The 72,089-nt window shown below is 39.8% G+C and overlaps 1 protein-coding gene and 1 long non-coding RNA gene across 3 annotated transcripts; one reads left to right on the forward strand and one right to left on the reverse strand.

The window, feature by feature from the left end:
- Nucleotides 1-27,940: 27,940 nt before the first annotated feature.
- LOC142180256 (uncharacterized) lies at nucleotides 27,941-28,619 on the forward strand. The gene is made up of 2 exons (XR_012708517.1): nucleotides 27,941-28,074; nucleotides 28,476-28,619. It is a non-coding gene; the product is annotated as an uncharacterized LOC142180256 (long non-coding RNA).
- Nucleotides 28,620-29,813: 1,194 nt separating this feature from the next.
- On the reverse strand, nucleotides 29,814-46,045 carry LOC107796887 (uncharacterized). Of its 2 annotated transcripts, none has more exons than XM_016619710.2 (10): nucleotides 45,149-46,045; nucleotides 44,658-44,749; nucleotides 44,268-44,373; nucleotides 43,221-43,474; nucleotides 42,823-42,954; nucleotides 42,475-42,597; nucleotides 38,478-38,606; nucleotides 37,651-37,868; nucleotides 30,372-30,525; nucleotides 29,814-30,233 (listed from the first exon to the last, which is right to left on the reverse strand). In XM_016619710.2, the coding sequence occupies exons 1-10, from the start codon at nucleotides 45,366-45,368 to the stop codon at nucleotides 30,015-30,017; spliced, it is 1,647 nt and encodes a 548-aa protein (XP_016475196.1). In that variant the 5' UTR covers nucleotides 45,369-46,045; the 3' UTR covers nucleotides 29,814-30,014. The 2 variants fall into 2 exon arrangements, with proteins under 2 accessions (XP_016475196.1, XP_075107481.1); XM_075251380.1 differs by having other exon boundaries at nucleotides 44,268-44,369; nucleotides 44,657-44,749.
- Between the last annotated feature and the right edge of the window lie 26,044 nt (nucleotides 46,046-72,089).

A 72,089-nucleotide genomic window follows, 5' to 3' on the forward strand; every position in this document is an offset into this window, starting at 1 on the left:
AATGCCACCGTTGTCAAATACATGCAGACATGATAAAGGTGCCTCCAAATGAGCTTAATGCAACAAGCTTACCATGGTCGTTCGCCGCTTAGGTAATGGATGTTATTGGACCAATTGAGCCTGCTACATCCAACGGGCACAGGTTTATCCTAGTAGCAATCGACTATTTCATCAAATAGAGGTCGAAGCAGCCTTTTACAGAGTAGTAACTAAGAAAGTCGTGGCAAACTTTGTCCACGACCGCATTGTTTGTAGATTCGGGGTTCTAGAGTCGATCATTACTGATGATGGCTCCAACCTCAACAGTGACTTGATGAAAGCTATGTGTGAAACCTTCAGGATTAAGCATAAGAATTCCACAACCTATAATTTCGCAAATGAATGGAGTTGTAGAGGCCGCCAACAAGAATAAGATATTAAGGAAAATGGTAGAGAAGCATAAACAGTGGCACGAGAAGTTATCGTTTGCTCTATTAGGGTATCGCACCATAGTCCGTACATCAATCGGGGCAACCCCCTATATGCTAGTTTATGGTACAAAGGCAGTCATTCTCGCTAAGGTAGAAATTCCTTCCCTAAGGATCATACAAGAAGCTGAACTCGACGACGCAGAATGGGTAAAAAGTCATTGTGAGCAACTAGCCCTTCTAGACGAAAAGAGAATGAATGCAGTTTGCCATGGTCAACTCTATCAAAATAGAATGTCCAGAGCATTCAACAAAAGAGTCAAGCCGAGACAGTTCACACCGGTATCGAGCCCTCTTTTTCCCCTCTTATGCATCGGGAGATCGGGTTTATGACATTTTAGGACAACTCATTTCTTTTGGGAACTGGGTTTTGCATTTGAAGAGTCGCCACCTAATGATTTGAGGTGCATTACAACACCTATAAGGGTTCACTTCTAAGTTCGTTTGATAACCAGAGATAGGGTAAGGGCTTGAAATTATCCTAAGAGGAAGGTGTTAGGCATCCCTTAGGATCCACTAGTGTGGTTCCCGGCTAGACAGTTTCTTGTGAATTTGTGCAATTTAGCAAATAGACAAGTATAGGCTCAAATAATAGGGGATTTAAATTTAAATACACAAGAGTTTGAAAGAACAATTAAAAGATGAATTTTGGAAAGGAGTTACAGTTCTACATATACTTGAGGATATATAAAACAAGGGGGGTCCTAGGTTTAAATATAATATGGATCACATCAATGCGATACCCGATATGACACTCCTCAGAAGAGGGGATACACGTGGTATTAGCGCACCGATCATCATGTCCATATATACCCTCCCCACCCCATTAAGGTATTAAAGCACGGATTGGTCTCGACCACTATTGCATGCTATTACCCGTCACATTCCTATCAGTCCTAGAGGAACTTAGGACTACTATTCCTAAAGGGGAGGGATATTAGCTGACTTTTGGTTTTCAAAAGGTGAAAAAGCTAAGGTGACACACAAAAACACATAAGATACATATTAGGGGAAACATGTAAACAACCAAAAGGCTCACGTATGCCTCCTCAAATAAAGCACATAAATAGCATGACTTAAATACAATTAAGGTCTGAATTTAAAATACTAAGGCAAGGAGAATTTTAATCGTTGAGCCAAACCAGTTTATTACATAACTCAGATAAGAAGTCCGAATCAGGCCTGCCTGCTGGTTGTAGCAGTAACTGTCTAACAAACGCGGGTTCTGATTTTATTTGTTATCGCCTAAGGCTTGCCTAAAGGTTTGGGTGAGATCCTATGAACATGGTATCTACTACTGATCCAGAACGTGGCAAAGCAATAACAGTTTTAAACAAACGATTTGGATCTTATAGGCATGCTTTCTAATTGCGTTAAAGTAAAGAGTAAGGTTGTTTAAAACTGATTCAGGGTCAAACTGATTTTAAATTGGTTTTAGATCCTATAGGCAGGATGTCTAGTATTGCTCTTTTTAATTTCTATAGACATGATATCTAGCTTGATCAAAAAAATGAAACAGGCAGGATTTACTTCCTATAGGCATGATTTCAACAAAAAGGGGACTGATTCTTAACCTTATGGACATAATGTCTGATTTTAACCGTTTAGATCCTAAGAACATAGTGTCTAAGCGTGTCCATAACATGCAGAATTTTGAAACAGGTCTTATGGGCATGTTATCTAAATGTTGAATTAGACGTGCAGAATTTAACAAATCCTATAGACAGGTTCTCTAAATGCAGAGTTAAACATCCAGAAAACAAGTCCTATAGGCATGGCATCTAAAAGTGGTAATAAACATGCAGAATTTTAAACAAGTCCTATAGGCATGTCTTTTACCCTTTTACAGCTAAACATGCATAATTACCCATCCCTTTTCACTAGCCAACCCCAATATTTATTAGAACTTATTATAGACCAAATAATGGATTGCATCAGAAAAAGTGTAAAGAAGAAGTTACAACCAGAGGAAGCCTGATTCCTCACTTCCTCTCTGAGTTATGGAATAAACCACCTCAAATGCCATTGTTTCAAAGCCTTTCTTAGACTTGAGTATGTCAAAGTTCCCTAAGGATTTCAAGGAGACTCCGGGCAGTGCTCACACCCAAGTTTGCATAACCATATAGAGATGAGTGCAGTGTGGAAGGGCCCGCCCTTATGTGTCCAAGTTCATAGGAAACTCATGGGTCCCAAGGCAAGGCTCACATAAGAGGGGCAAACATAAGTCTAAGAGTATAGTGGAAGTGCAGAAGTAGAGATTTGTTTAAAACTGGGTTGAGAATAGCAAAGGGGTAAGGGTAGTTTGGAAAACAATAGTAGTATATCTAAAATTACACAGCATCAGTAATTGCTCAAAGGGGGGAGGGGTTTGGGAATACATTGTAGGTAGCATATGACCCTAGGAGGTGTCAAATCTGGACATGCACAGCAATAAGTGATGCTAGCATGCCCATAAACCATCCAGAGAACACAACATATAGAGAGGATACGAAGCATATGATCCAAGGAGGGTCAAGTTTGATGGTATGTCAAAGTTCCCTAAGGATTTCAAGGAGACCCCGGGCAGTGCTCACACCCAAGTTTGCATAACCATATAGAGATGAGTGCAGTGTGGAAGGGCCCGCCCTTATGTGTCCAAGTTCATAGGAAACTCATGGGTCCCAAGGCAAGGCTCACATAAGAGGGGCAAACATAAGTCTAAGAGTATAGTGGAAGTGCAGAAGTAGAGATTTGTTTAAAACTGGGTTGAGAATAGCAAAGGGGTAAGGGTAGTTTGGAAAACAATAGTAGTATATCTAAAATTACACAGCATCAGTAATTGCTCAAAGGGGGGAGGGGTTTGGGAATACATTGTAGGTAGCATATGACCCTAGGAGGTGTCAAATCTGGACATGCACAGCAATAAGTGATGCTAGCATGCCCATAAACCATCCAGAGAACACAAAATATAGAGAGGATACGAAGCATATGATCCAAGGAGGGTCAAGTTTGGATCATGCACAGCAATGTCTAATGCTGACATACCATCAAACCAACCAAGGAATACAAACACATAGGGGATATAGGGGTTTGGGATTCATAAGTCATCATAGGTGACTGACAGAGTTCAAACATTAAAAAAATGTTAATTCAAAAGAGAAAGGGGCAGATCACAGCATGCTTAATAATTCAACTCAATTAAACACAAGCAGGAAACAGGCAAGATTGCAAAAAATGGTAAAGAAACTTATTGTTGTTAAGGCTGAAGATTAATTAGAACATACCAGTAAAGAAGCAAATGCAGAAAGAAAGTAAGCAAATTTCCCACATCCTAGCCTTGGCTTTCAGCCGGCTAAGTAAGGCAGAAACACAAGTAGTAACAGAGAAAAGAGAGAGAGTTTTGAGTGAAGTGTTTGTTCTGAACTCAAGTGTTCGTTTTTTTTTTAAAGAAAAGGGGTGCAGGGTATTTATAGTTTTTGAAAACGAGTGAAGGAAAAGTAATAAGATACACATATGGAAACAATCATAGGTCAGAATCAATTACACAAGTGATTCCCTTTAATTAAGGAATCACTGTTTAACAGTAGTGACAGATTCAAAATAAGGGGAGAAAATCAGTTTGTAAGCAGACTGATTGTTACCATGAAAGGAGTAGTAAAACCATTTAGTAAGCAATCAAGTCTCAGTACAGAGATATGCTTATTTTGGGAAAGAAATCAGCAAGGTAAATATTACAGTTGAAAAGAATCAATCAGCTTTAAACAGGCGAGTGAAATTAGGGTTAATAAAGGAAAAGCTTTAGAAATCAATCATAAGATGAAGATCAATCAAGGAAGAAATTTCGGCATATAAATAGGGTGAACAAGACATGAAACATGCGAGGCCAAACCTATTGGCAAAAGAAACAGCATACAATAGCAACAGGAATAAGCATATGTTTCAGTAGATAGTCAGGGCTCACACATATAGCCAAAGCAAAGAAGAGAGTCAAAAGCGAGTAAATGTCTCATAGTAACAAGTGAGGAAACCTCTTAAAAAAAGTTAGGGTTTCAACAATAATTGAGTTTAAAGTATAGTAAAACTCAAAATCAAATAACCTCATAAAGAAAAGAGCCAGAAACAAAGAACTTTAATTGCATCACCTGCATGCTCAAACAAACAGTTCCAGGCTAAGAAGACCCAGGGTTTTTAGCAATAATTGAGTTTAAAAGATGGTAAACAGACAAGTCAAGCAAGAGTTTAAACAAACAAGCACACATCTAACAAACATCTTCAGGACTCGATTGAGACCCAAAAGAAATTAGGGTTTTCAACATGCTAACTCAGATAGAAGAACAATATGAGCAAAACATAGCAGAATCACAAATATGTTAAAATCAGAGAAGAGATTTTGAAATAACTTAAAAGAAAAACCCTAATCAGAAAAGATGAAGAGTCGTTTTGAAAGCAAAGTTAAAGAAACTTCGAGAAAATGTTTAAAATTTCAAGGTAATCACAGATCTAAAGCAGATCGGAAAGAAAGTTAAAAGATCTTAAAGATTAGGGTTTTGAAAAACCTAGAAAATGTGAGAAAATGCCCTAAAAGTTATCGATCTAACCAGGAGAGTCAAGGTTCTGACTCGAATGGCCATGTTTGGTCAGAGAAAAGGTCAAGGATGACCGGAGAAGAGCCATGAACTGAAATCAAACAAGGACTGGACCAGGCTCCTTCAAGGTCTGGCCATGAAACCACAAGAACAAACACATAGAAGCCATAGAAGGCTGGTACATGTTTCAAATGACTATGGAAGGCCATGGATTAGGCAGATATCAGGGTGGGGTAGGAGGGCGGCAGCTAGGGTTCATGAGAGCTTCACATAGAGTTGAGAGAGAAAGGGATTCAAGGGCGGCAGTAGGTGAGAAATGAATTAGGTTTAGGGGTTGGTTTGGGTTAAAAATGGTAAGGGGTAATGGGAGTTGTTGATCTAAACGATCAACTGCTGGGATTAAAGTGGTTAGGTGGGAAACCCGAGTTAGGCCATTTAAATGGGTAAAGGGTTGGTTTAATTTGAAATTGGGTCGGGTAAATTGGGTTCAAATTAGGCTGAAATTGAAATGAAATCTGGCTAGATTTTAAATAACCATTTTTCCCCATTTATTTATAAAAATAGCAAATTAAATTCTGGAATTAAATTGAAAGTACTAGAATGTTTTATAACATATAATTATCAATTTAAAAATATTGGAATTAATTTTTATAAATGTAAACGCAATTAAATCTTAAAAGAGGCTAATATTGTAATTATATGCAATTTGGCTTTAAAAATACTAAATAAATTTGTAAAAATATGCAAAAACATCATATTGGCTATATTTTAACATAAATGTGAAATTCCAATAAATTAATTACCAAAAATAAAATTTTGGAAATAATTATTGGGTTTTTATGGATAAAATAGGGAAATAAATTGATTTAAAAAACTTTAAAAAATTAAGGAAAAAATAGTAAAACATTTGGACATATTTATATATGCATACATATGCTATTTTGGAGGTATTTGCATATTGAAAAATATATAGGAAAAAATTGGGTATCAACAACCGGGACAGTTAGTGTTAAAGAAAAATTTTCCGCATCAGGATGAAGCCAAGGGAAAATTCTCTCCCAACTGGGAGGGTCCATACATGGTCCAACAGGTTCTGACAGGTGGAGCCCTCATACTTGCAAAAATGGACGGAGAAGTCTGGCCAAAGCCGATCAATTCAGATGCAGTCAAGCGGTACTATGTGTAATCTTTACGCTTTCCTTATATGATGTAATTTGAACTACGCCTGACCTGATTCCCGTTTAAGAGGGGATACGTAGGCAGCCCTATGGGTTCGGTCACAATTCAATAAATTTTTCATTTCCCCCGCAATTAAAAACTGGGGCAGAATTTTGAGGAGGACCCTCAAAATTCCGAAGTAATTTCAGCCGATCGTCGCAAGCAACAACAAGAAGCATCAACCCATTAAACTAGGGTAGAATTTTGAGGGGGGCCCTCAAAATTTCGTAGCAAGAGAGGTAGCAATGTCCCGAACCACGTCACAGTCGTCGGTCTATCTAAAAAATTATTATATCATATTTTTACAAAATCATGCATATTAATGAAATTGCTTTGTTTAGCAACGCTACCCCAATAATACATACAGTATCACCAGATTAGATCCGAGCAAGTCAAGCAAAAGCCAGTGGGGATGCAAACTAACCGCCCTTTACAAAACTAACGATTTTTCTTTGGATGCAGGCACTTGGATTACGAAATCATCAAACATACTATACACTCACGAGACAAACATTGTTCGGGAATACAACTCTCGGAACCGTTGCACTTACCAACATTTGCTATCCACACACACCAATGACATTCCATGTGTCACAATGTTCCCAGCAGTCACAATATCGCAATCTGCTATCACCTAAGAGAGATCTATTACCATTTGCCATTTTATTTCTTGCATAAGGCTACCATTCTGCCTCCCGAGACTAAACACTGTCTCCATCTGCATTTTTTGCATTGCATAAGGCTACCATTCTGCCTTCTGAGACTAAACGTTGTCTCCATCTGCATTTCTGCATTGCATAAGGCTACCATTCTGCCTTCCGAGACTAAACGTTGTCTCCATCTGCATTTCTGCACTGCATAAGGCTACCATTCTGCCTTCCGAGACTAAACGTTGTCTCCATCTGCATTTCTGCACTGCATAAGGCTACCATTCTACCTTCCGAGACTAAACGATGTCTCCATCTGCATTTTTGCATTGCATAAGGCTACCATTCTGCCTTCCGACGTTAAGCTCTACCTCCAACTGCATCTGCATGGCTGAAAGATCACCACATACTGCATTGCATGGCTGAAAGATTGCCACATACTGCATCTGCATGGCTGAAAGATCGCCTCATACTGCATTTCATGGGCTGAAAGATCGCAACATACTGCATCTCATGGGTTGAAAGATCGCCAAATTTTCCAAAGGCATCATCGTTCAGAGGCACCATTTTCATAGCCCGAGAACACCATGTCATGGCCCGAGGATCCCTTTTTAATCTTTTTCATATCATTATTCAAAGGCATCATGGTTTGGAGGCACTATCCTCATAACCCGAGAGCATCATTTAATGACCTGCGAATCCTTGTTGCACGCTTCATAGCCCAGGACATCATGGTCTAAAGGACGTCATCCTAACCATCCAAAGACAACATTTATGGTCCGACGGGAACTTGCATCATGTTTAAATTCATGCACAGTATACACTTGTATTGTTTCTAATTACAAGTACACCGGCAAGCAACGGCCATCCCGGCAGGAGCAAGCCCGCTCCAGTTCCCGCAGCCATATCAAACCTTAACCATTCTTGCAAGTCGCCCACTCACCCCATCTTGGGCTTTGCGTACGTTCTTGAAGAGTCTCCATCGGCATACTCCGTCGACGGATCCTGAACTACATATGGCCTGATTCATGTAAAACCAGGGATATGTAGGCAGCTCAGAAGCCAAGGCGCGGCCTAACTTCTTCGAACCATTTCGTTCGGTCAAAATTGGTCATCATATTTTTACCCGACAACTCTTTCATCCTTCCCGGGTAAAGAGGGGCAGCTATTGACACCCAATTTTTCCCTATATATTTTTCAATATACAAATATCTTCAAAATAGCATATGTATACATATATAAGTATTTTCAAATGTTTTAGTATTTTTTTTCTTAATTTTTTAAAGATTTTTTAATCAATTTATTTCCCTATTTTATCCATAAAAACCCAATAATTATTTCCAAAATTTTATTTTTGGTAATTCATTTATTGGACATTCATAGTTATGTTAAAATATAGCCAAGATAATTTTTTCATATTTTTATAAATTTATTTAGTATTTTTAAAGCCAAATTGCATTTAATTACAATATTAGCCTCTTTTAAGATTTAATTGCATTTACATTTATAAAAAATTAAGTCCAGTATTTTTAAATTGATAATTATATGTTATAAAACATTCTAGTACTTTCAATTTAATTCCAGAATTTAATTTGCTATTTTTACAAAATAAACGGGGAAAATGGTTATTTAAAATCTAGCCAGATTCATTTCAATTTCAGCCTAATTTGAACCACAATTTGAACCCAATTTACCCCGACCCAATTTCAAATTAAACTGACCCTTTACCCGTTTAAATGATCCAACTCGGGTTTCCCACCTAACCACTTTAATCCCAACCGTCGATCATTTAGATCAACGGCTCCCATTACCCCTTACTATTTTTAACCCAAACCAACCCCTAAACCTAATTCATTTCTCACCTACCACTGCCCTTGAATCCCTTTCTCTCTCAACTTTCTCTAAAACTCTCATGAACCCTAGCCACCGCCTTCTCACCCCACCCTGATATCTGCCTAATCCATGGCCTTCCATTGTTATTTGAGACTTGTACCAGCCTTCCATGGCTTCTATGTGTTTGTTCTTGTGGTTTCACGGCCAGACCTTGAAGGAGCCTGGTCCAGTCCTTATTCTATTTCAGTTCATGGCTCTTCTCCGGTCATCCTTGACCTTTTCTTCGGCCAACCATGGTCGTTCGAGTCAGAACGTTGACTCTCCCGGTTAGATCGATAACTTTCAGGGCCTTTCTCACCTTTTCTGGGGTTTTCAAAAACCTAATCTTTAAGATTTTTTAACTTTTTGCTTTAGATCTGTGATTACCTTGAACTTTTAAACATTTTCTCAAAGTTTCTTTAACTTTGCTTTCAAAACGACTCTTCATCTTTTCTGATTAGGATTTTTCTTTTAAGTTACTTCAAAATCTCTTCTCTAATTTTAACATATTTGTGATTCTGCTATGTTTTGCTCGTGTTGTTCTTCTATCTGAGTTAGCATGTTGAAAACCCTAATTTCTTTTGGGTCTCAATCGAGTCTTGAAGATGCTTGTTAAATGTGTGCTTGTTTGTTTAAACTCTTGCTTGACTTGTCTGTTTACCATCTTTTAAACTCGATTATTGCTGAAAACCTGGGTCTTCTTGGCCAGGAATTGTTTGTTTGAGCGTGCACGTGATGCGATTAAAGTTCTTTGTTTCTGGCTCTTTTCTTTATGAGGTTATTTGTTTCTGAGTTTTACTATCCTTTAAACTCAATTGTTGTTGAAACCCTAACTTTTTCAAGAGGTTTCCTCACTTGTTACTGTGAGACCTTTACTCGCTTTTGACTCTCTTCTTTGCTTTGGTTATATGTGTGAGCCTTGACTATCTACTGAACTGTATGCTTATTCCTGCTGCAATTGCATGTTGTTTTTTTTGCCAATAGGTTTGGCCTCGCATGTCTCATGTCTTGTTCACCCTATTTATATGCTGGAGTTTCTTCCTTGATTGATCTTCATCTTATGATTGATTTCTAAAGTTTTTCCTTTATGAACCCTAATTTCACTCGCTTGTTCAAAGCTGATTGATTCTTTTCCTTTATTGTAATATTTACCTTGCTGATTTCTTTCCCAAAATAACCATATCTCTGTACTGAGACTTGATTGCTTACTTAATGGTTTTACTATTCCATTTATGGCAACAATCAGTCTGCTTACAAACTGATTTTCTTCCCTTATTTTGAATCTGTCACTACCGTAAAATAGTGATTCCTTAATTAAAGGGAATCACTTGTGTAATTGATTCTGACTTATGATTGTTTCCATGTTTGTATCTTATTACTTTTCCTTCACTCATTTTCAAAACACACACTTCACTCAAAACTCTCTCATTTTTCTCTGTTACTACTTGTGTTTTTGCCTTACCTAGCCGGCTGAAAGCCAAGGTAGGCTGTGGGAAATTTGCTTACTTTCTTTCTGCATTTGCTTCTTTACTGGTATGTTCTAATTAATCTTCAGCTTCAACAACAATATGTTTCTTTACTATTTCTTGCACTCTTGCATGTTTCATGCTTGTGTTAAATCGAGTTCCATTATTAAGCATGTTGTGATCTGCCTCTTCCTTTTCTGAATTAACGTTTTTCAAATGTTTGAACTCTGTCAGTCACCTATGATGATTTATGAATCCCAAACCTCCATATCCCCTATGTGTTTGTATTCCTTGGTTAGTTTGAGGGCATGTCAGCATTAGACATTATTGTGCATGACCCAAACATGATCTTCCCTGGATCATATGTTTCGTATCCTCTCTATGTGTTGTGTCCGCTGGCTAGTTTACGGGTATGCCAGCATCACTTATTGCTGCGCATGTCCGGGTCGTGACATCCTAGGGTCATATGCTACCTGCAATGTATTCCCAAACCCTTGCCCCTTTGAGCAATTACTGATGCTGTATAATTTTAGCTGTAAAACAATTGTTTTCCAAACTATCCTAACCCCCTTGCTATTTTCAACCCAGTTTTTAAACAAATCTCTACTTCTGCACTTCCACTATACTCTTAGACTTATGTTCTGCCCTCTTATGTGAGCCTTGCCTTAGGACCCATGAGTTCCTTCTGAACTTGGACACATAAGGGCTGGCCCTTCCACAGTGCACCCATCTCTATCTGATTATGCAAACTTGGGTGTGAGCACTACCCGGGGTCCCCTTGAGACCCTTAGGGAGCTTTGACACACTCAAGTCTAAGAAAGGCTTTGAAACAATGGCATTTGAGGTAGTTTATTCTATAACTCAGAGAGGAAGTCAAGAATCAGGATTCCTCTGGTTGTAACTTCTTCTTTACACTTTTTCTGACACAATTCATTATTTGGTCTGTAATAAGTTGTAATAAACATTGGGGTTGGCTAGTGAAAAGGGATGGGTAATTATGCATTTTTAGCTGTAGAAGGGTAGAAGACATGCCTATAGGACTTGTTTAAATTTCTGCATGTTTATTACCACTCTTAGATGTCATGCCTATAGGACTTGTTTTCTGCATGTTTAACTCTGCATTTAGAGAACCTATCTATCAGATTTGTTAAATTCTACACGTCTAATTCAGCATTTAGATAACATGCCCATAGGACTTGTTTCAAAATTCTACATGTTATGACCACGCTTAGACACCATGTTCTTAGGATCTAAACGGCTAAAATCAGACATTATGTCCATAAGGTTAAGAATCAGTCCCTTTTTTGTAGAAATCATGCCTATAGGAAGTAAATCCTACTTGTTTCATTTTTTCGATCAAGCTAGATATCATGTCTATAGGAATTAAAATGAGCAATACTATATATCCTGCCTATAGGATCTGAAACCAATTTAAAATCAGTTTGACCCTGAATCTGTTTTAAACACTCTTTATTTTAACACGGTTAGAAAGCATGCCTATAGGATCCAAATCGTTCATTTAAAACTGTTATTGCTTTGCCACGTTCTGGATCAATAGTAGATACCATGTTCATAGGATCTCACCCAAACCCTTAGGCAAGCCTTAGGTGATAACAAATCAAATTAGAACCCGCTTTTGTTAGACAGTTACTGCTACAACCAGCAGACAGGGCTGACACGGACTTCTTATCTGAGTTATGTAATAAACTAGTCTGCCTCAACGATTGAAATTCTCCTTGCCTTAGTATTTTAAATTCAGACCTTAAATGTGTTTAAGTCATGCTATTTATGTGCTTGCTTTGAGGAGGCATACATGAGCCTTTTTGTTGTTTACATATTTCCCCTAATATGCAGTCCTATGTGTTTTTGTATGTCGCCTTAGCTTTTTCACCTTTTAAAACCCAAAAGTCACCCTAATATCCCTCCCCTTTAGGAATAGTAGTCCTAAGTTCCTCCGAGACTGATAGGAATGGGACGGGTAATAGCATGCAATAGTGGTCGAGACCAATCCACGCTTTAATACCTTAATGGGGTGGGGAGGGTAGATATGGACATGATGACAGATGCGCTAATACCACGTGTATCCCCTCTTTTGAGGAGTGTCATACCGGGTATCGCATTGATGTGATCCATATTATATTTAAACCTAGGACCTCCTTTTTTTATATATCCTCAAGTATATGTAGAACTGTAACTCCTTTTCAAAATTCATCTTTTTCTTTCAAACTCTTATGTATTTAAATTTAAATCCCTTATTATTTGAGCCTATACTTGTCTATTTGCTAAATTGCACAAATTCACAAGAAACTGTCTGGTCGGGAATCACACTAGTGGATCCTAAGGGGTGTCTAACACCTTTCCCTTAGGATAATTTCAAACCCTTACCCTATCTCTGGTTATCAAACGAACTTAGAAGTGAACCCTTATAGGTGTCCTAATGCACCTTCAATCATTAGGTGGCAACTCTTCAAATGCAAAACCCAGTTCCCAAAAGGAATGAGTTGTCCTAAAATGTCATAAACCCGATCTCCCAATGCATAAGAGGGGAAAAAGGGGGCGCGACACCAGGTATTGTTTCACTCTTCCACAGAGATTCCTCTGTATTATTTGATCCCGGTTCTACCTTTTCTTATTTGTCATCATACATTGCTCGTTATTTGGGTACGCCCCGTGAGTTTCTTACTTTACTTGTTCATGTATCTACCCCGGTAGGCGATACTTTTGTTGTAAACCGTGTGTACCGGTCGTGTGTGGTGACTATTGGGGGTCTAGAGACCCCTCTGGATCTTTTATTATTGTGTTTGGTGGATTTCGATGTCATTTTGGGCATGGATTGGATATCTCCGTGTCGTGCTATTCTGGACTGTCATGCTAAGATAGTCACATTGGCTATACTGGGTGTACCACGGATTGAGTGGCGAGGTGTGAATGATTATGTTCCCAGTAGAGTGATCTCATTCTTAAAAGCCCAACATATGGTTGGGAAGGGTTGTCTTTTGTATCTAGACTTTATGTGGGAGGTCAGTGCTGAGACTCCCAGTATTGATTATGTTCTAGTTGTGAGGGATTTTCCCGATGAATTTCCTGCAGACCTGTCGGGCATGCCACCAGACAGGGATATTGATTTTGGTATTGACCTGGTGCCGGGCACTCAGCCCATTTCTATTCCGTCGTATCCTATGGCACCAGTCGAGTTGAAGGAATTAAAGGAGCAGCTTTAGGAACTCCTTGATAAAGGGTTCATTCGGCCTAGTGTGTCACCTTGGGGTGAGCTGGTTCTATTTGTGAAGAAAAAGGATGGCACTATGAGAATGTACATTAATTATAGACAATTGAACAAGGTAACAATTAAGAACAAGTATCCTTTGCCTCGCATTGATGATTTATTCGACCAGCTTCAGGGAGCAAGAGTATTCTCCAAGATTGATCTCCGTTCAGGTTATCACCAGTTGAAGATCAAGGACTCGAATATTCTTAAAACAGCTTTTAGGACCCGATATGGTCATTATGAGTTCTTGGTGATGTCTTTTGGGTTCACCAATGCCCCAGCAATGTTTATGCATTTGATGAACAGTGTGTTCCAGCCTTATCTTGACTCGTTTGTCATAGTCTTCATTGATGACATTCTGGTGTATTCGCGTAGTCAGGAGGAGCACGCGGAGCATTTGAGAGATGTGTTGCAGAGATTGAGAGAGGAGAAGCTTTATGCAAAATTCTCCAAGTGTGAGTTTTGGCTCAGTTCAGTGGCTTTCTTAGGGCACGTGGTGTCCAGCGAGGGTATTCAGGTTGATCCGAAGAAGATAGAGGCAGTTCAAAGTTGGCCCAGACCGTCCTCAGCCATAGAGATTCGCAGCTTTCTTGGTTTGGCGGGTTATTATTGTCGTTTTGTTCAGGGATTCTCATCTATCGCATTGCCCTTGACCAAGTTGAACCAGAAGGGTGCTTTATTTGTATGGTCGGACGAGTGTGATGAGAGCTTTCAAAAGCTCAAGACAGCTTTGACCATAGCTTCAGTGTTAGTTTTGCCATCAGCTTCAGGTTCATATACCGTGTATTGTGATGCTTCGAGAGTTGGTATTGGTTGTGTATTGATGCAGGAGGGTAGAGTTATTGCTTATGCTTCTCGTCAGTTGAAGCCCTATGAGAAGAACTACCCCGTTCATGATTTACAGTTGGCTGCAATAGTTCATGCGTTGAATATTTGGAGACATTACTTGTATGGTGTGTCTTATGAGGTGTTTACTGATCATTGTAGCCTCCATCACTTGTTCAAACAGAAGGATCTTAATTTGAGGCAGCGGAGATAGTTGGAGTTGCTTAAGGACTATGATATCACTATATTATACCATCCGGGAAAGGCCAATGTGGTGGCCAATGCTTTGAGCTGAAAGGCAGTGAGTATGGGGAGTTTGGCACATATTCCAGTTGGGGAGAGACCTCTTGCAGTTGATGTTCAGGCCTTGGCCAATTGGTTCGTGAGGTTAGATATTTCGGAGCCCAGTCGGGTATTGGCTTGTGTGGTTTCTCGGTCTTCCTTATATTATCGCATCAGAGAGCTCCAATATGATTATCCGCATTTGCTTGTCCTTAAGGATAGAGTTCAGCATGATGATTCCAGAGATGTGACCATTGGTGATGATGAGGTGTTGAGGATGCAGGGCCGGATTTGTGTGCCCAATGTGGATGGGCTTCGGGAATTGATTCTAGAGGAGTCCCATAGCTCGCGGTACTCCATTCATTCGGGTGCCGCAAAGATGTATCAAGATTTGAGGCGGCACTATTGGTGGAAGAGAATGAAGAAAGACATTGTGAGATTTGTAGCTCGGTGTCTCAATTGTCACCAATTGAAATATGAGCATCAGAGACTGGGTGGCTTGCTTCAGCAGATAGATATTCCAGAGTGGAAGTGGGGGGGATCACTATGGACTTTGTAGTTGGACTTCCACGGACCTTAAAAGGAAGTTTGATGCTATTTGGGTGATTGTGGATTGGCTGACCAAGTCCGCGTACTTCATTCCTATGTGTACTACCTATTCTTCAGAGCGGTTGGCAGAGATCTATATCCGAGAGATTGTTCGTTTGCATGGCGTCCCAGTTTCCATCATTTCAGATAGGGACACTCAGTTTATATCGCAGTTTTGGAGGTCTGTGCAGCGAGAGTTGGGTACTCAGGTTGAGTTGAGCACAGCTTTTCACCCTTAGATGGACGGGCAGTCCAAATGCACTATTCAGATATTGGAGGACATGTTGCGTGCTTGTGTCATTGATTTCGGAGGGTCATGGGATCAGTTTCTACTACTTACAGAGTTTTCTTAAAACAACAGCTACCAGTCGAGTATTCAAATGGCTCCATATGAGGCTTTATATGGGAGGCGGTGTAGATCTCCAGTTAGTTGGTTCGAGACCGGTGAGGCTAGACTATTGGGGAAAGACTTGGTGCATGATGCCTTAGAAATGGTGAAGGTGATTCAGGAGAGGCTTCGTACCGCGTAGTCGAGGAAAAAGAGTTATGCTTATAGGAAGGTTCGAGATGTGTCCTACATGGTTGGTGAAAAGGTTCTATTGAAGGTTTCGCCCATGAAGGGTGTTATGAGATTTGGGAAGAAAGGGAAATTGAGTCCTCGGTTCATTGGGCCTTTTGAGGTGCTTCGGAGGATTGGGGAGGTGGCTTATGAGCTTGCCTTGCCACCCAGCTTGTCGAGTGTGCATCCGGTATTTCATGTTTCTATGCTCTGGAAGTATATTGGGGATCCGTCTCATGTTTTCGATTTCAGCACAGTTCAGTTGGATGATGATTTGACTTATAATGTGGAGCCACTAGCTATTTTGGGTCGTCAGGTTCGAAAGTTAAGGTCAAAGTATATTGCTTCAGTGAAAGTACAGTGGAGAAGTCGGCCCGTGGAGGAGGCTACCAAGGATACCGAGCGAGAGATGCAGAGCAGATATCCTCACTTGTTTGAGGCTTCAGGTATGTTTCTTGACTCGTTCGAGGACGAACCTTTGTTTAAGTTGGGGAGGATGTGACGACCCGGCCAGTCGTCTCATGAGTTTCCGCTCCGTTTTCCCTATTTCTGCTTCTTTATACTTTGTTTATCTGTGTTATGTGGTATCGGGTTGGTCAGATCGAATCCGGAATGATTTTGGTAAGGTTTGAGATACTTAGTCTCTTTTGAGAAATCTTAAGATAGAAATGTTAACCAGATGTTGACTTAGGAGTTAGAGGGCTCGAATGTGAGTTTCGATGGTTTGGATAGCTTCGGGAGGTGATTTGGGACTTAGGAGTGTGATCAGAATGAGCTTTTGAGGTTCGGAGTAGATTTAGGCTTGAATTGGCAAAGTTGATATAATGGCGATTTTCGGTTGCTAGGAGAGATTTTGATATATGGGTCGGAATGGAATTTTGATAGTTTCAGTAGTTCTGTTGTTTCATTTGGGATGTTTGTGCCAAATTTCAGGTCATTCGGGCGTGGTTTGGTTGGGTTTTTGATCAAAAGCGGAATTCGGAAGATTTTAGAAAGTTTGGCTTGAATCCGATGTGTTTAGGTTGATTTGATGTTGTTTGAGGTGTTTTGAAGATTGGAACAAGTTTGAATGAGGTTTTGGGGTATGTTGGTGCCTTTGGTTGAGGTCCCGGGGCCCTCGGGTGAGTTTCGAATGGCCAATCGGACCATTTCATGCCTTGGAGAGTTGCAGATTTTGGAGTTCAGCGGTTGCAGAGTTTTTACTCTTCGCGATCGCGTAGAGGGTCTCGCGACCGCATAGAGCTATTGTGGGGGCAGTCCAGTTTGCTCAGTGCGTTCGCGAAGCTGGGGATGTTATCGCATAAGGTGAAAGCATTGTTGATCACGAACGCATGGAGTGTGTCGCGTTAGCGTAGAGTTAAGTGGACCGGGGGTCTTGGCTTGAAGTTGTTTATTGCAAACGCGGTAGCCAGTCCGCAATCGCGTAGTGTTAGATGCCTGAGCATCATTCACATGGGATTTTACGCATTCGCATAGGGTTAATTTTGGGAGCTGAGAATTTGTGCTTCGCGATCGCGAAAGATGTCCCGCGATCGCGATAAAGGAATTTAGGCCTGGGCAGAAGGTTTAAAAGGTCGTCTTGTCCGCGAATGTGGGGTTTATTTCTTCCATTGTTGGTCGTTTTTGGAGCTTTTTGAAGGGGATTGAAGAGGGATTCAAGGGGAATCACTTGGAGGTAAGATTTTTGGACTTAAAACTCGATTCTAATGTGAATTCCAGCTAAATAATCATGGAAATTAAGCCAAAAATTGAAGAACTAGGGCTTGGAAACTTAGACATTTGATTGAGGATTTGAAGGACAATTTGAGGTCGGATTTCAGAACTTTTGATATGTATGAACTCGTGAGGAGATAAGGAATCTATTGATGTAAAAATTATCGAATTCCGAGATGTGGGCCTAGGGGTCGGGTTTTGGTAATTTCGGGATTTGTGTTGTATTTTGATTATTTTCACTTGGGCTTTGTTCCCTTAGCATATTTTGACGTCCTCGTTCTGATTTTTGATAGATTCGACGCGAGTGGAGGCCGATTCGAGGGGCAAAGGCATCACTTCCTAGAGATTTGACCGGTTCGAGGTGAGTAATAATTGTAAATGATGTTCTGAAGGTATGAAACCCCGGACTTGCACATCGTTGTGCTATATTGAGGTGACGCACACGCTTGATGACGAGTGTGGGGTCATGTTAGGGATTGTGACTTAGTCCGTCTCGAATGACTATTTTACCGCGTATTTGACTGAAATCTATTTGCTATCATCACGATTTGGGTTGAATGCTATATTTGGGATTTGTGCTAACTATTTGAATCCTTTGGGGATTTTTACTGGTATTTCCTCACTGTTTTGACTTTATACTTGAACTCAGTCATGTTATATTTCGCTTTTTTCGTACTCAGCCATGTTTACTCTATTTTAACACTTACATGATCTTTTAAATGATAATTTGGGCTGAGAATCATGTTTTACTATTGCCCGAGTGGCTTGTGAGGATTTTGACTGAGTAAGGCCGAGGGCCTATGTTGTGAGGAAACATTTGATACTGATTTTGAGGCCGAGGGCCTAAGATATGTACACTACGGGGTGGCTTGATTGATATGAGGCCGAGGGCCTAGTGATAATTCCACGAGGTGGCTTGATATTGCGCTTGGGCCGTAAGGGGCCCCTCTAGGAGTCTGTACACCCCCAGTGAGTGCAAATACCCATTGTGATCTGAGATTGAGCCCGAGGGGCTGGTACTGTTCTGAGATTTAGCCCGAGGGGATGGTATTGTTCAGAGATATTGCCCGAAGGGCGGATTTGTTGATACTGTGCCCGAGGGGCGAACCTTTATGCATTTATCGTTTTCTTAATTTCCTGTCAATTACCATGCTTAATTGTTTAAAAAGGATTTTCATGAAGTAAATTTTGAGTTAAAGGATTTTACCTATCTTTCACTAGTTTACTGTTTTAAATGGTTTTACTGCTTCATTATAGCATGCTTTGTGCCTTACGTGATTTCCTGCTTTCAGTCTTTATTTATTATTATTAATCACTGAGTTGGAGTACTCACTTTACTCCCTGCACCCTGTGAGCAGATTCAGGCGTATCTGGTCCTACTCCCGAGTGCTGATCATTTCCGGCTTAGGCGGATCTAAGGAGTTTCTAGGTAGCTGTTGGCATTCGCAACCCCGAGATCTTCCCTATCTTACTTCTTCATGTTCTTGGTTTTCTGTATTAAACTCTGTAGTTTGATTTGGAGTATTCCGGATTGTTTAGATGATCATGACTAGTGACACCCCGGTATCGGGCTGTGTTGGGTTATTTTTCGCGAATTATGCTATTATCTGTTAACTTTGGATTATCTTACCATGTTTTAGATTTATTTCGTATGGTTTAACTGTTAATAATTGGATATGGGAAGTGTCGGTTGGCCTTGTCTTCACGAGAGGTGCCATCTCGACCGAGTCCGGGTTTAGGGTCGTGACAAGTTGGTAATAGAGCCTAGGTTACATAGGTCTCACGAGTCATGAGCAGGTTTAGTAAAGTCATATGGATCGGTATGGAGACGTCTGTATTTATCCTCGAAATGCTATAGAACCTTTAGGAAAACTTCCACATTCTTCAATTATTATCGTGCATCATTGATTTAGCTTGAAATGTAACTCTTGAAATTCCTTCCACGTGTTTGTATACACACATGAGCGCTCGGTATCAGCTGTGCATTGCCGACTTATGGTTCTACGAATGAGATTCGAGATATGTATTCGGTGTTTCGATAATGGGCCAGTCTGGAAGACTTGAGGTCGGGTTTCGACCATAGCTTAGGCTCGGTAGCTTCAGTGGTGTGAACTTTTACATTTGGACTTATGTGTCTGGTAGGGTCCTTATGAGTTGAAATTGGTGGCTCGACGAGCGGTGGGATGAATAAATGATGATTATGATGAGACTCGGGAATGTGTTCCGAAGGTTTGAGAGTGAAGAGAAGAATTTTTCAAGAGGCGTAGGCATGTTGGTGCAACACCCCTTACCTGACAGCAGTTCTCCGTTCTCTTTCTGGAGAAGTATGTGTCGCAGTCCCGCAGAGAGGAGCTGTGTAGAGAGTTTGAGTGGTTGCATCAGGGAGAGATGATTGTGACGTAGTACGAGATGAGGTTCTCTGAGTTAGCTCATCATCCTATTTGGATGGTTCCGACAGATAGAGAGACGATTAGGAGGTTTGTTGATAGCCTCACTTATCAGCTTCATATTCTCATGACCAAGGAGAGGGTGATTGGTGCTACCTTTGAGGAGGTTGTAGACATTGCTTGGGAGATTGAGTCTGTTCATCGCTAAGACCGCGAGGAGAGGTTGGCCAAGAGGCCTCGAGGATCTGGTAGTTACAGTGGTACTCCTTTGAGAGGTCAGTTTCAACACGACAGAGGCCGTCAATTCAGGCATGCTCAGCCAGCTCGCCTAGGTTATCGTGGGGCGTTATCGGGTCATGGTTCTCATCAGGGCTAGTCATCACTTAGTGCCCTTCCATCTCAGAGTTCGTCCCGTGCTCCATCAGTTCATGGCTCTTCTATGCCGAGTGCATCTGCTACTCACTCCGGTGCGAGGGGTTCCCTTCAATCCTCTTCTCCAGCACTTGGAAGTTAATTATGAGTGTGGTGAGATGGGTCATATGTGGAGGTAGTGCCCTCATCGTCTTGCGAGATCATCTTAGTAGAGGGGTCAGTCATCGGCTTCAGCGCTAGTTACTTCACCACCACCCGCCCAGCCAGCTAGGGGTCGCCCTAGAGGGGGAGGTCGATCAGGTGAGGGTCAGTCCCGTTTCTATGCACTTCTAGGCAGACTCGATGCTATTGCTTTAGATGCGATTATTATAGGTATTTTTCAGTCTGCCACAGAGATGCCTCTATATTATTTGATCTCGATTCCACATTTTCTTATGTGTCATCATACTTTGCTCATTATATGGGTACACCCCATGAGTTTCTTGCTTCACCTATTCATGTATCTACCCCGATGGGCGATACTGTTGTTGTAGACCCTGTGTACCGATCGTGTGAGGTGACTATTGGGAGTCTGAAGACCCGTGTGGATCTTTTATTATTGTGTATGATGGATTTCAATGTCATTTTGGGCATGGATTGGCTATCTCCGTGTCGTGCTATTCTGGACTGTCATGCTAAGACAGTCACATTGGCTATACCGGGTGTGCCACAGATTGAGTGGTAAGGTGTGACTGATTATGTTCCCAATAGAGTGATCTCATTCTTGAAAGACCAACGTATGGTTGGGAAGGGTTGTCTTTTGTATCTAGCCTTTGTGAGGGAGGTCGATGTTGAGACTCCCAGTATTGATTCTATTCTAGTTGTGAGGGATTTTCCCGATGTGTTTCCTGCAGACCTGTTGGGCATGCCACCAGACAGGGATATTGATTTTGGTATTTACCTGGTGTAGGGCACTCAACCCATTTCTATTTTGTCGTATCGTATGGCACCAGCGGAGTTGAAGGAATTAAAGGAGCAGCTTTAGGAACTCCTTGATAAAGGGTTCATTCAGCCTAGTGTGTCACCTTGGGGTACGCCGGTTCTATTTGTGAAGAAAAAGGATGGCACTATAAGGATGTGCATTGATTATAGACAATTGAACAAGGTAACAATTAAGAACAAGTATCATTTGCCTCGCATTGATGATTTATTCCACCAGCTTCAGGGAGCGAGACTGTTCTCCAAGATTGATCTCCGTTCAAGTTATCACCAGTTGAAGATCAGGGACTCGGATATTCTTAAGACAGCTTTTAGGACCCGATATGGTCATTATGAGTTCTTGGTGATGTCTTTTGGGTTGACCAATGCCCCAGTAGCGTTCATGCATTTGATGAACAGTGTGTTCTGACCTTATCTTGACTCGTTTGTCATAGTCTTCATTGATGACATTCTAGTGTATTCGCGTAGTCAGGAGGAGCACGTAGAATATTTGAGAGATGTGTTGCAGAGATTGAGAGAGGAGAAGCTTTATCCAAAATTCTCCAAGTGTGAGTTTTGGCTCAGTTTAGTGGCTTTCTTAGGGCGCGTGGTGTCCAGCGAGGGTATTCAGGTTGATCCGAAGAAGATAGAGGAGGTTCAGAGTTGGCCCAGACCGTCCTCAGCCACAGAGATTCGCAGCTTTCTTGGTTTGGCGGGTTATTATTGCCGTTTTGTTCAGGGATTCTCATTTATCGCATCGCCCTTGACCAAGTTGACCCAGAAGGGTGCTTCATTTGTATGGTCGGACGAGTGTGATGAGAGCTTTCAAAAGCTCAAGACAACTTTGACCACAACCTCAGTGTTAGTTTTGTCATCAGCTTCAGGTTCATATACTGTGTATTGTGATGCTTCGAGAGTTGGTATTGGTTGTGTGTTGATGTAAGAGGGTAGAGTTATTTTTTATGCTTCTCGTCAGTTGAAGCCCCGTGAGAAGAACTACCCCATTCATGATTTAGAGTTGGCTGCCATAGTTCACGCGTTGAAGATTTGGAGACATTACTTGTATGGTGTGTCTTGTGAGGTGTTTACTGATCATCGTAGCCTCTAGCACTTGTTCAAACAGAAGGATCTTAATTTGAGGCAGTGAAGATGGTTGGAGTTGCTTAAGGACTATGATGTCACTATATTGTACCATCCGAGAAAGGCCAATGTGGTGGCCGATGCTTTGAGCCGAAAGGCAGTGAGTATGGGAAGTTTGGCATATATGCCAGTTAGGGAGAGACCTCTTGCAGTTGATGTTCAGGCCTTGGCCAATCGATTTGTGAGGTTAGATATTTCGGAGCCCAGTCGGGTATTGGCTTGTGTGGTTTCTCGGTCTTTCTTATATGATCGCATCAGAGAGCTCCAGTATGATTATTCGCATTTGCTTATCCTTAAGGACAGAGTTCAGCACCAGGATTCCAGAGATGTGTCCATTGGTGATGATGGGGTGTTGAGGATATAGGGCCGGATTTGTGTGCCCAATATGGATGGGCTTCAGGAGTTGATTCTGGAGGAGGCCCATAGCTCGTGGTATTCCATTCATCCGGGTGCCGCGAAGATGTATCAGGATTTGAGGCAACACTATTGGTGGAAGAGAATGAAGAAAGATATTGTGGGATTTGTAGCTCGGTGTCTCAATTGTCAGCAGGTGAAATATGAGCATCAGAGACCGGGTGGCTTGCTTCAGCGGATAGATATTCCAGGGTGGAAGTGGGAGAGGATCACTATGGACTTTGTAGTTGGACTTCCACGGACCTTGAGGAATTTCGATGCTATTTGGGTGATTGTGGATTGGCTGACCAAGTCCGTGCACTTCATTCCTGTATGTACTACCTATTCTTCAGAGCGGTTGGCAGAAATCTATATCCTGGAGATTATTCATTTGCATGGCATCCCAGTTTCCATCATTTTAGATAGGGGCACTCAGTTTACATCGTAGTTATGGAGGTTTGTGCAGCGAAAGTTGGGTACTCAGGTTGAGTTTAGTATAGCTTTTCACCCTCAGACAGACGGGCAGTCCGAGTGCACTATTTAGATATTGGAGGACATGTTGCGTGCTTGTGTCATTGATTTCGGAGGGTCATGGGATCAGTTTCTACCACTTGCAGAGTTTACTTATAACAACAGCTACCAGTCGAGTATTCAGATGGCTCTATATGAGGCTTTGTACGGGAGGCGGTGTAGATCTCCAATTGGTTGGTTCGAGCCCGGTGAGGCTAGACTATTGGGGACAAACTTGGTGCAGGATGCCTTAGAAAAGGTGAAGGTGATTCAAGAGAGGCTTCATACCGCGCAGTTGAGGCAAAAACGTTATGCTGATAAGAAGGTTCGAGATGTGTCATACATGAGAAGGTTCTGTTGAAGGTTTCACCCATGAAGGGTGTTATGAGATTTGGGAAGAAAGGTAAATTGAGTCCACGGTTCATTAGGCCTTTTGAGGTGCTTTGGAGGATTGGGGAAGTGGATTATGAGCTTGCCTTGCCACCCAGCTTGTCGAGTATGCATCCGGTATTTCATGTTTCTATGCTCCGAAAGTATATTGGGGATCCGTCTCATGTTTTGGATTTCAGCACAGTTCAGTTGGATGATGATTTGACTTACGATGTGGAGCCAGTAGCTATTTTGGGTCGTCAGGTTCGAAATTTAAGGCCAAAGGATATAGCTTCAGTGAAAGTACAGTGGAGAGGTCGGCCGTGGAGGAGGCTACCTGGGAGACCGAGCGGGAGATGCAGAGCAGATATCCTCACCTGTTTGAGGCTTCAGGTATGTTTCTTGACTCGTTCGAGGACGAACGTTTGTTTAAGTTGGGGAAGATGTGATGACCCGGCCAGTTGTCTCATGAGTTACCACTCTGTTTTCCCCATTTTTGCTTCTTTATTCTTTGTTTATCTGTGTTATGTGGTATCGGGTTGGTCAGATTGAATCCGGAATGATTTTGGTAAGGTTTGAGACACTTAGTCTCTTTTGAGAAAGCTTAAGTTAGAAAAGTCAACCGGATATTGACATAGGTGTTAGAGGGCTCGGATGTGAGTTCTAATGGTTCATATAGCTTCGGGAGGTGATTTGGGACTTAGGAGCGTGATCGGAATGAGTTTTGGAGGTTCGGAGTAGATTTAGGCTTGAATTGGCAAAGTTGATATTTTGGTGATTTTCTGTTGGTAGGTAAAATTTTGATATAAGGGTCAGAATGGAATTCCGAGAGTTACAATAGTTCCTTTGTGTCATTTGGGATGTGTGTGCAAAATTTCAGGTAATTCGGACGTGGTTTGGTTGGGGTTTTGATCAAAAGCGTAATTCGGAAGATTTTAGAAAGTTTGGCTTGAATCCAATGTGTTTAGGTTAATTTGATGTTGTTTGAGATGTTTTGAAGATTGGAACAAGTTTGAATGAGGTTTTGAGGTATGTTGGTACCTTTGGTATAGGTCCCGGGGGCCTTGGGTGAGTTTCGGATGGTCAATCAGACCATTTCATGCCTTGGAGAGTTGCAGATTTTGGAGTTCAGCTGTTGCAGAGTTTTTACTCTTCGCGATCGCGTAGGGGGTCTCGTGATCACGTAGAGCTGTTGTGGGGGCAGTCCAATTTGCTTAGTGCATTCGCGAAGCTAGGGATGCGATCGCATAAGGTGAAGGCATTGGTGATCGCGAACGCGTGGAGTGGGTCGCGTTCTCATAGAGTTAAGTGGACCAGGGGTCTTGGCTTGAAGTTGTTCATTGCGAACACGGTAGCCAGTCCATGATCGCATTTTATTAGATGCCTGAGCATCACGTTCACATGGGATTTTATGCGTTCGCATAGGGTTAATTTTGGGAGCTAAGAATTTTGTGCTTCGCGATTGCGAAGGATATCCCCCGATCGCGATAAAGGAATTTAGGCCTGGGCAGAAGGTTTAAAAGGTCGTCTTGTCCGTGAATGTGGGGTTTATTTCTTCCATTGTTGGTTGTTTTTGGAGCTTTTTGAAGGGGATTGAAGAGGGATTCAAGGGGAATCACTTGGAGGTAAGATTCTTGAACTTAAAACTCGATTCTAATGTGAATTTCACCTAAATAATCATGGAAATTAAGCCAAAAATTGAAGAACTAGGGCTTGAAAACTTAGACCTTTGATTGAGGATTTGAAGGACCATTTGAGGTCGGATTTCAGAACTTTTGATATGTATGAACTCGTGAGGAGATAAGGAATCTATTGATGTAAAAATTATCAAATTCTGAGACATGGGCCCAGGGGTCGGGTTTTGATAATTTCGGGATTTGTGTTGTATTTTGATTATTTTCGCTTGGGCTTCTTTCCCTTAGCATATTTTGACGTCCTCATTCTGATTTTGGATAGATTCGACGCAAGTGGAGGCCGATTCAAGGGGCAAAGGCGTTCGAGCTAGAGATTTGACCGGTACGAGGTGAGTAATGATTGTAAATGATGTTCTGAGGGTATGAAACCCCGGACTTGCACATTGTTGTGCTATATTGAGGTGACTCACACGCTTGATGACGAGCATGGGGTCGTGCACTATTGGGGATTGTGACTTAGTCCATCCCGAATGACTATTTACTGCGTATTTGACTGAAATATATTTGCTATCATCATGATTTGGGCTGAATGCCATATCTGGGCCTTGTGCCAACTATTTGAACCCTTCGGGAATTTTTACTGGTATTTCCTCACTGTTTTAACTTTATACTTGAACTCAGTCATGTTATATTTCACTATTTCATACTCAGCCATGTTTTCTCTGTTTTAACACTTACATGATCTTTTAAATGATATTTTGGGCAGAGAATCATGTTTTACTATTGCCCGAGTGGCTTGTGAGGATTTTGACTGAGTAAGGTCGGGGGCCTATGTTGTGAGAAAACATTTGATACTGATTATGAGGCCGAGGGCCTGAGATATATACGTCACAATGTGGCTTGATTGATATGAGGCCGAGGGCCTAGTGATGATGTCATGAGGTGGCTTGATATTGCGCTTGGGCCGTAAGGGGCCCCTCCAAGAGTCTGTACACCGCGCGGGTACCCATTGTGATCTGAGATTGAGCCCGAGGGGCTGGTACTGTTCTGAGATTGAGCCCGGGGGAGGATTTGTTGATACTGTGCCCAAGGGGCAACCCTTTATGCGTTTATCTTTTTCTTAATTTCCTGTCAACTACCATGCTTAATTGTTGAAAAAGCTTTTCATGAAGTAAATTTTGAGTTAAAGGATTTTACCTATCTTTCACTGGTTTACTGTTTTAAATGGTTTTACTGCTTCAGTATAGCATGTTTTGTGCCTTACGCGATTTCCTACTTTCAGTCTTTATTTATGATTATTACTTACTGAGTTGGAGTATTCACTTTACTTTCTGCACCTTGTCTGCAGATTCAGGCGTATCTAGTCCCGCTCCCGAGTGCTGATCATTTCCGACTCAGACGGATCCGAGGAGTCTCTAAGTAGTTGTTGGCGTTCGCAGCCCGGAGCTCTTCCCTATCTAACTTCTTCATGTTCTTGGTTTTCTGTATTAAACTCTGTAGTTTGATTTGGAGTATTTTAGATTGTTTAGATGCTCATGACTAGTGACACCCCGGTATCGGGCTGTGTTGGGTTATTTTTCGCGAATTATGCTATTGTCTGTTAACTTTGGATTATCTTACCATGCTTTAGATTTATTTCTTATGGTTTAACTGTTAATAATTGGATATGGGAAGTGTCGGCTGGCATTGTCTTCACGAGAGGCGCCATCACGACCGGGTCCGGGTTTAGGATGTGACAAGATAGACTCACATATCATTTCCAGCATGTTGATACAAGGCAACACCAATAATCTCAAATTCAAGAGTCTTATTGAAGATATTGGACAGACATTAACGCAAGCAGATATTAATATTGTTCACATCAAGTATCCGACGTGTAAAAGAATCTTTTCAACTAGATAAATGGCAACTACCTAGCTTTAAAACTAGGTATGACAAAGCTAATTTTTTTTGTAAGTTGATTCATTTAGGTTGTTGAACGAGAGTGGGATGTATATAGTTGTAACCCCTCATGTTTTTTTAAGGAGATTGACTTCGGTTAGTCTTGTGATAAGGATGGAGGTTAGGTCCATGTCCCCCTCCTATGTACTTTTTTGTTGGAATGGATATGGTAGGGATCTTGCCAAATCTCCTGACATATCAGGAGGTGAACGCCTAGGTGATTGGCTTAATTTAAAAAAAAAAAAAAAAGGAAGAAAGTTCCCATCTTTATTTTTATAAGGGATAATACATAAGTTGCTCTCTTAACTTGTGCCGAAAAATAAGTTTCCATCCCAATCTTTACGGGTATTGTTTTTTTATCCTATACTTGTTCATACTAAATTAAATTCCTCGTTAAATGATGATGTGGTACAGCAAGTGAAGTTACTCGGTTCAAACAGCGTAAAATGCCAAAAAAGCCTTAAAAGTAGTTTAATTGTCCAACTTGAGACTTTCTTAGCTCCATCCTTTCTTTTTTTAGCAACTTTTTAGTACTCTTCTTTTACTTTGCTTTTTCTCCAAATTTCTCCTGCCACTCTCTCTATCAGTTCTTCTTTCACCAAGTGACCCTCTTTATTGTCTTTTCCTTAAAATTAAAAGCTAATCAACTGTATAGAAAATATTTTCTTAATGTACTGAATATTAACCAGAATGGGAAGAAAAAAAGGAATAAAAATGAGTATTATTTTGTTCAAACTCATATCAACATTAATTATGCCCAGATCTAAGAAGCGGCTGCCTCCAGTGATCAAATCCTGGCCAATTCTCGGTGGGTTGCTTCGCTTCCTCAAAGGCCCAGTGGTTATGCTGCGGGAGGAGTACAAGCTTGGTAGTGTGTTCACTCTGAATCTGCTGAACAAGGGTATGCTCAATAATGTTTTCAAGAATTATTAGAAGCTGTGTAAAGGAGCTGTGGGGCCTGCTATGGTGTCTAATAATTTAAGTAACTATACTTCAACTCAAACTCAAATAACAACACTATTTGATCGTTTTATAGGTTTTTTTCCTTCGCTTGCCGGAAAAAATGGAGATGGCAGCAACTGCGACTATGTGTCCTGGGCTGGGGGAGGGGGGAGAGAAAAATTTTTGTAAAAAAAAAAAAAAAAAAAAGCAAATAAGAGGGGAAGACATTAAAAAGGAAAAATAACTATAAAAAAAAAAAAAGCATTTGACTCTTGACATAGCTCTGATGTAGCTGCTGACGTGGCAGAGCGTGTAAAACATTCTCTCCACAAGACTGATTTTTTTTTTTTTTTTTTTAAGGAGGAATTAAATTCAGTATGAACAAGTATAGGATGGGAAAAGACGCTCGTAAAGGTTGAGATGAAAACTTACTTTTCGGCACAAGTTAAGAAAGCAACTTATGTATTATCCCTTTTTATAATAATGACTCTGTCCTTGCAACTGTGCATGCCTTCGTCTGTTGTTCACAGTAAAATTCCCTATCCTCTACTATTTCCTCATCATAAATCATTGTCATATAAACATCCTCATGTAATATTTAGGTGTGTGTCTCCTCTAGTTATAAGTGTTATTTCTTTATCTTACGAGCCTACGACCAATTCATCACAACCAAATTTTGGATTCCTCCAACCGCTCTCTAGTACTTCAAACCTACCATCCCAAGACCCAAATAAGGAGGGTTTCTCATTGGCTTGCAATTGCATTGATTTGAACTAAACCGGCTGAAAGCAAGAGCTACTGCCAGTATTAAAAATATTCTCAATTCTGTGCGAGAAATTATTCATTCGCCATTTTGGTCCGATAAATGTCTTTTTCTTTCATCTTCCGTTATAAATGCTTCACTTATGCCATCTAATAAATTTAGGGTACCAACTGAAAACTCATCAATATAAGATATATGTAATTTCGTTAATTATAATCGCATTTCTCCCCTATATATTGCATTTGTTCGTATTATTATGTCTTCTGTTTTTATTTCTAAAGTAGTTCAGGATGCATTCATCCACCAGGCAGGAGAAAAGACAATAACAAACGAGATGAGGCTCTTCACTCCACTGGAACTTATATCACTATCTCTTGTCAACTGCTTTAATTTGTTTCCATCGAGTTAACACAATTATTTAATAATGGTCTAGTTGATAAATTGGAAGCTGGTCGTTTGGCTAATTACCAGGATTAAAGTAACGTTTTGGATTACATTTATCTCGTATTTGGTTATTGGTATTAAGCTAAAATCAGTATCAATTTTATACCAAAATCTTAGTATTATTTATCCATATAGGATGTAGGATTATGATCCCGGATATCCTTGTTGTGAGCCAAACAATTTTAGGATCTTTTGTTTAGGTTATGGTCTTACCTTTCAATAGTGATGAACATACAGGCAGTTTGCCTCTTTTTATTACTAGGAAATATGAGTTCAATATCCCCCACCCTCTCCCCCCCCCCTCAAAAAAAAAAGACTTCTGAGTTAGTTCGTTTTAAAAATTCACTTATTGAGTAGTAGTCCTGTAAATTTTCCACTATGCAATTGATGTGTAACAGTCAAGTTCCCTTGCATAAGAAAACTGTACACATTGAAACAACACTTACTGGCAGAAGAAGATGAAGAAGAAAAGACGACGATGATGACCAGGTGTCAAACTGCATCTGGCTAGTATACCTTTTTTTTCTTTACAAATATACAAAATATCACATTGCAAAAATGATTTTTGATGATGAATATATACAGTTTCTCTTCAATCTTCACTACCTTCATCATCAAACTCTGCAACTTAGAAGAAGTTGTAGCTTACCAGCCAAATCAAAACCAAAGTAGAATTTCTTTTTCCTATGAACTTATGCTCTGATCAATAACTCATACACATTACAGTTGTTATCACCAGAAACACGCTTCAGCATTTCAAAACTTTTACGGCTACCCAGAAATTCAATTCGTCTGAATTCAACACAACCACGCTCGCAAGTCTCTTTACTGCAGTAAACTGATCTTAGGCGGTCAGCATGCCTTGAATCTGTGTGAATCGCTATCTCTACCTCTGCAACGGACATGTTTTCCTATAGAAATTACAAACGTAATGTTTTAGGGAGTAAAAATTTTCTGTTTGGAATCTATTCTTGAAATAACCCTGAAAATCCACCAAAATCACCAGCCAAAATAGAAGCAGTGAATCTAGCAAGGGAAAAACTCAATACCTGGTAAAATGCATGTATGTAATCCAACACCTGTAAACACGTGAACCCTTTCTCACTAAAAAAGGTCCTGGAACATGGACCCATTTCGGAAAATCGATCAACTGGAAACAGTATATTAAGGAAGTTGGTTTTCAATATTAACTCAGATTTTTCACTGCAATCAACAAAAAAAAAAAAAAAAAAAAAACAATCAAAGGAAGATCATTACAAGTGAGGTACACAATACAAGATAAACGGAATTAAAAAAACACGACAAAGAGTAAATCACATCTATAGTCATCAATGATTGAGCTAAGTTGCAATTCTATCCCTATTGTATCTGTTCTACCAAAGTAACCCAATAGTTTGACATTGGTCTTTGAATTATCCTTTGCTAAATTCTAATAAGTACCCACCTGCCTGTGACAAGCACATAACTTATCAATTGGCATTTGTGGAAAATTTGATGAATGTTGTAAATAGTATGTGGATGAAGTCCATGTATGAATAGTTTGTGGATTGATTTCCACTTTATGCCCATCCCTTACACTATCTTACTATAGTAATCTTTACTTTTTATGCCTATAAAAGGCTATGTAATTGCAGTGGAAAGATACACCAAAAGGAAGTGAAATACTCCTTCTTTCTATCTCTATTTCTTATTTACATTTTACTAAATTGCTTTTATTTTATAACATGTTATTAGCACGAAACTCTAATTTTATTCTTAATCCCCGCTAAGTTGAGTCATATTTTATTAAGGTATGTATCACTATATTCATTTTATTTATGGTAGTACATATCATATGCTCACTGTTTGCAGATTACTTGTGCCCTTGGGCATCTTAAATAGTTTAAGTACATTGTCGTGATAAAATAATTATTTCCTTCAATGCTCAACTCTTATATGACCTCAAAGTCATCAAACTAGCTACCCACTAATGACATACTTATAATATTCATGGACTTTCCGGATCAAAACATATCTTTAAGGAATTTTGAAGAACTGTGAGAAATGAATTGACAAGTAATAATTTCATATTAGTTTAATTACTTTATATTTATTGGATTAGAACATATAAATAATATTAGGCACGTTCAATTCTATGAACACATATATATATATATCAATAATATAAAGTGAAATGAAACAGTATGTTGTTTTCAATTTATGGCCAGAATAAAATAAAATAGTAGGTTGTTTATATGATATAGCTCTATTTCCGTTTTTTTTTTTTGCCTTACTCATTTTTTTCATTAATTGTTTATAAATATAATTATTTCTCTAACTTATTTATCTTTTATGATAGTTTTTACTATGTCAAACTTATCAAAACTTGAATTTGTGGCACTTGACATCACCGGGAAGAACTATTTATCATGGGTCCTTGATGCTGAAATTCACGTTGACGTTAAAGGTCTTAGAAATACTATTATACAAGGAAATGAAGGATCAAATCAGGATAAAGCGAAGACCATGATTTTCCTTCGTCATCATCTACATGAAGGGTTAAAAACTGAATATTTAACCGTAAAATATCCACTTGAATTATGGATTAATTTGAAGGATCGATATGACCACCTAAAACTTACGGTATTACCGAAAGCTCGATATGAGTGGATACATTTAAGGTTGCAAGACTTTAAAACTGTAAGTGAGTATAATTCTGCTATCTTTAAAGTAAGTTCTCTATCAAAATTATGTGGAGACACTATCACAGATGAGGACTTATTGGAAAAAACATTTTCTACTTTTCACGCTTCAAATGTGGTACTACAACAGCAATACCGTGAAAAAGGTTTTAAGAAATATTATGATTTAATCACATGCCTACTTGTGGCAGAGCAGAATAATACTCTATTAATGAAAAAACATGAAACCATCCCACTGGGTCAACTCCATTTCCGGAAGTGAATGTTGTAGCAGCATATGATAAGTTTGAAAGAAAACAAAATAATTACCGTGGTCGTGGACATGGTCGTAAACGTGGACGTGGCAGGGGATGAAATAATAATCGTCATGTGGTGGAAATAAACTAGAGAACAATAAGGGTTCTCAAATTAATCCTTCAAAAGGTAAAATTAGTATGTGTAAGCTCATTGGGCACGCATTTGTCGTATGCCAGATCATTTTGTCAAACTTTATCAAGCCTCCCTCAGAAAGAAAGAAAATAATGTGGAGGCACACTTGACCTTTCAAAATAATGATGATGAAGTAGGTCCCTCAAACGAATATGATTCTGAGGCACATCTTGCATATAAAGATGATGATTTTGGAGGCCTAGCAAATATTACTCATTTAGAAGCTGGAGGATATTGACTGAAGAACTAATCATCTTACTGGGGAATGAAGCTATAATAAAAGTTGTCATTTTATGTTTGCAACTAGTTTATTTTTCTTGAATGTATTTTCCTAATGCATCATGTGTTGCTAGTTTCTACATTTCTACTGTATTTCTTAATGTTCTTATTCTGTTTGTCTTTCATATTTCTTATAATGTATTTTTTTGATTTTTTTTATGAAGAATATGAAAATTCCTCAGTCTTCAGTTGGACTCAAGATTAATAAAGATGATATATGTCTTCTGAATAGTGCTACAACACACTATTTTAAGAGATAAGAGATATTTCTCTTATTTGGTAATGAAAGAAGCCAATGTTAATACAATATCTGGTAGTACAAGATTAATTGAAGGTTCTGGAAGAGCCAATTTATTACTACCAGGGAAACCAAATTTGGCTATTAATGAAGCACTATATTGTAGTGAATCTCAAAAAAACTTATTAAGTTTCAAAGATATTCGCCAAAATGGCTACCATGTTGAGACTACAAATGATGAAAAGATTGAATATCTTTATATTACTACAATAATGTCTGGTAAGGAATATGTGCTTGAAATGTTACCTGCTCTTTCCTCCGGCTTATACTACACAAGTATTAGCAGGATTGAAATACATGCCGTAGTAAACGAGAAGTTTACTAATCAAGATAATTTTATTATTTGGCATGACCAATTGGGCCATCCTAGTTCTAATATGATGCGTAAAATAATTGAGAATTCACATGGACATTCAATGAAGAACCAGAAGATTCTTCAATTTAAGGAATTCTCTTGTGCTGCATGTTCTCAAGGCAAATTAATTATTAGACCATCAACTATTAAAGTTATGATGGAATCCCCTGCATTTCTGGAACGTATACAGGGTGATATATGGGGGCTCATTCACCCTCCATGTGGACCATTCAGATATTATATGGTTTTGGTAGATGCATCTATAAGATGGTCACATGTGTGCTTACTATCAACTCGCAATATGGCATTTGCGAGATTATTGGCTCAAATAATAAAGCTAAGAGCACAATTTCCAGATTATGCAATTAAGACAATTCGCATTGATAATGCTGGTGAGTTTACATCCCAAGCTTTAATGATTATTGTATATCAACTGGGATAACAATTGAGCATTCGGTTGCTCATGTTCATACACAAAATGGTCTAGCAGAATCATTGATCAAACGCCTCCAATTAATTGCTAGACCAATGCTTATGAGAACAAAACTTCTCATTTCATTATGGGCTCATGCTATTTTACATGCAGCAACACTTGTGCGGAGCCAAATATTTCCCATCTTAGAATCTTTGGTTGTGCGATATATGTTCCAATTGCTCCACCAAAACGCACAAAGATGGGTCCCCAAAGAAGGTTGGGGATATATGTTGGATATGAATCTCCTTCTTTTATAAAGTATCTAGAGCCGATGACTGAGGATTTATTCACGGCAAGATTTTCTGATTGTCATTTTGATGAATCAGTATACCCAACATTAGGGGGAGAAAATAAGCAGCTGAAAAAGGAGATAGATTGGAATGCATTATCACTGTCTCATTTAGATCCTCGAACAAACCAATGTGAACAAGAGGTTCAAAAGATTATTCATTTGCAAAATATTGCAAGTCAATTGCCAGATGCATTCACTGACCTACCAAGGGTGACTAAGTCACATATTCCAGCTGCTAATGCTCCAGTTCGAGTTGATATCCCGACAGGACAATCAATTAAAGCAAATGAGTCTAAGTCACGCTTGAAGCGTGGTAGACCAATCGGTTCTAAAAATAAAAATCCTCGAAGAAGAAAAGGAGCAAATGATCAAAGTGATCATAACACGGAGGTAGTGGCTCAAGAAGATCCCCAAGACATAACAAATGATAAGACCTTAGGGGAGGTCCAGCTACCTGAAAATAATGAGAATGAAGAGATATCAATAAGTTATGTCTCAACGGCAAAAAGATGGAACCGAAATAATATTGTTATCGATAACATTTTTGCTTATAATGTTGCTGTTGAAATCTATGTTGCTCGGACTCTCCAAAAGTGTTTCTGCACCCGTGTCGGATCCTCCAAAAATACACTAAATTTGTGGGATCCGACACGCACCTAACAACATTTTTGAAGAGTCTGAGTAACATAGGTTGAAATAATGCAACAAGATGAGGATCTTGAACCAAAATTCGTTGATGAATGTAAACAAAGAAATGATTGGCCAAAATGGAAAGACACTATCCAGTCAGAATTAACTTCACTTGGAAAACGTGAAGTCTTCAGACCTATAGTTCGAACACCTGAAGGTATAAAGCCAGTAGGGTACAAATGGGTTTTTGTGCGAAAACGAAATGATAAAAATGAAATCGTTAGATATAAAGCACGACTTGTGGTGCAAGGATTTTGGCAAAGACCTGGCATTGATTATATGGAGACATATTCTCCTGTGGTGGATGCTATCACGTTCAGATATCTTATAAATTTGACAGTGCATGAAAAACTTGATATGCGTCTTATGGATGTTGTCACAACCTATTTGTATGGCTCATTAGACAATGAAATCTTTATGAAAAATCCTGAAGGATTTAAAGTGCCTGAAGCATATAAATGTTTTCGAAAAACTTGTTCAATAAAGCTTCAGAAATCCTTATACAGATTAAAACAATCAGGGCGCATGTGGTATAATCGCCTGAGTGAGTACCTGTTGAAAGAAGGGTACAAGAATGATCCAATTTGTCCTTGTGTCTTGATAAAAAGATCCGGATCTGAATTTGTTATAATCGCTGTGTATGTTGATGATTTGAATATCATTGGAACTCCAAAGGAGCTTCCACAAGCAGTAGACTATTTGAAGAAAGAATTTGAAATGAAAGATCTTGGAAAGACAAGATTTTGTCTTGGTCTACAAATTGAGTATATGAAAGATGGAATTTTTGTCCATCAATCAACATACACTGAAAAGATCGTAAAGCGATTCTATATGGATAAAGCACATTCATTGAGTAGCCCGATGGTTGTAAGATTACTTGATATAAATAAAGATCCATTCCGACCTCATGAAAATGATGAAGAGCTTCTTGGTGCCGAAATACGACATTTTAGTGCAATCAGGGGGTTAATGTATCTTGCCAACAATTCTCGACCAGATATAGCTTTCTCAGTAAGCTTGTTAGCAAGATTTAGTTCTTCACCAACACAAAGACACTGGAATGTTATTAAGCATATATTCAAATACTTGGAAGGGGCCATTGATATGGGTTTATTCTATTCAAATGAATCCAAGTCAGCATTAGTTGGTTATGCAGATGCAGGATATTTGTCTGATCTACATAAAGCTCGATCTCAGACAGGCTACTTATTTACATGTGGAGGTACAGCCATATCATGGCGTTCAACGAAACAGACTATGGTTGCTACTTCTTCAAATCATGCAGAGATAATAGTTATTCATGAAGTAAGTCGAGAATGCGTTTGGTTGAGATCAATAACTCAACATATTCAGGAAACATGTGGTCTTTCTTCGAAAGAAAATATTCCAACAATATTGTATGAAGACAATGCTGCATGTATAGCTCAACTGAAAGGAGGATACATTAAAGGAGACAGAACAAAACATATTTCACCAAAATTCTTCTTCACTCATGATCTTCAAAAGAATGGTGAAATAGATGTTCAACAAGTTCCTTCAACTGATAATTTGGCGGATCTGTTTACTAAGGCATTGCCAACCTCAACATTTGAGAAGTTAATATACAAAATTGGAATGCGGCGTCTCCGAGACCTTAAGTGATATTTTAATCAGGGGGAGTAAAAATACGTGATGTACTCTTTTTTCTTTAACTAAGGTTTTCTCCCATTGGATTTTTTTGGTAAGGCTTTTAATGAGGCAGCAAGTAATGCGTATTACAAATAAATATGTATTTCCCCATGTTTTTCCTATTAAGCTCTGAATGATGCATTTTTTTTACATGGTCATCCAAGGGGGAGTGTTGTAAATAGTATGTGGATGAAGTCCATGTATGAATAGTTTGTGGATTGATTTCCACTTTATGTCCATCCCTTACACTATTTTACTATAGTAATTTTTACTTTTTATACCTATAAAAGGCTATGTAATTGCAGTGGAAAGATACACCAAAAGTAAGTGAAATACTCCTTTCTATCTCTATCTCTTATTTACAACAACAACAACAACCCAGTATAATCCCACAAGTGAGGTCTGGGGAGGGTAGTGTGTACGCATACCTTACCCCTACCCTAGGGTAGAAAGGCTGTTTCCAATAGACCCTCGGCATCCTTCCCTCCAAGAACTCCCCACCTTGCTCTTGGGGTGACTCGAACTCACTATCTCTTGGTTGGAAGTGGAGGGTGCTTACCATCAGAGTAACCCACCTTGTCTTACTAAATTGCTTTTATTTTATAACAATGAAATAATTGAAGACGAATTTTTCCTGTTGGAAATGACATAAACATTTGTGTAGCATCGGGAAACAAAAAGAGTTAATGTAGAATAAGAACTCTTAGTAGGAGGTGATGTAGAATTAGAAATAATAGGATTAGTTGTTGAAACTTGAAAATCTGTTGAAAATATAAGATGTAATTAATCTTTTAGTATCATACTAGTCACCTTTAGTCTATTCTCAATCAAATCGGGTTTTGTGCCCTCTCTTCTTTGTATCCAAGAACTGCTATCTGGTCAGCCTAACACAATCATTGGACCAGACAAAAATAATCTAATATACCAATCCAAATTTCCAACTACATGGTAATACTCTAACAGAACCAACATGATATGCTCAGCGAAGCAATGATATATGCAATAATTTGCACACAAGTTTCAAGTCTAGAATACTTGGAAGGGGCATTAAGCATATAATTTGCACACAAGTTTCAAGGTGAAAGTAACACTATATCTAGCGGGTTTCAAGTCTGCTCGTTGAAACTGTAACAGTCACTGAAAGTAAGAGATCTGACGAACCTTTCAGAAAGCGGTCGGGATAGGTTCACAAATGAAGCGTCAGATGCTTTCTGATCCTCCTTTGCGTCAAAGAATACAGAAGTGTTCTGTTGTTTTGCATCTTCAGCACTAGAAGCATCCATGTAAATCGAAGCAGTCGAAGTTGGGTCAGATATCGACCAGCAGATGGAATCTAGAAGGATGTTCGGTGATAGGTGACGTAAAGGGGTCTGACATGTCTGAAACAACAAAACGGACAAGTAAAATTAAATTTCAATTTCATTGAGAACAACAATATATACAAGATCATGATTAATTGTTGGCAAATTGAGTGCTATACACAAACAAGGGAAGAACAACAGTCAAAAGAATTAACTAGGATAAAACAGTCATGACTCCTGGAAATGCTTAATTGTATTTTGGTAAGCACTGAAAACAAGCAATTTCCCGGTGAACTAGAAATTCAAAAAATGAACCAAAATCATGCCAAGAATAAAAAGAACTAAGTACAAGATTACTGTTCAACCAAACGCATTTTGGACTGACAGATGTAGATATTAACACTAAGTGCCTCAACCTTGGACCAAACCACACACAATTTAGAAGAATTAAACATGTAACTCATGATTCTTGCTCTAGCTCAAGAATGCAACTCGCATTAAGACGTTACATCTGAAAAGAGAGGTATGCCATGTCATAACACAGTATATTGCCAAGTAACATATTAGCCATAACAGAAAACAGAATTGTAAGCCTAAACCATCTATGCATCTATTTACATAGTGTATCTGGTAGCATCGTTGAAACAAAAGAAAGGAGCTGCATCACAAAAACTGAAGTGCTTTTACCTGCATACGCCAACCACGACGCTTCCTTACTCCCTCTTTGGCCACATTGACGACATTTAGTCTTTCTTCCTGGTTCACTATAGGTGTAGAACTTGTGGTATCTTGAAGAAGAGCACCAGCATTAATTTCCTATAAACAATTCATAAGAATTTTTTAAAATTGAAGAACTATAGCAGGAAAATCTCCAAAGGATATGCTACAATGCAGAACATTCAGGAAAATATATCAACAGAAAATTCAAATGCATTCACATTTTTAGCAGTACATGACCAGTTTGAAAAGGTCAGCCACTGGAAGCCACCCTATCCAACTAATCACTTGCTACATCTTGAAGTTTAGGAAAAGTAGGTGATGACAAACCCAGGCAATGGTTTACATGGCATCCGTTCAGCACCTATGTGTCATGACCCGCCACATCATCATGCCACGTAGGTGCCACTTGGCATATATTTTTGCCCTATGGAATGGTTACATAAGTTAGAGACAAGATCTTGGTGGAATATTCTAGAACTATAGAGAATCTCCTTGGGAAAAGCTCTAAATATTTATGCACTTGTAGGAAGGTTCTAGAGAAATATAGAGGTTTCTCTAGGAAGACCCTAGAACCCTATAGAATTGTTAGGAAAGTCCTTAGAAGATTCTAGCTACGTAAAATATTCTAGAGAAAAGGACTTATTTGTAAATATGGAAGGACTTGTAGAGCAATTATTATTTGCATACTAGCCCCTAGGTGATTAGTATAAATAGGGGGTATTCATTGGTAATTCAAAAAACCAAGCTAAATTATCAAGTTCTCTCTAATACAAAAGTTTCCTTTGGCAATTCTCATGTGTTCTAACATTTCTTAGCGATCATGAGTGTAGTAGCGCTGACTTGGCATAGCAAGAACGTGAGCAAGTTATGCAAGATCGTGAGCGAGTTGTCAAGTGCCGCACGTGTACTTAGTTAACAACTAAGGACGTGACAACGTGGTATCAAAGCAAAGGTTATGACTAAGGAATGTTAGAAAGAATACAAGAGATTGCTAGAAGGAAGTTTTGTAGGGAATCATGGGCGGAATTACCAAAGGCTTGGTACTTGCAGAAGGGATCAACGCGAAGGTCCCTAAGCGGAAGCAGTATGGTGGTGTACGGGCTGCACGCGAGGTGGCAGACTGGCGGAAGCTAAGGGAGCTCCGACGGAGGCCACAATTCGGGAGTATGTACGCGAGTTCACTACCGACTGGCGGAAGCTAAGGGAGCTCCGACGGAGGCCACAATTCGGGAGTATGTACGCGAGTTCACTACCTTAATGCTGCAAATCTCGTCATTGTCCGAGGAAGATTTCCTCTTCTACTTCATGGATGGGTTGCAAAATTGGACAAAGCATAAGTTAAGAAGACATCAAATAGCCAACGTGAATGAGGCCATTGGAGTAGCCTAGTCACTTGTTGACTTCAAGATGGAGCCTGCTAAGTCCAAAGAAGGCAACGCCGAGAGGGATGAGGGAGATCATGATGAGGACAACGGGAAATGCATAGCCGAGGTATACAAGGGTAATGGCAAGGGGTCATCCCATAACGGACAGGGGTCCAAGAGAAACGGCAAGGGGCCAGAAAATGGTAGGGAGTACGTGCCTAAGGGAGGGTGCTACTTCTGCAAAGGGTCACATCGAGCAAGTGAATGCCTAGAGTTGGGGAAGCTTGCAGCAATGATAGGGAACTTTGTTCAAGCACATAAGGGTGACATAGGAGAAACTGCAAGGATGGCGAGTTACAAAGTGATGGTATACTATCAGACTCAGACGATGCACCAAGCAGAGGGGTCAAGTTAGCCAGCAAGGTTGTGACCACGGAGGGCAGCCAAATAGAGAGTGGAAACATGGACCCGATGCTTGAGAAGCTACTAGACTTGGTTGAGTCATGGGAAGATTCAGGCCAAGAGCAAAGAGGAGCATCCGATGGGCGGAGGACTGAGGCCATCACTGCTAGCCGTCCAAAGTTCAAACAGCGTAAGAAGAAACGTGGCTAGTCCTTGTGAAATGGGAAGGAGAACCACTTCATAGGGTATCATGGCTAATGGACAAAGATTTCTGACGACGCCAAGGCAATGTGCGCGCGTACGTGTTGATGTTTTGTGCCGAGGGCGGCACAAAATTGGGTGGGGGAGAGTGTCATGACCCGCCACATCATCATGTCACGTAGGTGCCACTTGGCATATATTTTTGTCATATGGAATGGTTACATAAGTTAGGGACAAGATCTTGGTAGAATATTCTAGAACTATAGAGCTCTAGATATTTATGCACTTGTAGGAAGGTTCTAGAGAAATATAGAGGTTTCTCTAGGAAGACCCTAGAACTCTATAGAATTGTTAGGAAAGTCCTTAGAAGATTCTAGCTAGGTAGAATATTCTAGAGAAAAGGACTTATTTGTAAATATAGAAGGACTTGTAGAGTAATTATTATTTGCATACTAGCCCCTAGGTGATTAGTATAAATAGGGGGTATTCATTGGTAATTCAAAAAACCAAGCTAAACTATCAAGTTCTCTCTAATACAAAAGTTTCCTTTGGCAATTCTCATGTGTTCTAACATTTCTTAGCGATCATGAGTGTAGTAGGGCTGACTTGGCATAGCAAGAACGTGAGCAAGTTATGCAAGATCGTGAGCAAGTTGTCAAGTGCTGCACGTGTACTTAGTTAACAACTAAGGACGTGACATATGTCTGCATAGCATTCAACTATGACGTTTGTAGTTTAAGTCAAGAAATTAGAAAGATAGTCAAGGTATTTAACGACCAACCAACCTCCTTATTATATATCCACCAATCAACTGTAGATCAAAGGACCTTAGAATAGCCACAAGATGCAAGGATCACTCTAACTATAAATTGCTCCATTCATCTGTTATTATAGTCCACCTCTTCCTCAGCACAACTACCAAGAAAAGGTTTGAAATAGAGAACTACAGAAGTTGTTGTTTAGAAATGTGAAGTCACAAGATAACTTCGTGTATTTGGAGAATAGCATAGAGGAAAAGTAAAGAGTAAAAGAAGGGTCCTGCTGAACTTTATGTATTATTATATAAGAAGTATTAGAATGTTTCCTTTAAGAAAAGTGGTAATCACTATGGAGCTAACCAAAAAGACTACTTCCATTTTTCGGTCAATGCGAGCAGTGAATTACTGAGTTTAGCTAGGATCCAATCGCAAATTCTGTAACTACTCCAAGTCCATAGTCAAGAGAAAGATATAAAGCTACATCAATGGGAAACCCTATATAAAACCAACAATACATGGTCCATCTAAAGATCTTAATTTCCAGAAAAGACAACCCTAAAGAGTTTGGGAAAAATTACCAGGATACCATTATGACATGTATATTTCTTTGAGATTTGTGGGAAAACCAGAAAAACAGAGTACTACTTCGAAATAAGACTAAAACCCCCTAGCATATGGTCAAAATTACAAATTGCTAGGCCAGGATCCTTGAAACAATGTTAGACTATAGTTTTCCTTGACTACCAACCCCAATTGAAGCCCTACTTATGTGACTTTTGGATAAGATAGTGGGCAGGAAAAAGATGTGAAAGACATGAACCAGCCATAGGCATATCTGTTATACTTACATAAGCTTTCAGTAACGACAATGCAGAAAGTTACTGCCAAGAACGAGTGAATTTTATCACTTAAAAGTAATGTATCCCCTGTGCTAAAAATCCTTCAGGCACATACATCCATATGTAATCAGAGAATTAGTATGTTGTCCTTGTTTGAGAAAGAAAAGGATAAATATGCTTTGTGTAACGACATAGATCAATCTGCTTTCTGATGGAGCATTGTCATAGAAACACAAAGCTAACATACTTCGGATTTAAACAATAGGAAGATATTCTAAACAGTCTTTAAGATGATAGAGAAAGCACTTTAGGAAAGTTCACCAGTAATCATATGGAGAGAGAGAGAGAGAGAGAAAGCGAGAAAAGAGGGCAAGCGGCAGGAAGGAGGGTGAATATATACCTTGCTATTAATTGTATTCTGAATGCTATCAAGTAATGCTCCAGTTTGCCTAGCCAAATCAGCAGACATATGAACAAGCCGTTGCAGGCACTTTTCCTTCGCACTCTTCAGAACCCAAAGCGGCTGACAGAAAAAGTTATTCAAATGAAAATGAATCAGGGGAATGATACAGTAGTCCTTGAGGAGATACTAATAGAAGGACCTATGTAAAGCTCTTGCCTGGGACAAGATAAACGTGGGGTCAGAGAAATTGTAATTTCATAGTAAGTTAATTTTCACTTTTGATCAAGGTCCCAATCATGAGAAAGCATTCATGCTTACTCATTAAATGGATAGAGTAACACTTACAGTAACAATGTTAGAGGAATGGCCAAGGTATTTCTGAATTGAGTTTCCTTCACAGACTACATGACTTGCACCACAACCAACAAACCACCGATCCACCAAACTAGCACCTTCTGCTGCAGCAGACTCGATAACCTAAGTTTTACACAAGTCAGAGAAAAGGTAAGCACCTTCTATAACTTGATTTGACTCAGATGACCTAAGCTTTAGAATATGATGCAGTATAAGGATTCATATTGTTGTAAAAAAAATAATATGCCAAGTGGCGTAGCACCGATTTTCAGTGAAACAAAAGGCATAAACATATAAGACTTAGATAAGCAGTACTACAGCAAAATAATCCTGTATTTGTTTGAAAAATTTATTAAATGTTGAGCTTTTTTATAACAACCTAAACCTACCTTACTGCGCAGCTCATCAGAAACATCTCCATCAACATAAAAGGCATGACCGAGCAGAGTCCTTCTTTTAGGTTCTCTTTCAGCATGCATAAGTGGCTCTTCAATCATGTCAGCTCGTTTGCTATTTTCAGGCAATGCAACAGGGAGACATGAATGCTGCCTGCTGGCTCTCTGAACAAGCCCGTCGATATCATCCACTGAGAGACCACCTTGTCCAACACCTTTAACACTATAAAGCGATTCACTCAACCTCACTGGAGCAAACATAAACATTAATGTGTTGGTCATAGACAAAATAGAACGAATCAAAAGTAATATATTTCCTAAACCTTAAGCGACAGAAATATGGGTTGCGTTTTGATAACAAATGAAAAGTAAAAAAGGCTTATTCATTATAGAAGGAAACAAATTCTAGTTAACCATCAATTTTTGTAACTACTTTTAGTTGATTATCCATGTAGAAGCATCTTAAGCAGAACAATGACAGCTCAACTTCAAGAAATAAAAGAAGCGGCTTATTTCATTCTAAATAAAAACATGAAGGATAAAGCTTCGCATATCTCTCAACCATTTCAACACCAAATACTAAGTTCAGGAAGTTCAAGAAAGCCTATATATCAGCATTGTCTCTCTGTTCTACAGTTGTGCTTCTGTAGAATAGAATTAAATGCTATGGCGGATTCAAAGCGCTAACCCACTGCCTTCTGCTTAAACGATGTATACGTCGTCGAAAATTTTCCAGAATATATATTTATACTACACTCGCATCCATTATCATAAAAAGGCAGTGGCTTAAAATCATGTATCTGCCTTTGCCAAAAAAAAAAAATCTATTACGAATCACAACTGACAATGTTATTCAAATTGAAAGAAGTAAAGGTTACCCAAAAAACAGAAGCAGGATCAGCACATTCAACAGTCCATTTCGAGGAAGAATAAATAAGAAAGTTAATCAATTGAAAAAGAACATAAAACATGCAATACAAGAGTAATACAGAAAACAAGTAATGAAGCTAATAAAATTTACAAACAAATGACACTCCTTACCGTTCCTTCTCACACTATCCACAAACCATGCCAATGTAACAACCAGGAGACCATTTTTTGAACCATGTTTCGAGGCATGCTCAAACTTACGTCCAGAAAAGCTGTGGTAGACATATTAAGGAATCCCAATCCAGGCAACAAATCTTAACCAAAAAATTACAACCACTAGGCCTGAATCACCTGATAACCTGTGTCTAATGAGCAAGTTATAATCATTTAACTAGACCCATCTATATGGTTTTCATTTCTCCGCCTTGTTTAAGCATGGAAAAGATAAGCTGTCAATGGAAAAAATACTACAAATACTATTATTTAGCAGAGTTGGAAACATAAAGTGGGTATAGAGAAAAATGATCAAGGAATTCAAAGATGCAGAAAGAAAAAGGATATCTGAACCACCAGATGGGTACATTGAGGGTGCAAATGTGGGCTGTATTTACCACCTAATCTCTCTGTTGCTTCCATCACTTGCTTCCTGGCTTCTGTAAATAGCATATTGAAAACATTTACACGTTGGAAAAAAACAATTAAAGTAGAAGCAATAGAACCAGTGGCAGAGCCAGGAATTCAACAAGTGATTCAAAAAAATGCAAACTTGAATAAGTGAGTGAAGACACTAAACTATCAAGGAGATACAACAACTACTATATACCAAAATTTTCATTTTTTTCCCTTATTTGTACGGTGTAATTTTTTTACGAAAGTTATTCAATTGAACCCCTTCAAGACACTTAGCTCTGCAACTAAATAGAACACATCATTACACATCACCGTAAACTTCATACTGAAAAACAAAAAAAAAACTACAATCTTTCATCTTCTCGTTCAATTCAAAACAGTTTTTTAAGGCAAAAGCTCACAAGATATTCCAAAAATCATACCTTTAGAAAGTCCAGTAACACAGATAACAAGTCCATAAAATGGATTATTGGATCGAGTGATAACTGTTGATTCAGACATAACTGAGGCAGAGGAAGCAGGAGACATTATGAGTGGTTCCAACGAATAAGAAGGAATCCCTCTGAATGAAGAAGAAAAATCCACTAACAACTTTGAACACCCTTTGCTGCTTACCACCTCCACTCTTCCTCCCCTACCCATTTCAAACCAAACATCAAGAAAACACAAAAGTATAATAAAATGGTTCAAATGGAGGGAAAAAGAAAAAAGTAAAAGACTTAATTGGATTGATTCTTGAAAAAAAATTAGAGAAGGGTTGAAATGAAAAGGGAAAAGAGGGAGATGGATTTTAAGGAATATACTAGTACAAGGAAGAGGTGTAAAAAGAGAGAGGAAAATAAAGTGAGGATTTTGGATCAATGGGTATTATAAGAATGAAGAGACAAATGGAATAATTTTTTTATTTTCAAAAGAATCTCCCTCTTTAGAGCCTTTTCTTTATCATTCTTTCAGTCATAGGGAAGTGAAGAAAAGGGTCTTTGGAATCAATGGTATTTGGAGTCTCTCTCTCTACGCGCACACACACACACACACACACACACACAAAAAAAAAAAAAAAAGAGCAAAATAACTGTATTTTTTCACTGTTGAAGGCAAGAGAGGGGAGGGTTCAGAGAGTGCGAGAGAGTGAAGGATTTGAAAGTTGAAAGTGGTGACAGTCTGAAATAAGAATCTTATGAATAACTTTATTCAAAAAAATGGTGGGTTTGTTGTTTTTGCTTCAACTTTTGCTTTTTTGAGGGGTGGGTTCAGAAATGAGAGGGATGGAATGAAGAGAGGAGGGGACCCTTTTTTGAAGTTCAAACGAACATGAGCTTGGTGACACTTTGCAGAAATAAGAATAGCAAAAATGTTTCAAAATTAGTTATGGAAATGGACGATTTCTTCTCCCTTATTACTTGCTATGCCCTTGTCTCTCTTTTTCTCAAAAGGAAAAAAGATCAAATTTGTGGATGTGCCATCTCAAATTAAGCAACTTTATCAACTTTTAAAATTTTGATCTAATATTAATATGTTGTTACCCTTCGGGGTGGTCGAGTTGGTCGAGGGAGGAACTTGCCAAATAGAAGTTTTAGGGTTCACATTCCATCTCGATTCAGACCGTTGCACGAAGCTTGCCTAGTATAAGAAAGGGATTTGCCAAATAGAAGGTCTAGGGTTCAAATCCCACCTTGAATCAGACTGTTGCACGAAGCTTATCTATACCTGATTATTATAAAGAAACGGCTTTTAAATTGTACGGTGCGGGTTCCCTTAATCACATTTTTCTAAATTAAAAAAAATGATGCATGAAATCCACACATTTCACCCTAAACCCTAAAACTTTTTGTTGGTTACAAGGATAAATGAGAGATGATTTAAGAGTGATAACGTATGAACCGACCAGACGTATACGAGATGATAAAGATGAACTATATGAAATAGTATAGAAACAATTTTTTGTATATTGGGTGTAAACTTTCCTCCTTAGTAAATGGCGTCCTTGTTTTGTTACTCTCTCTTTAATTGATTCGTTGATTGTTTTCACACATATTAAGAAAGATACTTTTTCTCATTAATTATTAATAATATTAACCTCAATATGTTTAGAAAATATAACAAATATTCCTAGGCTCTTTACTCCAAAGGCACTTTGAAAAAAAAAAGAAGTTAATTCCTTCTTAATATTTGAAAAAACTACGTATATATTATAAATCACAAAAAAATCAAAAAATCAATTAAAGTAGATTGGAAGAATTACTAGTTAGGAGGAAGAAATAAATTTACGGCTGAAGTGAAAGAATTCCGAAATTTGATGGCGTATTAAATTGTCATTGGAATTACAACAACGAGAAAAAAATTATTTCTTCTCTGTTTTATAGATGGAAAATGACTCTAGGTTTAAGTACATTCAAACTGTGGGATTCAAGCCAAACAGCACATGGTTGAGCTGTGCAATGAAAGGATGTATTACAAGCTAGCTTTCCCAATCGGTGTTTTAAAAGAAGTTTTCGGGGCGACTTTCGGGGCGAGCTCTGGGGTGAGGCGCACAAAAAACATCCCCATGCAATAGTGTGGGGCAAAAGTCTCAAGAGGCGTACGCCCAACAATTCGGGGCGTACGTCCGGGCGTTTGAGGCGCATTTTTTTAGTGATGCGTAAGCCCCGAAACTTTGTCAAATTAAAATAAAAATTATTGAATAAGTCCTTCATATAATACCCAAATTCTCAAAAGTCAGCTTGGTAATTACTCAAAAGTTTTAAAAAGAAACTGAAATGTATTATATGTAAAAGTCAAGACTTTTTTTATTTATTTCATGGTCTTTTCTAATTCTTTATCTTGTACACTAGTATGCTAATATATCCCAAAGCGACGAATATTCAAAATATTTTTTTACAAATAAAAATAGAGCTTCATTCTCCTTCATATCAACAAGTTCAAAGTTCAAATTACAGGTTAGTCATCCTTTTTGTCCTCTATGTAGAAAACCTTATTCTTTTCGACTCAAATTAGTTGTGCTTCTAAGTAACGTATAATAGATTGTTTTGACTAATTTTTTATGGGGATAGAGCGTGCGCGCGCGCGACACACACACACACACACATACACACATATTCACATATTTATAGTTTTCTTCAATTTTTATGCAATTTTACCTGTTTATAAATATTTACTGTAATTATATTATTTTATAAAATATTAAAAATTAAATACTTATGGGGCTTACGCCTGTAAAATATCTCGCCTTACGCCCAGGCCTTTTAAAACATTGTTCCCAACAAATGGAAAAGAACTCGTCTAAGCAATACTCCATTATTCTTGAGATAACATATATGTTAGTATGTTACCACCAAGAGTGTATTGAGAAGAATAAAATCACTAGAAATAGAAAATATTTTTGATAGAGAGCGAATTACTTCTTAATAAATATTGTGTGACGTGATTCGCATGATTACAGAGGAAGAAAGAACGGTACATGTTCTTTAGTCTTTTATTCATTTTAACAGCTTGTTTGGACGATTGTTACCTATTACTTCATATTGTATTTTATTGTTATTTTAATATAATATTTATTTTGATGTTATAAACTTAAATCTTATTATATCATATTGTTAGATCCGTTATTACTATTTAATAATCTTAATTTATGTTTTACCCTTATTTTTTATATAATAATTTTACTCTGTACCTTTTTTTTTTGTAATATTGTATAAATTTATTCTTCATATTGTTGATGTATGACATCATAAAACAACGACAAACGATACAATTTATATATTCAAACAATGTTTCATCAAAACAATACAATACAAGATTACATAACGACCATCGAAACAAGCTATAAGTAGGACATGGCTCCTCGCATACTGTCCCTTGTCCTTGCAAAGTAGTTGACTTAACAATAGTTTTGATTAAAAAAGAGAGGGAAATGAACTCTTGTCACTCTTGATGGGGTATAACGGATGGTGAAAGGGCTCGTCTTCCAATTTACAGATCCCACGCATCGTGTGGCACCAGTACGCGTAGTGTAGTTATCACGTCTTAGTTTTTATTTTTATTATTTAATTTCCTTAACAATAATACAAGATTGTTTCTGGCATGTTTCTCTAAACTTTTCCATGATTACATATCATACGATAACACTCTCTCAAATATTAACTAATGCATCCGTCTCACTTCTACACTATATATATAACTCTCCTGAATTTATAATTATGTGCTAATTGTTATTGTGTAGATATAAAATAATGTAATATTTGTAATGCAGAAAAGGAATAATTTTAAGTAATATATTTAGCTAATATGGAACGTATATAATTAATGTTTACCGTGAAAATGGTAATAACAATTAAATTTGATTAAGTGATTTTAAAAATACGTGATCTATTTTTATGCTATTTGTTAGGCAGTTGATGCTATGTGAAAGACTTTAGAAACGAGATAAGAGCTTAAAAACCAGATGTTAATCAAACCGAATCGCTGTCAATCGGGGCCTCGAGCTTCCCTATTCGAGGGCCTCGAGGTCGAGTCTGAAGCTCGACTGGGAGCTATCGAAGGTGGTCGATGGAGACTAACAGTTATAAATAAATCAATGACGGCTCTTTATGGCCAATAATAAGCAATAAATGCTGAACTTTTAGTAGAACACGATAAATACGAGCAATAAATGAAGTAATAAAATCGAGAGAATGTGTTAGAGAGCAGAGAGAATGTTCTTATGCATTTAGTATGGAGCAACAAATATTTACAAAATGACAAGGATCCTCTTTATATATGAGGGGAATTACAACATAGTACAAGTGCATTTATTACAAAGATATGGAGATTGGACAGCTAGTTAATGCCACGATACGGGCACAGACTAGCCTGACAGACTTTGTCGGCTCTAGTTTCACGCCTTGGGAACTCCCCACTTTCTTTCCATAATCGTCGGTCTCATATTGTCCCGAGGTCGAGCGTCGATGGCCCTCGAGGGATGAAACTCGACCGTGATTTCGAGTCTTCGAGACGTTATATCGATGGAAAATTGGACCCCCCGATTTTACCGTATACAATTAACTTATTCGACAACTTCTAATTAATTACACTGTAATTATATAGATTTTTATCCCCTATTTTTGTTATATTAAACTTGTGAAATTAAGTAGTAATACTATGTTTACTTGAGAGATACTTGATTTTAGTTTTACAATCAATTGCATGATGAGTTGTTACAAGAATTTCGACATGATATTTTTCCAATTTCAGATACACTTGGAGGGATACACAACATCATATGGGGAGTTGAAAAAAGAAACCAAACATCTCTTTTACAGTGTAGTTGGATACAAGAAAGCTCAAGTTTACCAAGTTTCTATCGAAGAATTAAATATATTGAGACCATTTTAGAACTGAATTTATAGAAATGGAGCAGGATCTTTTTCCACGTACTCAATGTATTTATGTGCGCGCACAAATGTTGATATTATCACAATTGATTTGCTCCAAAAAAAATTAAAGCTATTGAAGACAACTCCATGATTCCATCTTACATCCATATCCTTATGCATTTTGTTATAATCTAGAATTGACAATCCAACGCAAAGACCAATTACAAAAAAAAAACATTTTGAATTGGGTACCTTTGAAGCTTTATTACCTCGGGAGGGAAAATAGTTTTTCTTTCTTAGGTTTTAATTGGTAGGGTAGAAGATCACGCGTATCAAAATGTCACTTTAGAGTTGGGATCAGGGAACATTTGCTTTTGGTAAAGATCTAAGGTGACCGTCTACAATTCAAAAAGAAACAAACAAAAAAAACAAGCATTATTCTAACACATACTATACCTTTTCATTTTGTTTTCAGAAAGAAAAATAGTTGAATATTTTATTCAAAAAAATCTCTATTTTAGGCTAGGAAAAATTATTTAGGAACAGATTGTTGCAGGACACCATATGTGTGATTGTATGCGGCGAAAATCAGAGGACTTAATTTCTCGCTATCAAGACATTTCGGAAGAATGCTTCGAGACCTCGAGAGCGTGGAGCCATGATCGAATTCCCTCCCTCGGGGCTCGTCAAGGCCTGACTCAGAGAAAACAGAGATCGAAGCCAGGACAGAGGGGGAAACTCCTAAGGCACACTGCTAAGTCTGACAGGGCCGGCCTATCCAGAGCCTATGCTGAGGCATCGCGTCAAGTCGTCCCATCTCCATACTTTATAATTAATGCCCATGTACTAGTAGCTGGGTTCCCCTCCTATATAAAGGGAACTCACACTACCTTAACAAAGGCTGATGTTGCTCCATTTTTCCACAAGATCAATAATATCTCTCTCTCTTCTTTCTAATTTGCTCGTTCTCACTGGCCCGAGGCCACTTTAATATTTGTCGCTTTCTCACTTATTCTTCATTTTATCGCCTGGTATTGGACATAAAGAGCCTTATTTAATCGTATCCTAACTGTTATCCCATTCCCGATTGCCCCCGATAGCTCGAGCTCGACCCTGACGTTGACCCCGAGGTCCCCCATCGACCAGACCTATACCCGGGCAGCAGGCCCCTCGGTTAGATTACTGCCTCGTTTTAGCTTGCATTTCATCATTAAACTTCATAATCTTAGCATCATCTGCTCTAACAACTAGCTCGAGAATAGATCACGTATTTCTAGAACCCCATTTACAAATTTAATTGTTATTACCATTTGCACAGTAAACAGTTTGGCGCCCACCGTGGGGCTAAAAATAATAGTGATTATTTCCTGCTGGTTTCATTGCAAAAACGCACGTTATCTTTCACATTTTTCTTGTCCAAAGATCTCTTGATTTCAGGTCAAAATGTCTGGCTCGGTAAATAGAGCCGAGAACGACTACCCCGAAAATCACGACGAAAACGGTGTGGCTGTTCCAGTGGTTGGCGCGATGCCGTAGAACCCCGATAACGTATTCAGGCCGATTCCAGCGGACGCGGGTTCGCAAGGAGCGCAGCAGGTCGACGAAGCCTCGCACACTGATGGGAGCATACAGCATATCGACCGACAGAAAGCCTAACAAATCCCGGCTCGGGAAACACAGGAAGTTAGTCTTCATGATATTTTTGAAATGTTGCAGGCACAACAGTTGGCTATTGCTCAGTTGCAGAGCCATCCGAAGACTCCTAGCACGGTAGTGCCGAAAACAGCTCCCCGCGGCGAACGAGTACCCGAGGGATCAAGCAACAACGGATCGATAACGGACGCTGCCATAGCAAAGATGCTTGGGGATCTCTCCAAGAGGATCGAGTCAGGTTCGTGGAAGTTCATGTAACAGTTGTCCCCTGAGAAATTCGAAACGCCGAAACTCCCTAAGTGCGACAGGACCTCGGATCCCGACAAACACACCACCGCTTACATATGTGCGGGAAAAGGCAGCGACCTTCAAGATGATGAGTTCGTTCCCGTCTCGTTTAGGAAGTTTGGGGAAACATTCTCAAAAGGAACCATGATATGGTGCCAAAGCCTAGCGCCTGACCTCACAAACTCGCTTACCGTACCAGCAGATTCCTCCGCAGAGGCACACGCTGATGCCATCGAAGAAGCAACGGGATAGCCCGACACATCTGAGGTCGAACAAAGAAAGAATGAAACACCACAGGAAGTCGCGCCTCATTCCCTAATAGAACGAATGAGATCGCCCCCGGTTTCGGATGACTGGGCAACACAGGCCTTCTCCCGAAGCCTACACAAACCATGCCCAACAACTCCAGGACATTTCAAATGAAGCTTGATCAAACACCCAGTCGAGATCTGGTCGGATGCCCATACCTGGCACCAGCCACGAATCAGGGCCGTAGACGACCATCCGGGAGCCTCCTCGGGCTCGGTATACCCAAGCAGGCTCCCGGCAAAGAAACTAATGCCAAACAGATGGAGGCACCATCCATGCGCCACGGATAGGAGGAACGCCGCAAGATGCAACCTACCTCGTAACAATTGAGAAATGGCTTGGGGGAAACATCCTCGAGGAATCTTCAGCAGAACCAGAATCGACGAGGCATGGCCAGCGGGGGTACCCCACCCAGTAGAGTGCGATTTCAGCATTGCTATACCAAACATTGTGATCAGCATAAGTGAAACCAGGGATGCCGAACGACTCAGACCTATTCGACCAAGACCCCTCCAAAGGAACCGCAACCCAGCACGGGAACCGCAGGGTGCGCGCGGCCACGGAGTCAAAAATGGCTATCAGCTCAGGAGAACAATGGTCGTGCTACTCAATAAAAATCGCCACCAAGTACTGCTGAGCGATCAGGCTCGAATCCAGCTTTAAGGGAGGAAGGCAACCAGGAAGAGCGAAGCAAACAAGCCACGACGTATTACCACGATAGTGGAGGAGCGGCGACACCCTCCGAGGACTCATAAAATGGAAAGTAAAAATGTTCGTCCCTAGGGAAGAACAGGTCCAGGGATATATTCCAGAGGACACCCTTACATCCAGAGAAAGGGACACCGAGACTTCACCTCGGCCCCACACTGACGCATTGGTAACCCTCTCCCTCATTTGATCTATTCCAAATAAAACATGTGTTCATGAATACAGGTGGCTCGATCAAGCATACCAACGATGTCGGGCCAAAGTCAATGGGGCGGTTCGGACTAACGAACCAAATCGCTCCCGCACCCCGAATCTTTGACGGATCCCAAACGACGATCACCACAAGAAGCAAGAAGATCGTTCTCTCGATACAGCCCATCTAAGCTCAAGCTGTGACGTCGGGCTCTGTACCATCAAAGAAGGTGCAAGGTACGGACGTCTTATTCAGATGGCAACGGGCACACCGCCCGGAGACAGCGTCGGCCCCATTTTGCCAAAAGAATGAAATCTCACGCAAAGGGCGAAACTAAAATAAGTCGACAGGGAGCAGTACGCGACGAGGGGAAATTCCCCACCATATGGCGCATCGCCGGTATCGATGCCTCCACCCTCGGAAGGATCAAAGGGTAAACTAATCACAGCTTTGGCCAAGCCTGATTAAACAAAGTAGAGGGATGTATTAGGGCTCGCACCTCAAGAGGGCAGGAATGTACCAAACCTCGAAACGTCGCCTACACATCCCGCGGTGAGGAAGAACTACTTCACTCCTTTGTTATTTTTCACTAACCCGTGTGCAGACAACCGGCCAGGACATTCGAAAGTTCTAACTCTGCCCGGAAATCCCAAGGCCTTAGCAGGGCCCGCCGCACTCTCTTCCTCAATCGTATTTCTGCCCCAAAGAGGGTCTCGCTAGCAAGATTATTAGCGGAGCAACGTACCCTCGGAGGAGGATCCGACAAGATCACAGGCTTTCTCCTACAGACAAATGATGAGCGATGATCTTCTTTTAAGGGCATCATCCCCTCGGAAGGACCGAGAAACGTCAAACTAAGTTTCAATAGTGGACTATGTACCGGATCGAATGGTCCAAAAAGACGCGCCCCCGCGAGTCGAGCTCACGACAATGAAACAATGTGTGTTTACGCCAAGCAATAAAAGGATATCTTTTCAGCATCTCATACGCCAAACAAGGAAACCTCAGTATACTCCCGACAGGGACCCCTCCATCAAAGGCATCTCGAAATACTCGGAGACTTAACGCAAAAAATTTGGCACCCGCACGACCCCAGGGTCGGAACTCCGAGCTCATAAAGCCCCTGCAAGGCAACTCCGAGCTCACAAAAAGTGGCCATTGAGCTTAAACAAACCCGATGACTCGGAGACTATCATTAATCGCCATGCACTAGAAAACTCGAAACTATAAAAAACCCTAGCGAGCAGACTCGGCGTGACCAGATCTATTCTACATTACAACAAAAATTGTAAGACCTCAACAGGCATGACAAATTGTAAGACCTCAACAGGCATAAAAATCTCGAAGTTTAGGCTATACGTCGCATTTGTAAGAATCCCGAAATGGCATACCCTCGGTGTAGATGCCTAAACTATTACTCGGGATTAAAAACAGCTCCGACCAAACACATATGACTACGGTCAGAACGGTTGATACAACCAAATTAACGTGACTCGGGGACGCCCGACCGTCGCTAAACAAAAATCGCAGGCTACTACTTCGAATATACTTCGGAAAGAACCGGTTAAAACAGGCTTCCCTCAATAGGCAAAAAAGAGCTTCGACCATGTTAGCTCCAAATCACAAGGCTTCGAACTACTCAGCCTACGAGCTATGACCCTTCCGAGGTGCTCGAACTTCGCCGATAACGACTTGAAATCGAGGTTCCTCCGAACCAACGACGGGTCAGGCAAAATTATTTCAAAAGACCTTAACGAGCGAAAAACAAAGCCTACAAAAAGCCCTTGGGCAAAACAGCGTAAGAGATATTGTCGCCAGCCAAATGAGCCTCTGGGCCCTACACTAAAATTCCTTAACCCAGACTCAAGACATGAGACCCAAGCATAAAACCAACACCATCTAAGACTCATAAGCCGTTGAATACTCTCTCAAATATCCCCAAGCACCACATTCGAAATACTTTACTCTAAAGAGACTTCTTGCGAATCCAACGTCATTACTTTCGCCTTCCTGATACTGCCATATATAGAATTCCCTAATTGATATAAAAATACCACAAGTCTTGACACCCTCCAAATGCAAACCTCAGTATCTAGCCAAAAGTACAACCTAAAAATCTCCAATTATTAAATGCAAAATCTTGAACACATTAGAACCATTCTTGAGAGTCATTCCCTCTACTCAGACTGCAATTAGCTTGATCAAATGAACTGAACAACCTGTGCCTCATTAGCACTCCGACACCGCAGAATGTAACCTCATCCTAATACAACCAAGCAACTTCCTGCGCTTTGCACCGAGCATCCTTTACCAATCAACAACTCAAGACACCCCGTGATTATCATATGCCCATAAAGCATAACATAACCTTATTCGAAATTTCTCCTTTACTCGATCCATCCTCGGTCTCAATCTCCGTAAGCCATAACTGATTCACCCGTACGCCTCAAACTGGAACCAACATAGCACATAACCGTGCAACCAACTAATCAATAACCGACTCCCCCACTTGGCTCAAAGCCATAAATCAAAACACACACACAATAACTCGTAACGCGTATTCTCTATTACTGTCATACTACCGTAGTGAGATTAAACTCAATCCTTCATAAGCTCGTGAGATACAGACCATCTAGTACTTTAAATCTTCTGCAAACCTCGCATTCTCTCTCGTAACAGTTAAACCCAAATTTAAATTGCAACACATATATTCCACTTATAATTAAGACCTTCTAACAGACAACATAAGGATCGCACAACTTTCGAACACTCCGCAGGAGATAACCCACCAGGTTTGCCTCAAACTAACATCTCTTTACACCCTTCCAGCGTCATAAACATTACGTAGTCACTTAATCTTCCTGAGTCTAAACTCATATCACAACGTGAAATCTACTTCACTTTCTAACTAGGCAACATGAAAAGATTCTTCATACACCCATAACTCGAGGCTATACCTCAAATCAAGATGAACATCAAGTACCTAATAGTCCTTCTATCCTCCAGCAGACCCTTTTCGTCGCTTCCAAATCATATGAATATATCTCGCAGTCACATCACCCTCATCACGTAGCTATCCAGTCATTACTCCCCTTAATAGGGACACAACAGAACATATAGATTCAGAAACACGCGCTCGCGCAATCAACAGCTCAAGGCTCAAGCTATAGGCAAAAATCCGACCCCAAGTCTTCTAGACTGGACCAACATCATCACACAGAGATCACATCTCGCCACTCGATCAGGGATTCACAAGCCATCGATGCACATCTAATACTGAGCGCTCATGAGCGCATACGAATGCGTGGAAGGAATTCAAAGAGTTACTTTTCAAGCTGAATCAAGGACGCACGATAAGAATTCAAGAATGTGATATTTTTCCTAAAGGTTTTGCAGCCTCCCGAGGATAAATACAGACGTCTCCGTACCTATCCACGAGACTCTACTAAACCTGCTCATGACTCGTGAGACCTATGTAACCTAGGCTCTGATACCAACTTGTAACGACCCCAAACCAGACCCGGTCATGATGACGCCTCTCGTGAAGACAAGGCCAGCCGGCACAATCCCCAAGTCTCATTTCAAAAGTTATAATAAGTCGATTTAAGCCTTTTTAGTTAATCAGGTATTACATAATGTAAGTTTAGAAGAACAGTGCGAAAATAGATAAAGCCTGACATCGGGGTGTCACAAGTCACGAGTATCTACTAAGGTGTAAAATACAACAAAATTTCTGTAAATGTATTAAATACAGTCTAATGAGATCAAAGGGAGAAAAGCAGTGTTACGGACATTGGGCAGCTACCTTGCTAAACTCCAAAGACTCTGCCTATGATCAACTAATACCCGCTATCGGGTGCAGAAATACCTGAATCTGCACACAAGGTGCATGGAGTAAAGTGAGTACTCCAACCCAGTAAGTAATAATCATAACTAAAGACTGAGTGATAGGAAAGCATGAAAAGTACATCAACATGCTGTATAGAAGTAGTACAAAACCAGTAAGAAAACAATGAAGCTGTGAAATCTCTTAAAGCATCTTATCTTAGTTTAAACTTCTTTAAAATAATGACTTTTCAACGGTTAAGCAATTGAATGCAAAGCAATTAGAACAGATAAACATAGAAATCCGCCCATCGGGCACAAATACACAATTAAACAGGTAAATGACAGACAAATAAGACAGATAAGCACATAAAGGATTGCCCCTCGGGCACAATGTCAACAATACCAGCCCCTCGGGCTATATCTCACATCACCATGGGTACCCGCGCTCACTGGGGTGTGCAGACTCCTGAAGGGGCCCCTTACGACCCAAACGCAATATCAAGTCATCTCGTGGCATCATCACTAGGCTCTCGGCCTCATATCAACAAGCCACCTCGTAGCGTATAAATATCAGGCCCTCGGCCTCATAATCATAATCAGCGTATCACCGCTGCGGCGTATAGCCCGACCCAAAAATATCCTCACAACACAGGCCCTCGGCCTTACTCAGTCAAAATTACATAAGCCACTCGGACAACAGTAAAATATGATGCTTAGCCCAAACTATTATTTGAAATATCATTTAGTATGTTAAAACAGGGTAAACATGGCTAGGTTATGAAAACAGTAAATTATAGCATGACTGAGTACAAGTATAAAGTCAAAAATAGTGAGGAAATACCAATAATAATCCCCTAAGGATTCAAATAGTTGGCACGAGGCCCAAATATGGCATTCAGCCCAAAACATGATGTTCACAAATAGATTTCAGTCAAATACGCGGTAAAATAGTCATTTGAGATGAACTAAGTCACAATCCCCAATAGTGCACGACCCCACGCTCATCATCAAACGTGTGCGTCACCTCAATATAGCACAACGATGTGCAAATCCGGGGTTTCATACCCTCAAAACATCATTTACAATCATTACTCACCTCGATCCGGTCCAAACTATAGCCCGCGATGCCTTTGCCCTCACGAATTGACCTCCGGATGCTCCAAATCTAGCCATAATCAGTACATAACCATTAAAATATGCTAAGGGAACAAAGCCCACTCAAAAATATCCAATTTACATCAAAAATCCCGAAATTGCTCAAACCCGGCCCTCTGACCCACGTCTCGGAATCTAACAAAATTTACTTCAATGGAATCCTCATCCTCTCATGAGTCTATACATACCAAGAACATCAAAATAGGACCTCAATTTCCCCCTCAAACTACTAATTTACACTCTTCAAATTCAAGCCCTAATTCCCCAATTTTAGGCTTTAATTTTCACATTTTTCATGATAAAACAAGTAAGAATCAACATAGGATCGAGTATGGAGTTCAAAAATCTTACCTCCAAGTGTTTTCCTTTGATTCCCTCTTCAATATTTTCTCAAAAGCTCCAAAAAATTGCTCAACAATGGAGAAAATAGACCAAAAATCGCGAAACTCACATTTTAAACATTCTGCCCCAGGTAAAATTACCTTCTTCGCGAACGCGACCGGCCTCTCGCGTTCGCATAGACCAAATTTACTGCCTCTCCACTCTTTCCTTCATGAAAGCAGACAATTCCACGCGAACTCAATGCTTCGCCATACCAGTCTTTCGCGAACGCGATGCAACTCTCGCGAACGCATAGCACATAGGCCTGGGGTGCGTAACGACCTCACTCCTCTACGCGAACGCGACCCCAGTCTCGCATTCGCGATGCACATGAATCCTCCACCTTCGTGTTCTCATCCTCGCAAAGGCATAGAAAAAAAACATCATCACACAAAAACACCCTTCGCGAACGCGAGTCCCTGACCGCGAAAGCGAAGAACAAATTGTCTACAACACAAAACCAGCAAAAACTGCCAAGTCCAAAGTCCAAAATTGATCCGTTTAACCATCCGAAACTCACTCTAGGCCCTCGGGACCTCAACCAAACATGACAACATATCCTATATCCTCATTCAAACTTTTTCCAACCTTCGGAATGCTCAAAACAACATCAAAACACCAAAATCACATCGGATTCAAGCCTAAGAATTTCAAGAACTTCCAAATTACACTTTTTATCAAAAACCCAACCAAACCACGTCCGAATGACCTGAAATTTTGCACACACGTCACGATTAACACAACAAAGCTACTACAACTTCCGGAATTCCATTCCGACCCCTATATCAAAATCTCACATATCTACCGGAAAAGCCAAAATCTCATTTTCGCCAATTCAAGCCTAAACCTTCCACGAACTTCCAAAATGCATTCCGATCATGCTCCTAAGTCCCAACTCACCTAACGGAGCAAACCAAATCATAAAATTTCCAATCTGAGATCATATACAAACAAGTCAAATCTTGGTCAAGCCTTTCAAATTTCAATCTTCAAACTGAGAACTGTTCTTCCAAATTCATTCTGATTACCCTGAAAACCAAAACTAACAATTTACATAAGTCATAATACATCACACGGTCAAGTCATATCCAAGAACTGGCGATCAAAGTGCAAAAGCTCAAAACGACCGGTCAGGTCATTACAGTTCGCGAACTTGGCAAATTTTCTTGTGAGTGGAATCATTCCGGATGATTTATCTTCATACTAAAGGAAGAACTCAAAAGATATTGTCAAGATTATTATTGGGATAAAGCATACCTTTTCTGGATTTGTACAGATGGGGTGACTCGGAGGTGTGTACCGAAAGAAGAGCAAGGTAATATTCTTGGGGCTTGTCATTCTTCACCATATGGTGGTCATCATGGTGGAGCAAGAACGGTGGCCAAAGTGCTTAGTTGTGGTTTCTATTGACTACTCTTTATAAGGATGCTAGTGATTTGGTGAAAAGATGTGATCAATGTCAACGGGCCGGTGGAATCTCAAAGAAAAATGAAATTCCTCTCACAATCATCTGAGAGATTGAGATTTTCGATGTTTGGGGTATTGTTCTTGCAGAAAAACCTACATCTTGGTCGTGGTGGATTATGTGTCTAAATAGATTGAAGCCGTTGCTTTACCCAACAATGAGGTGAGAAGTGTAGTGGCTTTCTTGAAGAAGAAAGTTTTTACAAGATTTGGTATTCCACATGCAATCATAAGTGATGGGGGGTCACACTTTTGCAATAAAGCTTTTGACTCTTTACTTAGCAAGTATGGTGTTACTCACAAGGTCACGACTCCCTATCACCTACAAGCTAGTGGGCAAGTGGAAGTGTCCGACTGAGAGATAAAGAGTATCTTGCCTAAAACGGTGAATGCTAATCGGACAGATTGGTCCAAGAAGCTTGATGATGCGTTATGGGCTTATCGGACGGCTTACAAAACACCTATCAGAATGTCTCCATATCGGTTGGTATTCGATAAAGCTTATCATCTTCCGGTGGAACTAGAGCACAAGGCAATGTGGACTCTAAAGAAATTGAATCTTGATTAAGATGTAGCCGTTAACATGCAGGTTGTACATTTAAATGAATTAGATGAGTTCCGGTACCATGCATATGCAAGTTCGTCCTTGTACAAAGAAAAGATAAAATATCTTCATGACAAATACATTTGGAACAAAAAGTTCAAGGTGGGCGATCTTGTATTGTTGTTTAACTCAAGGTTGAGAATGTTTTCCGGGAAGCTAAAATCCAAGTGGAGTGGTTCATTTGAAATTATTGGCGTGATACCTTTTGGTGCATTAGACTTGAAGAACAAAAATAATGAAATATTTCGAGTCAATGGTCACCGGGTGAAGCACTACTTGGGAAAGGTTGGAGATATCCACGTGGTGGTGATCATTTACTTTACTTGAGTGTGTTTAATATTGCGTCGTGCCGCGACGTTAAATCAGATGCTTCTTGGGAGGCAACCCATGTTCTTTTCCTTTTTCTTTTGTAGTTAGATGTTATTTGTGTTCTAACTTAATTTGAAGTGTGCTACATGGTTGAATGTGACTTGCAAGAAAGGTGGACTAAAAATGGCTAAGTGTTGAAGGAACTGCGAACCACACTTTATTTGTGTGGATCGCACAATTCTATGTGCCACAACAAAAGTACATTCGCGGCCGCGCATTTTACATGCGGACCACACAATTAGAATCTTTCCAAAGTGTAAAAATGTAAACTCTCTGAAGTTTTAAGTTTGTCAGTGCGGGGAAAATCTGCGACCGCAAGGCTATTTGTGCGGTCGCACTCAAAAAAGTGCAGACCGCATATGAACTTAGAGAAGGTAGACCTAGGTGAAAGAATGTGAATCGCACATGGAATTGTGCGGCCACACTCGACTCTTTTTCCCTCTTATGTCTCTTAGTATTAATAGAACCTTTAAGTTCATTTTACACTTTCCACTCTCCTTACAATCACTGTTACTCTGCAAGTTCCTGAGAGATTTTCATGGTCCTCCATACACACCTACTCATGCTTACACACCCAGTGCACTCACTCTATCTGGTATGTTTCATTTCATGTTAGTTTTTTGTGTTAGTTTAATTTTTGAAATTTTAGTTTCTTTTAGGATATTTGTTATTAGAGTTCATCCATGTGTCCATGTGGGGTAGATCTGTACTGGATAGTTGATAATACATAATCTAGCGGGTTGGGTTAGTGAGATTTCATGTTTATACCATGTCTCCATACCGATGTGTACAAGTAATTGCTAAATCGAAGTGAAAAGATAATACATGTTCATAAATTTTAAAATCTCCAGTCGCACTTGATTTGTGCGGTCCGTTGTTGTGTGTTTTTTGCAACCTGGTAAAGGCAAATTCTTCTGCGGCCGCACTTTATTGTGCGGACCACAGAAATCTGAGAGAGGCCGCACTTAAGTCCATCAGAGGCCTAGCTTTTGAGACCCATATATGCGGACTACAATGATACATATGCGGACCGCAGATGTATTCTGCGACTGCAAAATGGTCTCCGCACTGTCTTCAGAGAAGAGGCTTTTGAGCCTCTGAAGTTTACTTGTTAAAAGCGCGGCCACACTTGCAATTGTGTGGTCCGCACTTCCTGTCTGCGACCGCATATAAAAAAATGTGCGAACTACAATTCCCCATTCCTGCAACATGTTATTTTGTAGTAACCCCACTGTGTCCCCAATATTCTCCCTTGCCTATATAAGTCTCGAATGTGTTGAATAATAACTTTCAACTAACAATTCTCTTTGCTTTTATACAAACAATGGTTTGGTCGCGCGACCACGACAAAAATACAAAAGGTAGATGTGATTCTTCTAGGAGTCGAGGTAGAGGTACCATGCCCCATATCCAACCCAAAACTATCAGGAAGAAGGCCACTACAGGCAGAGAGATGGGTGCAGACCTCTCCAAGTCTAGCTCTTATATCCCATCTAGGGAAGCTTCCGAGGGTAACTCCGCCTCTATTCCGGAGGAGCATGCAGTTATATAGTCTAGACCATAGGGGCGATTTGAGCCCATGGATAAGGCCTCTTCGTCTTACAGCACTTTTGAGGGTTCAAAAAGTGCTAGCTAGAATTCTGAACCAATAACTGCTCCAGACATGGATGCGCAGACGGTCTAGGATATCCCTGATGATGGTAGAGGGGGAGAGGGTACATCTGCTGGTGTGGAGAGATCAAAGAAGAAAGAGATATGGGAGGACATATTTGTTAGCTTGGCTACCTTCACTAACTTCCGAATGTGGTGGCCCACGAGATCTTTGACCCTTAAAATGCAGTTTCTATTGGAGGATCTAGAGACATACAACCCTGCAGTGCTGAGACATTTCAGAGCGAGGAAGGGTTGGATGTTGATCACTGAGAGAGTGATAGATTCAAAGGAGTACCTTGTCCGAGAGTTCTATGCTAATATTTTTCACATCAAAAAGGGGACGAAGGTGACCAAAGTATGCAACCTCAAGGTGAGGTTTGACCAGCACACACTAAATGCATATTTGGGGTTTGAGGACATAGAGCCGAAAGAGTACCTAGAGAAGTGTGCTATGAAAGAAGAAGTCTGACCATGGCTAGCTGAGATCTTAGCAATACCTAGGCTGCCACCGCCATGGATCACTATTGGGGTTCCCATTCAGTGGAACACATTGAGTTTTGAAGCAAAGGGTTGGCAGACTTTAATGTGTAACGGACTTGATCCATGCTAGGATAAGACGTATCTGCCTATTCCACCGGCTGTTCTAGTGGCTTATATCATGGCCAAGTACCTAATTAATATGGGTGTCATGATGTCGGTTAACATTTCATTGGTAGCACAGCAGACCAACACGGCCTACCCTTATCAAAACACTATCACAAAGTACCTTACTAATGCAAAGGTAGAGCTAAGATCATATGATACAAAGGTGAAGCCAAAGAAGCCATTTGACCGGTACTCATTGATGGATTTGACCAACCCAAAGAAAAGAGCTCAACCTTCTACCACCCACAGGCCAGTCTTATGAGCCGACAGTGGTAGTCTCTAAGACAGCTAACATTACATCTACCTCTACTGAGCCCTCATCTAGTGTTGTTGTTATGCCTCTACCGCCGTCTCCAGGTCCTACCACATCCCCTAGGGCAACCCTTGCTACAGCTCCGAGTCTGGAGCCCATGCCTACAACTCCATTATCTGCTCTGCGAGTCTCCTATACATTGACGAGTCTCAACAACTGCATGCAGATAGCTACTTCAAAGTTGTTTGAGATATCTAGTACTGTTGTAGCACTATCATCTACACAGGCACCACATGTCTCTACTGATCTTGATGAGAAGCTGCGCAAAATCATGGACACTCTGGTACAACACGGGTCGGTTATTGAAGAGTTGACCAAGGAAGTGAAGAAGATGAGGAAGTCCCAAGCAAGCAAGATATCAGTTGATAAGCTTAGGAAGGAGGTGACTCGACTTGCGACAGTTGGGGATTTTCCATTTGACATGTTACTTGACCCAGCCAGTCCACCCCGGATCCATATGCACCATCTGCACCGGTTGCACCAGTTGGCCAGTTTGATGAGCCATGTCTTGCTGCCGACACTGCTGAGGTAGTGCATGCGATATTTGCCACTCCTGCCACTCCCAGATATGATGATAATAAGATATAGTTGGCTGACCCAAGATGGTGTTGATAGGGGACACTGAGATGTCCAAGGATGCTTTGGGAGTTTTCTTTGCACTCTCTCTTTTTACTCTTATTTTGTTAAGTATTGGGGACGACGCTTACTTTTATTCGGGGGGAGGGGGTGAAGTTTATTTGATTGACACATTTTGGATACATTTGGACTGTAATAATTTGATGATTCTGTTTCTTTTCATTTTTTTAGTTTATCTATCTTTAGTAATTATTGTTCATTAGATTCTTTAATTTTCCTCTTTAGTTTTTGTTTTGTTAGTAGCTTCTTTTTATGTTAGTAACTTACTTTTATATTTTTCGTAGTAGTATCGATAATAAGCCTTTGGTTTTCTTAATTCCACGGTTCTTACCAAAGGTAGTTTTGTGTGATCCGATGATGGATGGCGTGACAACCTTTTTAAGGGAATGAGTCTGTTTTTTATGTGTTTAGGTAATAATAATAATAGTAATAGTAATGAATAAAAGGCATAATCAAGTCATTCTCGAAAAAGAGTTATTCATGCTTCATTTGGTACCAACACACTTAACTACGTGGTTATGGTTTGAAACAAGGTTTTTGAAAGAAAAATGGCTCTAGTTAGTGACTTTGAGACTCTTGAGTTGACTTTGGTAATCATCGAGTGGTTTATTGGACTATAGTAATCTTTAACTTGATTGTGGTTGTTGTAGGCTCTCGACTCTATCCTCTTTTACGGTCTAGTTGTGTGAGGGGTGAGGTGATCTTTTGTTGCTAGTCCAAGTACCTGTGCGAATGGTCTAGAACTTGCCCCGAATGTGCTTCAAGGCAAAATCCTAAGTTTTGCTTGGTTTAGGAAATGATTATAGGCTTTCCTTGTTCCGTTTGAGCCTTTTATTTCCAACCAATGTTGTTACCCCTATTCAACCCCCTTTGAGCCTCTAGCCTTTCTCATTTGATAACCATGATATAAGTTTTTACCCATTTTGTCGTGATCCTCTCTTGGCACCCGGACATTCCTTAACACTCTTGTGAAATAAGTGGCTTAAGGCATAAGTTTGGGTGGGGGGAGTTGAGGAATATGAAAGAGGTATCAAGACAGAGAGAAAAGAAATAATCTTTATGAAAAGAGAAGTCAAGAAAAGAAAAGAAAAAGAACAAAAAGAAAATTGCAAGAAATAGAATAAAGAAGGGTTGATGGAATAAAAAAGAGGTAATTATCCCTAACATGAGCATCAATGGAGAAAAAGAATAAAATGAACAAGAAAGAGTGATGCCAAGTCTCTCTAACCCGCAAGAAAAATAGAATGCCTCTAAAAATTAGTAAATGTAAGCCAAAAAATGAAAATGTAAAAAATGAAATCACTATTATGCTTCAGAGCTGTTATGCTTGAAGGCCTGGTTCCCAAGTTTAGATTGGGCCTATGAAGGCTCCTTATAGTGTAATCGTTACTGTTATGTAATTCCTTTATTTTGGGCTGTAATAATCTCGGTAATAACAGACTTGGGGTTTATTAGTAAAAGCTTGGGGGAGGGTTCTTATACCTTTGTTAAAACTGGGTGGAAATCCTGCCTATAGGTTTAATTATGCCGATTGAATTACGTGAATGCTATACTGTGTTTAGAGATCCTGCCTATAAGACTTTTCATGATCATTTTGATTCTATGTTGCACATTTGCATGCTAGAAACCCTGCTTATAGGACTTCACGTTTAATTCTACACATTAGAAACCATGCACATAGGATCTACACATGTTTTCAACTAAATGTGCATTAGTGACCATGCCTATAGGACCTTGTTTGTTTGAGTCAATTATACTTCCTGGCAATCGAGTCATTTCTGTCAAAATACGATTAATAGATATCATGCCTATAGGAATAAAAATCAGTTTCAAACCTAGAAATCATGCTTATAGGATTTAAAACTAATAGATATCATGCCTATAGGGTAAAATCAGTTCTGATACTTAGAAATCCTGCCTGCAATAGTTTAAATCAAGTCAGCAATTAGAAATCATGCCTATAGCGGTTTAAATCAAGTCTGCAATTAGAAATCATGCCTATAGGGGTTTAAATTAATTTAGTAAATTAGAAAGCATGCCTATAGGATCTAAAAGGAATAAAAAATTGTCTTTATGAGTTAAAATCAGTGATACACTTAGAAACCATGTTTATAGGTCTGTAATTGACAAACTCGTAAAAATCATGCCTATAGGATCCTGTTGGTCTATTCTGAATTCAAACGCTCTTATAAATCACTTAGGTAACGTATCCGCAGGACTCACTAATGATTCTGGGTTTAAAACTATGATATACTACTGCCTGAAATGCCCAGATCCATGCTGAATAAAATCAATAGGCAAATAAATAGGTCCCAGTGCTCACCTTAATAAAATTGTCTTTACCTGTTTTCTCACGTAGATATCCTGCCTATAGGATTCCAAAGTTAACAAAGCTTGCTGATTTAATTGCATGCCTTTTGTTGCCCATGTGTGGAGGTCAATGTGAGCCCATACTTGTTTTTTATCTGAAAGTCCTACTTGTTTTGTTTGTCGCCTATATTTCACATTTTTAAGTAACGTAAGATTGGTCTAGGACTATCCCAAATAGAGGTCCTAATACCTCCAGGGCCATAGGTAAGGGACGGGTAATGCACGTATAGGGTACGGTTTAAAATCAACTAGTGCACTTTAGGTAACAACTTAAAGATAGTAATTGGGTAGTAAAGGAGATGATAGCCTGTGCGCTAATGCTATGAGTAACACTCCGACTTGAGAGAGTTACAAACCATTGCATGGAATGATCCTATAGGCTAAAAACCTTAGGACCCCTATACCCTGTTTTGAATAAATTAGATATTGTATTTGTCCAAATTGTTTTCTCCCCTTTTAGACTAATTTGCTTAAAATAAGTTCAATCGGGACCCACCGTTGTGGACTTCGAGGGGTGCCTAACGCCTTCTTCTCAAGGTAATTTCGAGCCCTTACCCGATCTCTGGTGATGTAAACTGGTTATATGAGTTATTTGCTTAAGGTGCCCTAACGCACCTTAATCCGTTAGGTGGCGACTCTTCCAATTCCCTATCCTTTCAAAAAGAGTTGTCCCAGAAATATCGAAACCCGATTTCGCGAGAAAAATGGGGAGCAACACTATTCATGATCTTACTAGCATAGTAGATCATGTGAAAAATATTATTGATATGTTGCCCCAAAATAGACCCAACCGCTACGTCACTCATATCACACATGAGATCAAAAGGCCCACTCCAATTTGGAGCGGTAATATGATATGAGTAGATGTCAACTTGAGCTTCAATAGTTCAAAAGCTCTCATGCAATCATCATTGAAATTAAACTTCGCATCCCTCTCAAGGAGCTTGCAAAACGGGTTCTCCACTTTAGAAAAATCTTTGATAAAGCGTCGGTAAAAACCCACATGGCCTAGGAAACTCCGCACACCCTTCACCGAAGTTGGGGGTGGAAGTTTAGAAATCACCTAAATCTTTGCATTGTCAACTTCAACTCCATTCCTTGAAATTTTATGGCCAAGGACAATACCTTCCTCAACCATGAAATGACGTTTCTCCCAATTGAGTACCAAGTTGATCTCTTCACATCTAGCCAACACTTTGTCCGAATCAAGATATAATCATCAAAAGAGTCCTCAACCATTGATAAGTCATCCATGAAAACTTCAAGGTAGTCCTCCACCATGTCCGTGAAATAGCCATTATACACCGTTGAAAAGTCGTCGGTGCATTGCACAAACCAAATGGCATCCTCTTAAAAGCAAAAGTACCATAGGTACATGTAAATGTTGTTTTCTCTTGATCCTCCGGAGCAATGAGAATTTGGTTGTAGCACGAGTACCCATCAAGAAAGCAATAGAAAGCACGACTGGCCAATCTATCGAGCATTAGATTTAAGAAAGGAAGTGTAAAGTGATCCTTCCTTGTTACTTTGTTGAGCTTATGATAATCTATACAAACCCTCCAACCGGTCACCGTTCTTGTAGGAATCATCTCATTCTTATCATTGAGAACCACTGTCATTCCCCCCTCTTTGGGACACATTGAACTGGAGAGGTCCATGAACTATAGGAGATGGCGTAGACAACCCCAATATCTAACCACTTGATAATCTCCTTCTTGACAACTTCTTGTATAGCCTCATTGAGTCTTCTTTGATGTTCAATGGATGGTTTAGCACCATCCTACAACTTGATCTTATGCATGCAAAAGGCAGGGATTATACCCCGAATATGTGCCATAGTCCACCCAATAGCCTTCTTCCTCTTTTGTAACACCGCCAATGTGGAATCAACATGCACATTAGTCAAACAAGAGGAAAGAATAACCAGTAAAGTAGAACAAAGGCCAAGAAATTCATACCGAATGTGTGGTGGCAATTGCTTCAACTCCAAAGTAGGTGGCTCTTCAATAGAATTATAGGAGGAGTCTTCCTATTTTCAATATCCAAAGATAATTTCCAGGGTGCATATTGTACGACCCTATTCCTTGCAAAAACTTCACGTATTCCATGAAACCATCCAACATCGATAGTAGCACTTGTATCATCAACAATAATATCGGTCACTAGGTCCACAAAAGAACACACTTCATTGCTATTTGGTTACCGCATGGACTTACACACATGGAATACTGCTTTTTTATCACTAACCCAGAAAGTGAGCTCTCCGATTTCTACATCACAAAGAGCCTTACCCTTAGAAAGGAAAGTTCTCCCAAGAATGATCAACACCTCATAATCAACTTCACAATCTAGAATGACAAAGACCGTTGGAAGAATGAATTTATCAACCCGAACCAAAACATCTTCAATCGCACCCAACAGCCTCTTCATGGTACAATTGGTCGTTTGCAATCTCATAGAAGTGGGTCTTGGTTGCCCAATCCCCAAAGTCTTGAAAACCAAATAGAGCATCAAATTTATACTTGCCCCAAGATCATAAAGAGCTTTAGCAAACTCGGCACTACCAATTGTACAAAGAATCGTGAAAGCACCGATATCCTCCAACTTAGGAGCCATTGAATGAACAATCGCACTCACTTGATGAATGACTTCGATAGTTTCAAAATTCATCGACCGCTTCTTTGTCACAACATCTCTCATAAACTTTGTATAACGAGGCATTTTGTCCAAAGCTTCCACTAATGGCACATTGATTGAAAGACTCTTCATCATTTGAATGAATTTCTTGAATTGATTCTCACCATTTTACTTGCCAAGTCTTTGAGGGTATGGAGGTAGAGGTTTAGGTAATGATGCCTTTTCCTTTTTCACTACCGTTTCTGGTATGTCAATGATGTGTTCTCTAGATGAAATTCACCTCCTCTTGAGTCTCTTCCACACCATCATCAATATCAATCCAAACTTCCTTATTTGCTTGAACGACATTGTTTGGGATCTCTTCTTCTTGCATCACTTGGTCATCATCGACAAATCTCCTTTCACTTGAGGTTAGTGCATTCCCGCCTCTTTCATTTCTTGTGATAACCACCATAGCATGCCTCATATTGTTACCACCCTTTGGTTTCACCATCGTGTCACTTGGTAGTGAACCTTAGGATGAGAATTTAGAGCTTGAGAGAGTTGCCCTATTTGAACTTCTAGATTTCGGATTGATGTGATGTGTAAGGCAAGCTGGGCATCCAAATCGGCATTCTTTTCCATCATTTGCTTGAACATATTCTCAATACAACCCATTTCATTGTTTGAAGAACTTAAATCATGGGAAGGATAAAGAGGTGGATTTCTCGGTTGTTGATACATTGGGGGCCTTTGAAAACCCGACCCTTAGTTGCCTTGATTTTTACCCCAACCACCTTGGTTGTGCTTCTCCAATTTCCTTGGTTGTTTTCACCCTAATTTCCTTGATTGTTGTTGTTATGTTAATTCCCTTTATTATTAGAACTCCAATCCCCATGGTTGTTTTGTGGTCGCCATATTGTTGTTTTGGGCCTTGGAAGTTATTTCTTTGCCCTTGAAAATTATTCACATATTGCACTACTTCCTCTTGCTCATTATAAGAATCATCTTGATCAAAACCGCCATCATCTTGCACATAGTTCTCCACTTGGGTTTGCATTTGTGGACCCTTGGTCATCTTCTTGTTTACCAAAATATTAACTTCCTCCATAGCATGAACTTTCTTAGGGGCTTGCACTTAATTGATTTGAGCCTTTGCTAATTGAGTCATGGTAGAGGTCAATTCGGCAATGGCTTGCCCATGGTCTTGCAATTCTTTGTGGAGCTGAATCATATTCGAATTACTTTGTGAGACATTGGCCCGGGATTGCCAAGCGGATAACGTCTCTGCCAACTCATCTAGAATGTCACACGCCTCTGCATATGGCATGGTCATAAAGTTTTCACCGGCTAGTTGATTCACTACACATTGCTTGGTTGTGTTAATCTCACGATAAAAGGTTTGATGCAACATGTTTTCTGTCATATCCTTTTTGGGACATTCCTTAACCATATTCTATAGCGCTCCCAAATTTCGTGTAGATGTTCATTCGAATCTTGTTTGAATGCCAAGATCTCATATCGAAGTGTAGCCATGTGCCCGGGAGAGAGAAACTTAGCAATGAACTTGACCGCCAACTCATCCTAAATGTGAATGATGGTTCGAAAAATGTTCCAACCAATCTAAAGCTTTCCCACACAGAGAGAGGATCCTTAGCATCAATGTATCCTCAAAAACATTCGTTTGCTTGCTCTCCCAACATGTATCCACAAAGCCCTTCAAATGTTTGTAAGAATTTCGGGTTGGTGCACTAGTGATAAAGCCCTGTTGCTTAAGTAAAGTGAGCATCACGTTGGTGATTTGAAAGTTTCCCACCCTAACACGGGGAGGGACTATTGCACGCTAACCTTCATGGGGCAATATACGATGTTGAGCCGTTTGTGGTGGATGTGGTGGAGGCAGGGGTGGAATGGCCAGGGATATCTTAGAGAAAGTCAAGTTGATTTAAGATCAGCTTCGTACAACCCAATCTAGGCAGAAGAATTACGCTAATCGAAGAGCTCGTGATGTAGCATTCATGGTGAGAGAGAGGGTTTTGTTGCGGGTTTTACCCATGAAGGGTGTGATGAGGTTCGGGAAGAAGGGCAAGTTGAGCCCTAGGTATATCGATCCCTTTGAGATCCTTGAAAGAGTTGGTGAGGTGGCCTACAAACTTGCATTTCCACTCAGCTTATCGGTAGTCCACCCAGTGTTTCATGTTTCCATGCTTCAAAAGTATCACGGTGATCCGTCCCATGTAGTAGATTTCAGCTCAGTCCAATTGGACAAGGATTTGTCTTATGAGGAGGAGCCGGTGGCTATTCTATCATGGTAGGTCCAACATTTGAGGTCTAAGAGTTGTCCTTATGTGAGAGTGCAGTGGAGAGATCAAACGATTGAGGCAGCTATATAAGAGTCTAAGTATGATATGTGGAGTAGAGATTCACACCTTTTTACCAGTCCAGGTACTTTTCTATGTCCGTTCGAGGACGAACGTTTCTTTTAGAGGTGGAGAATGTGATGACCTGATAGGTCGTTTTGAGTACTAGACTTATTATATGTTTCAAGGCCTCTATTAGCTCCATTTATTATTTCTTGATTTGCGTGCGCAATCCGTGTCTTTTTTCAGAAAGATTTTACGTGAAAATTTGAAGAAAACATAATTTATGGCTTTAAAGAAAATAACTTGAATTGACCACGATCAACATTTTATGTGAACGACCCCGGATTGGTATTTTGACAATCTCGGCGGGTCCGTATCGTGATTTTGGACTTAGGCGTTTGCCTAGAATTGAATTCGAAAGTCCTTAACTTGATTTGACTTTTTTATCGAAAGCTAGTATTTGA

This window comes from Nicotiana tabacum, chromosome 1 (assembly GCF_000715075.1).
Source record: "Nicotiana tabacum cultivar K326 chromosome 1, ASM71507v2, whole genome shotgun sequence".
Lineage (NCBI taxonomy): Eukaryota > Viridiplantae > Streptophyta > Magnoliopsida > Solanales > Solanaceae > Nicotiana > Nicotiana tabacum.

Bases quoted from the DNA above. Each gene is read 5' to 3' on its own strand.
- LOC107796887 (XM_016619710.2), bottom strand. From the start codon at position 45,368: ATGGGTAGGGGAGGAAGAGTGGAGGTGGTAAGCAGCAAAGGGTGTTCA. The intron at 42,955-43,220 runs GTAGGTTTAGGT...TGTAAAACTTAG, and splicing joins CTGATGAGCTGCGCAGTAAG to GTTATCGAGTCTGCTGCAGC. The intron at 30,526-37,650 runs GTTCGTCAGATC...TGTTGATTGCAG, and splicing joins TCCCGACCGCTTTCTGAAAG to TGAAAAATCTGAGTTAATAT.